The sequence below is a fragment of the Juglans regia genome, chromosome 3 (assembly GCF_001411555.2).
Source record: "Juglans regia cultivar Chandler chromosome 3, Walnut 2.0, whole genome shotgun sequence".
In the NCBI taxonomy this organism is placed as follows: domain Eukaryota; kingdom Viridiplantae; phylum Streptophyta; class Magnoliopsida; order Fagales; family Juglandaceae; genus Juglans; species Juglans regia.
Genome location: NC_049903.1, coordinates 19,523,979 through 19,596,067, shown reverse-complemented (window position 1 = coordinate 19,596,067; position 72,089 = coordinate 19,523,979). Strand labels below are relative to the sequence as shown.

The window sequence follows — 72,089 nt, the reverse complement described above, 5'->3', positions numbered from 1 at the left end:
AAGTTCCATGTTTGGTGAATGAGACTGGCAGCCACAGTGAGACATGAAAACCTCAGTAGCAGGTTTCAAGTTCAGTTTGAAATTATTGATAATCAACTTGACAATCGAGAGTTGAAAATGGACACAATCATGGGCCAAAGCATTTTAAATGAAACATACGCCAGAAACAATCATAACGCAGTTCAACACTTAAAACCTAGTCTTGTTAGAGAATGGAGATTCCAGAAAAGGCATCTAATTCTCAAACAAGTCTATCACTGAACACCCTAGCAACTAAATTTTACCAGTTTAATCTGAGACATAATATGTGCTTACTGTTTCAACAGCATGCTCAAACAGCTCTCTTGCCCGCTCCAGTTTTGTCTTTCCATATCTCTTCACAAATTTTGATAGATATGTAACCCATATGTCTTTAACATGTGGATACTTGAAAATCTTCACACCTCTTTCATATACCTTGAATGCATCTTCAAAGTATTTATGCTCCTACATAAGTCAAACCAGTAAAAGTTTGTCAAGCAATCGAAACCAATAGAAGTACAAACTTAAGAAACATAATAGCAGAAGTACTAAAGGAATGCCCATACTTCCAGCAGAAATGCATAGTTGAGAATAATTTGTGGCGTGGCTATTCTTAGATCCAGTATCCGCTCGTACACTGATCGGGTAGATTCCAAGGTACCCAAGCTCTCTTCCAAATCAACGTAGAAGGTCCAAAGTCTCAAGGACTTGTAGAGCTTTATCTGAACTGGTTCAGAACCATCAGCAGCCACTGTAAGTGAAAAACAAATAGGGATCAAATGTTAGTTATGGTCCCACAATACCAAAGGACTAAGAATATAACCTTTTATCCTCAGTCTAAAACTAAGCCTTAAAAGTGCTGGACAAAGTCACCAACAAATAATACAAAAGGTGGAAACATAATAGTGCCGTTGAAAACCCAGAGCATTGCCTCTACTTTTCCATCTCCCCCTCAGTTTCTTCAAAAGGATTTTATTGACAGATGGAAAACGTCTAGTCATGATTTAACATGCAACCAGAAGGACACTGAACCCCGCAACATTTAATTAGTTTAAACAGTAGGGCTAAATTGAAAAGGCCAATGCCCAACCATTCTGTTTGCAGTATTTCAACTAACATTTCTACCCTTTGGAAAGGGACAATACAATACAATAAGAAATTAAAGGAACACAAATGGATTCAAATGTACCTGGAAATTCAACCAGTTCCACCTTCAAAACTGAAAATAATTTAACTAACTAGGATTTTGAAAGTACTGGTCTCTTGTACTATTGTAAAGTTGACAAACATGACAAGCTGATTTTCAAATATGTGAAACAGTGATGTTCCTATTCCAGCATTATTGATCTGAACTGCACGTGAATCAGACAACACTTTCTGCATAGACATCCTTCCTGCTGTTAACTATGACTCAAACATCTAATATGCAAATCTTCTAAATAAATAAAAAAATCAAATGATAATACTAAAAATATGGATTCACAAGTAATGCGGATGACACGGGTTTCTTCAAGGACCACGAGCAATTAAATTAGAGTACTATTTTAAATTAGAGTCTTGCAAAATCCTAGTTTCTATTTCTAAAGCCCAATAACTCTTAACACATGCTCTGGCCAAAGCGCCCAACATATTCAGAACCCGGGTACTACCAAGAATCCAATGAAACTAGAGCTCCAAGCAGTCCAGCATTGCAAAGTATCAGCCGCCACCCCTAGGACTTCTAATCATACAAGGAAACCAAGAAACACAATCTGGCTGAGACCCTCATCATACCAAAGAATTGCAGCTGAAAAGTCAGCTGCATGCCAGTCCCACTTCAATCAAACCTTATCCCTAGCGCCACATTCAAATTTCCTGGGACTTCTCAAACTTAGAAAAACCTAAGTCATATATCTATAAATGCACCAGCTGTGTCAAACCTTTTACTCCATTCAACCCTAAGAATTTTCAAGAGGCACATTCTTTAATCCCTGCCTTGCTGTGCCACCTGCCATAGTCTTGCCTTTCTTGTGAATTCTTACCACAATCTTGGAGGAAACTTTCATAGAAACTGCTGCCACCTAAGATTCCTAAACCTCAGCAAATCCTAAAGCACAAACTCCATAAATAGACAGCTGCCACCCCCTTTTCTTCCTCACAAACCCAGCATATTTTCAAGAAAATATCCTCTAAACCCTGTAGCTGTGCCACCTAATACACTGATATTTTATTAAGCTCTTGCTAAAAGTTGCCTTCAAGGGTCTCGGCAACACTGAGGTAAGAGCTAATGCCAACAAGTTTCTCACCCCCCATGTTTTGAGTCCTGGATTAGCACCAAAAAATATGCCCAAATGATTGATTATTCAGACACTAAGGAAAACCATTAGAAGAACCCTCAAGTGTCTGCTGCAGCCGTAACTCCAAGTAGGTAACTTTGTCAAAATCTCACGCCTTCCTTAAACTCTAGAACAGCCACCCTTAACCCATTTCAACATGCATGAATATGATGACATTAAGGAACCAAAACCCAAGAGCTACTCTATGTTAATATATCGAGAACCCCATCTCAGATTTTTCTTAAAAAATTAACCCGAACCCTATCCATTAAAACCCAGTTTGAACCAAGTATTGGAAAAAGGGGTTGCTGGCTACCCGCCAAATAGCCATGGAACTACAAATTTCTGTAATTTAGGCATGCCAAGACATAAGGACATTCACATAAAAATTTCCAATACACACATACAGCACATAGTATGGTTTGATGATAAAATTCATAATTCAAAGGTCAGATTTTCCATGTCACAATGGCTGCATTAATTGGACAGCAAGCATGCATACCAAGATAGAAGATTTATGGTATAAAACCCTAGTGCACCTTGCTGGACATTTCAGCAAGCCCCCATTTAATGAAAGTTCGTTCTTAAGTTAAATAGCGACAGTTTGATTAGATATCGACGTGGTAACATGTGTATGTTTAATACGTAATTTTTTCAGTCACTTATTGATACGTGAAGCTAACAAGTAAGTATATACAATCGCGCCCTTGGCACGCTTCTTTTCGATTGTTTAACATGTATATGGAATGTCTGTATTTCTTCAATGTTATGTAATCATGAACGTGTCACTCTTTTCTTTAGAATAAATGCAATATTCCTTTTTAAAATGTTAAGTTTAATCCTTACAATGTAAAGCCAATTCATTGATAACCTTTTTATGCATCCCTATAATATGAAATCATGCGCAAGTAAATGGAATTTAATGTACGCTCATGCTATGCGATCAAAAGTACAACAAAAGGAAAAAGGAAAGAAAGTGATTGGATGTCAAATGTTTGTATGATGATGGATAATTGATGGCAAATAACGGATAAAAGGGCAGATGGCAATGCCAGAATGGCTCAATATATGTGCCTAAAGATTTCCATCTCGTGTTGATGGAATTTCACCTAAGGCCTCGAGTGGAATCATGATCGTCAAGATGACCAACTCATGCGTACAAAAGGTAATTGCAGATGGTTCATAGGTAATGAAACATTTAATATATATTTAGCTTCTTCATGATGGTTAAAAGAAGATACTTAATTGAGTCATGGGTTTGTAATCTATTGCTTACCAATTATTCCATTCACTATTTGTTTCTACGTGTTAACCTCATTTTTTGCAGCTTATAAAGATCCCGAAAAGCTACAACTCTAGCATTGGCTAGTCCTTTGGAGTATAAGCTTAATATGGCTAGGGCTTTTCTTGGATTTGTTACAAATGGCATTAGAGCTAATCCTTAACCAAAAGTGTGGGATTTGAGCTATGCCACTTTCAACAAAATAGCCTAGCATGGAAGTTAGAGATTTTTTTTTTTTATACGTTAGCGATTTAAGGGAGGAGATTCTTTTGTCTTTAATAGGCATTGGGTGTCCGAGAAAAAAATCTCGACTAAACCTAGGGTTGCACAGGCCCTCAGTAAGGAGTTTCCCACAAGTGCACATCGGGTAATTCAAATGAAAGTTCTCCTAGTCTGATGGTCCCTACAAATTGTTTGCACCCAAGAGGATTCAAACCTTGACATGTAGGGAGCATACCACCAAGACTAAAGCCCTAATCACTCGAGCCAATTAGGGTGGCAATATGTGATACGACCCGTGAATCCAATACGAACACGACACAAAATTAGCAGGTTTGGGTTTAATGTTAACGGGTTGACACATTAAGACACGATTAATAAACGGGTCAACCTGCTTAACCCGAAATCAACCCGTTTTGACCCATTTAGATTTTTACTCAAAATTACAAATATACCCGCTTTAACCCTAAAAATAAAAACCCTAACCTATCTCTCACTCTCACGGTCTCAACTCACGCCACCCCCACTCCCACCTCTCCAATCTCTCTCAAATCTCATCTCAATCTCTCACGCTGCAGCTGTGTCACCACCCCCACTCCCACCTCTCCCAGTCTCCTTCTCTCTCAAATCTCACTCTTAGTCTAAAATCTCACTCTCATTTCGTCACTGCACACGTCTTCACTGCTTCGAATTGTTGTATGAAAAGGTCGCCATTACCCCTCAGATTGGAGTGGGAAAACAGTATAAAAGCTAGTGGGATTGCAAACAAAAACAGAAAAAGAAAGGATAAGATCTCTCTGGACAACATCACCATCATAATCATCAATGGTTGCAGCGTAAGTGTTCCAGAATCCAAAACTCCCTATATGGATTTTTTTTTTTTTTTTATTGGTACTGGGTGGGCGGAGAACAGCGTCCCGACTTTGTATTGTTGATTGGTGTTCCATGTGCAAAAAAGATGGTGAATTAGTTAATCACTTGTTTCTCCATTGTGAGGTGGCTAAAAGTTTGTGGAATGAGATTTTTGGAAGGATGGGTATTTATTGGGTGATGCCAAAGCATGTGGTGAATTTACTAGCTTGTTGGAGGTGTACTAGGTGAAGTCAACCTTTTGTTGTCATTTGGAAAATGATTCCTTCGTGCTTGATATGGTGTCTATAGCTTGAGAGGAATGGGAGATGTTTCGAAGACAAAGAACGATCGATGGAAGAAATTAGGGAATTTTTCTTTAAAACTCTATGTCTATGGGCTAAGGCTAATGTAATGAATGGTGATGATGTGTTGGAGTAATTCTAGTTTTTTCTATCTTTTTAGCTTTTGTATGTAGATATTTCCTCTTATATACTTCTTGTGTACTTAGGCTATACATATTCCTGGTTAAAACTCTTATTAATTATAATAAATATTAAAAACAAAATCCCTACTAATCCCGGGTGTGCACAGGCCCTTGGCAAATAGTTTCTCGCAAGTGCACATCAAGTAATTCAAGAGGAAAATCCCCCAATCCGATTGCCCCTAAAGATTGTTTGCACCCAAGAGGATTTGAACCTTAGACTTGAGTGGAGCATACCCTCAAGCACAAGGCCTTTACCACTTGAGCAACTCCCTATATGGATTTTCCATCATCTCAATGGGGTTTTCTATAGGACTTCCCTAATTTGGGCGTTCCTGTCAAAATTGATGCGATTGTTCACTTTTTTATTTGTCTAGGTTGTACAGGAGCTTGAAAGAGAATCTCCCCCATCCTTGGACGCCACTTCCAAACCACCTCCTCTATTTGATGGAACTGAGGTTCACTCTACTCTTATAAATGTTTTTTTCCCTGCCGTATGCTTGCTCCTTTTGTCTGATTCACTGTCCTAGCTACAATATGTTTGTTTAGGATTTTATAATTTATACCGTGTGCATGAACTTGGGACTTTTTTAAAATTTCAAAATGACTGAGGTAGCAGGTAATGACCCGTAAGTTGAAGCCTGAAGGCAAAAATGATGATTTGATTGACTTGGATTTGCTGGAAGATATCTCACAAGATTTTCAAATTGAGAAAACTAAAGCGAAACAAGGGGAATTGTCAAATGTGTGGAGTTTTTTGAGTTGGACATCAACAAGAGCAAAGAGAACACTTCAATTACTTCTTCAAGTTATAAATGTTTAGATTTGTGTTTATTATTATTGGGACTGTAACATTAAAATTATTACAATATGTTTATGTTTTTATCCTTTGGATTATAATTTTAGACCTATGCACGTATTTGGTATTGTCGGGATTTTAATTTTGGATTTATGTTCATATTTGTTATTGTTGGGTTTGTAATATTGATTTTGTTATATGTTATTTGAAAAATATTGATATTTTTCATTAATAGTTAGTCTTATTTTTTTTGGAGATATTGTGATTTGAACTTTTATGTGAAATTATGTTAATAAGATCAAATAGATTATGCGGGTCAGTTCAACCCATTTAGATAAAACGGGTTGAAATGGATTGTGTCACATTGACCCATTTCTAATAATTAATAACAGGTCAAAACAGGTCATGTTGTGTCAAGTTGTCAACTCGTTATTTAAATGGGTTATGTTAGGATTTGAAGGTTTGTTCCGCTTAGCTTAACAGGTCATGTTTAGGTTGACTCATACTATCGAATGTTCATAACTTGACACGACCTGCAAATACGATTTGCCAACCCTAAAGGCAACCCCTAGGGGTTGAGGGGGGGAGATAACACCCTGCATTTAGTACGAGAGGGTGATGAGAGGAGTCCAACATTGCCTAGGAGGAAGAAGTTCTTGCAAGTTATAAAGATTCCAAAAGTCTCCAACTAGAACATTGACTAGTCCTTTTGGAGTACAAGCTCATATATGGATTAAGCTTCCCTTAGACTCATTATATCTATTGATCACTTAGTGAAATATTAATTGTGTATGGTCTACATTATCTGAGACTTTTAAAACTATAATGATTAATGCATGAGAAAAAAGGTTAGGATTACCTCTTCGTTTAACCTCTACTGAGGGCTCTGCTGTAGCCCGCCTCATCAAGTCAAGTGCTCCTTTGAAATTCTTATGCCTCAGTTCCATTTCAGCCCATTCACAGTACAAAGTAGCCAAATGATCTACGGTCTTGTAGTTCACTTGCACAGCCTTGTCAAATATAACTCTAGCATTGGCAATATCTTTGTGGTTCTCATACAGTCGGGCAAAATTAACCCACAACGTATGAGGCTTTCCCACGGCTTTATTAGGGTCAACCGTCCTCACTGCCTCAGTGTAAGTCAATATTTGCTTCGTGGGATTACCCTCAAACAGCTTCACCCTTCGGTGCCACTGTTCCACATTATGAGGATTTTGGCGTAACAGAACACTATTAGCCAATTCGGGTCGTCTATTAATGAGATCCTCTAATCGGGCAATCCTTAAATCTATATCCTTGGCATCATGTAACCAGAACCCATTAAGTATCTTCTTCTCAAGTTTGGCCACTGATAAGTTCAAATCCAACCGAACATCTTCATCATCATCAACATCATTTTCTTCTTCACCCTCCTCCTCCTCATCACTTGAACTCACACCTTCCATCTTATGAGCAAGCATACTCTCTTCAAACTGCGAGTACGAATCGAAAATCACACTAAAATCCCTCACAGTAACCACGGTCATGATACCCTCCTCAAATATATCCCTAGCCTTATCGTGCAAATTCCTCCTAATATAATACTCAGCAAGCGAGGTCCACAACCGCCCAACCTCATCGGTGAACTTCCTAATCCCACCCCTAATTATGGCATCCACATTCAATCCAGAGACTTCAGTGGCATGCCTGGTAAGCAAATCACACAACTCCAACCACAGCCTATGTTTGGTCTTTCCCTTAATAGAATAAAACTCATCGTCGTTCAAAACTGAAGCTAACCGCTCCGCTGCCTCTTGCCAAAGACTCGAATTAACCAAAAATTCAATGAAATCTTCAATATGAGTAGGGTCGTATTTCAAGTACCTGCGATAAACCCTAAGAGAGGTCTCTATAGGGACACCCTTTTGGCTGACGAACACGAGGTAGGGTTCCCAAATGCGGTCGTGCTGGGTAACCGGGAGGGCGCAGAGTGCCCTGTCGAAGGTGTGGCGAGTCCGGACGAGCAATTTCTGGTCGGTGAGGGTTTGAAGGTACATAATCCAAATGCGGGGCATTTTGTGCATAGTGACAAGGGCGCGTTCGAAAGTGTTGTTTAGGGCTTGGAAGAGAGAGTGAGTGACTGGGATGTTGCGAACGAGGTCGAGACGTTCGCGAAGATAGGCGTACCAGAGCTTGTAGCTACCAGGAAGAGCCTTGAGGGCTCGTTCGTAGATGACGAATCGCTTCTTGAAGGGGGCATCGGAACGCGCGATGAGGTAGCGCCACCAGAGCTTAAGGCTGAATGGGTTGCGGAGAACCTCCTCTTCGTAGAGCAAGTCCTCCTGCGAGGGATACATCTCCTTACCGACAATCATGGCGTTGTAGCGAGCGACTTCTGAGGGCTTGCAACTCTTTAAATGGGGCTTTTCTTTTGGGAGACGACGACGACGAATCAACGATTTATCAAATTATCTATAACAGGCTTTGTGCTCTCAAAATCGACCCTCGCCTGCACTGAAAGGGAAAATGGGAATTTTCCGAAGGGTTTATGAAATGTATTTTCGAAGGGGTTAATCCCCATTGCAAATTCATTTTTTTTTTAATTTAATTAATGAGTATGTAAGTTTTATAATTAAACTCTTCGTCTAATACTAATTAAATTTTATAATTAAACTCTTTCGTTTAATGTTAATGTTTTAAATATTAATTCCGACTGGGGCAAAAAATTCCTCCCAATTACCTCGCAAATTTCCACCGCACACGTGCAGTGAAAATTTAAAATTTACCTATTGTGCCAGCATTGGCATTGGATTAGCCGAATGCCTTTTCATATTCAAATTTAAATAATTTTATAAAAAGTTGACCTACATTGAATTAGCTAAGCACATTTCAAATAAAATCTGATCTACAGTCTTTTCATCTTTTTTTCTAAAGATAAAAAGAACTGTTTCAAGTCTAAATTAATTGTTTATTATTTTCGGCTCCAACTCCCGCGATTTCTTTCTTTCTTCTTCTTTCCTCTCTCTCCCGCGTTTCTTCTTTCTCTTCTTTTTCCCTCGGTCTCTCGCGTCCGTCTCTGCCTTCTTGTTCCATTTTTCTCTCCCGCGATTTCTTCTTCTTCTTTTTTTCTTCTCTCTTCTTTCTCTTCTTCTTCCCTATCTCGCATCTCTGGCTTGCTCTTCCTCCTTTCTCTTCTTCTAGGTTTTTTTTTTTCCTCTTCGCACCATCTTCGTCTTCCCTCTGTTGCGTCTCTGCCTTCCTCTTCCTTCTTTCTCTTCTTCTAGGTTTTTTTTTCTCTTCTTTCTCTTCTTCTTCCCGTTTCTCTCCCGCGGCTAAAAACGCTTCCATCTTGTCTCCAGCACGGCATCACAGCAGCTTCAATCCAGCACGACAAGCAACTCGGTAAAATTCAAAACTTTATGGTTGGTTTTACTCTTGATTTTATTGTTTGGGTTTGATGTTAATTAGGAGTTTTTCCTTGGTTCTTCGTAGCTTATGATCAAGTGTTGGTATGCTTCTTTGTCTAGTGATTTAACTTGTGCATGCAGCCTTTTGGGTTCACTTAGCATATACTGTTCATAGACCAAGATCCAATGATACGTACACTTAGGTGATGTTTAGAAGTCTCATGAGTAGTAGTAGAAAGATTTTAGAAGAGTTTTTATAGAGTTTTGTAGAAGTGATGAGACCCATTGAGAACATGTTTGGATGGAAAAACCTGGTGGAGAGAAGTTTTTTTGGAGGGTTTGTAATAAATAATGAATAATAAAAAACATAAACAAAAGAAATAAAACCCACAGTTCTTGATACAAGCATCCTAGAGGTGGCTTGATCGAATTGGCTAGATTGGTCCAAGCCACTGCAGTGGTGGCTTGGTGGCTGCCGGAGTGAGGGGTTATATTTGGGAAGAAAACTGTTTAAGATATCAACAAACCACACTCAAATAGGCCCTTACCTTTAAATGGTCTACTTATTTTTTACACTTCTATTTTCCTTTCCTTTACTCCTAGCAAACAGTCAACATCCACAGGAGTATGATTGTTTAATTTCAGATTTCCCTACTTCAGAGACCCACTAATCGAGACAAAAAGCAACTTGTGGCTTTATAAAATTGAGTGGATGATGAGGCTTATGTTCAGTTACTTTTTGATGCATCTCATTTAGCTTATTACAGGTTCTTGTGAAGATACAAAGAAGCCTTCATCATATGAATGGCTCCACATTGCTACATCCCAAGTTTTTTGTGTGAAATTAAATCCTTCTGAAATTTCAAAATTTTAAATATGCAATGGGCTGTGCATTTTTTCGTACCAAAACTATTATAACGAAGGAATATCATATCCATACTCAATTTCGTGAGTACTCGTATTTTGGGATTTGGTTGTAGTTTTTCTTCTCACATTTTTTTGTACCAAAACTATTACCCTTTACCACTTGGCTACAAAGGCTGGTTGTAGAGTATATGTGCCAGAATGGGTATATTGAGATTGTTAAGATCAGTAAGTTTTAGAGAAGAGGATATTAAATAACTGTCCATATTGTGAAGTTTCATTTAGCTGTCATGAACTGGGTATCGGATGCTTTAGTCACAAACATATCATTTTATAAAAGTAATTTACTAATTCACTAACAATGAGTGCCAACCTTTAGGATTCCTGCATGCAAATTAAGATGACCAAGTTATGGCAAAAGAATATCATCTAGCTTGTTGCATTGAAGATCGATGAAATTATTTTGATAATATTGATATCGTGTGATTAAATTTTATTTATTGGATTGTGAAAATGAATATGATTGTTGGAGATTAAAGGAGGTTATGAAGATAGAATTAATTAAAAAATAAAAATTAATTATAAAAATAAAAAATAAAAATAAAAATATTTTATTATTATAGAGAGTATGATGACTAATCCAATGTAGACTTTAAGTTTTGAATGGTTAGCTAAAAGTGAAAAAGTTACATATTCTTCAAAATTTGAAGAATAAAATAGCCAATCCAATGCCAATGCTCTTATAGACGTTATCTAGGCGATATCGTGGGTCATATCTACGACACACATAAGTAGTCCTCCTTGCGTGTGGGGCATCAAGTAACTACCAGACCCAAGTTGCTTGTGATGGATTGGTTCACGTCCGCCACGCGTGCAAGTTCCCCTCTCTCGTGTCTGGAGTTTCGTGTGATGGTTTACCCTCCCATCATTGTGTGCAGCGCGGATCTTGGAATTCGTTTTCAACGTTTCCTTTCTAACAGTTCATGTCTCCTCCAAGCATTGGGCAGTTCATTTGTCATGAGCCCATATTTAAACCCCAGTTCCTCATCATTATTACTTTCCTTCTACTTCCTTTTCGAGTTTTCTCACTCATTTGCCCGGCCTTCTAACCTCTATGTCATTCCCTCCTTTCACCGTCTACCGTTCCAATCACCTTCTTCATTCATCTTTAACATGTTGATGCCTCCTAAGAACGCCACACGCTCTGGACCCAAGAGGTCCTGCTCTACCCACCCTGAGGGCCCTTTTGGAAAAGCCGAGGGCTCTACTCGTCCTAACGTTCATGGGAGCTCGTTGTACTACGAAGGGTATCACTAGTTCTCTATAGCCTCTCCTGTGAACCTTCGTTCATTAGGGGGGGTCCTATGACATCCTAGATTCTGTGGTGTTGGAGGTTCATGAGCCTCGCTCTAGGGCCGTAGACTCGGAAGGCTTTGCAGAGAGGGTGGCCTTATTTCCCTCGATGTTTACAAATGGGTTGCGATTGCCTTTTTGTTGGTCCATGCACGATGTTATGGATTATCTTTGACTGGCCTTGCTTAGATTCACCCGAACGCTTGGCAGATCCTGGTCTCATGCTGCGTGGTCTATCACATGGTGTTGGAGGTTGGGGAAGAGGAGTATCCCGACCTGATAGACAGGGAGTTTCTTTACACGCACAAAGTGTTATGGCTCGAGGGCAACTTATGCAGTTTTCGGTGCGAGGCCGGCATGTGGTCACCCGTTTGGAGACATGCTTTTCTCGCATCAAAGATTGGTCTAAATGTTTCTTCTTTGTGTCTAGCCAGGGTTGGGAATTTTTTAGGGTGAAGCCATCCACCAGGAATTTTTTTATCCTTGTTGTCTGGGGAGTCGTCCTAGACAATAAAGATATCTTCATCACCTTATCCGAGCAGGAGGAGGCTCAGCTGGCAACCGTTAACACCTAGATCAAAAAGCATCTTGACTACATTTGGATAGATGTCCTGCTGACAGACGCTAATATGATTCGGTACACTACCTCGCCGCATTGCTCTTATGTCTTGGGTTGGCACTTTTTTAGGGAATCTTCTGCCCCCATGGCCAGAAGAGGCTGCCTAACCCCTCAGTGGCCGATGGTAATGGAAGGAAACCCTGCGTCAAGCGCAAGGCCCCTAGTGGGGCTTCGGGTGCCAGCACCTGCAAGACTCGGGCCGAGGGGTGCCTTCTCGGCATAAGGGCTCTGGCTAGTCTTTGTGGGCTTCTGGTAGTGGGGCTAGGACCATGGGAACGTTAAGCCTGCCCATGGGGTTCGGCCTGTCCTTTGAGGCCCCCACTCACTCGAAGGCTGGGGCTTATACGGCCAGTGCATCCCTTGGCCAGGTGGGCACGGGGATCTCGTTGACTTGTCGCACGCCCGCATCGCCACAAACTGCAATCTCAAGCATTACCCCACTAGCTGACCAAGATCTTAGTGGGGAACTTAGTCGTGACGAGGCCGATCTCAAGATGGCCTATTTCGCAACCTTCCTTGAACTCGCCCCGAGGGATTTGAGGATGCCCTGAACGTGACTCAATCACCCATTGCGAAGCCTCGGGCTGTGGGTGCAGATTCAGTGGCCACGACTTCTGCCGTGGCGACTGAAGGTCTAGGTTGTGGTGGCAGTGATGGCCTAAGCAACCCGTTGGTAGTAGATCTTAGTGATGACTGAGTTTTCATACCTTCATCGCCCTTCAACCCAACTTTCAAGCCTAAGATTCCTTTGTTTTCAACCTTGGAGGAGCCCACCTTCACCGTGCCTTTTGTGGATAATGTTAAGGTCTCGAGAAAGGGGCAGGCCACTATGGCTGAGCTGATGGTAAGCTCGGGCACCACAGTGGCAGCCATGCAGGAGCCACATGTCTGCCAACACACCCCGCCCGAGCACGAGGCCGTGCAAGAGTCATGAACCTCTCGTCATTGAGAGTAGGGGTGGGCTCCGACTCCAACGGAGTCAGAGTTGTCGTTTCCGACCTCTGACTCCGACAAAAGTCGGAGTCGAATTGCCCCTCCAACTCCGACTCCGAACTGAGTCGGAGTCCGATTCCGATCGGAGTTCGGAGCTCCGACCTTCGATCAGAACTCCGTACGGAGGTCGAAGCTCCGACATCCGATTGGAACTCCGAACGGTGGTCGGAGGGAGTTCTGAACGGATGTCGGAGCTCCGACTCCGAATTAAATTTCCGAACTCCGTTCAAAAATAAATTTCTAGTTGTTGTTTTCTGTTCTTTTTTTTATTATTATTTAAATTTTGTTATTCAATTTCGTTTCAGATAGTGAGCAACATATATTTTTTTTAAAAAGTGAACCATCTACAAATATTTGGTTTATTCAAGAGTTTTCAATAATTTAAATATTCATTCTGATTTTGTTACTGAATTTTGATTATATCTTTAATTTATTTTATGTCCGCCTAAAATTTACTAATTTAGCATTAAAAGTGCTCGACTCATGAGTCGAAAATTACACAAATTTAAAATTTTATAGAGAAGAATGATGGTACGAATTTGTATAATTCGATTAATTTCAGTTGGATAATAAATTATAAACGTTTGAGAGATGATAGATAAGTACTAATAGAAATTATAGAATAAAGAGTACTTATCCCACGTCTTTACTCCGGATATAACTACATAAATATAACTATATAAATAGTTTAAAAAGTAAATAACATGTATGATGTAGTCATAAGTTATAACAGTCTCATTTATAACGTAATAACAATATGACTCAGCCTTGAAATATAACTACATAAAAATTAAACACGGATTTCACTCAAATGCTTTTTGTTCCATTAGTCATTCCTGAAATGAAGATAGAAAGTTGCAATCAATAGATGAAAAAAAATTGATAATAAAAAATTGAACACGGTAAAAGAATAATTTGATTCTTACCAAGAAATGGGGTTCTCTCAACTCCATCCCAACTCTTAAGTGGCGTCCGTTCCAGACTCTCAATAATCGATAATTATGTTATGATTCACAATTAAATCTATAAAATCATAAAAAGTAGAAGTTAGAAACATTAAAAATAATTAAATCATCATTTAAAAGTATATATAAATTTACTCGATTCAAGTCTATAGCTCTCGGCATCAACGCCAACGGTATCTAGTCCAATGGGCATTTCACTTATCCAATTCTGTGTGCAAATGAGGGCCTCCACGGTTGACGGTGACAATGAACTCCGATAAGCATCCAACACGCTACCTCCAGTGCTAAATGCCAACTCTGAGGCAACCGTAGTGACAGGAATGGCTAGCACATCTCGGGCCACACGGGAAAGGACTAGATACTTGGTGGAATTAACTTTCTACCAAGTTAATAACTGAAATACATCACTAGGTGCCTCAACAGCTTCCATAAAATATCGTTCAACCTCAGATGTACAATGCATAATATTCCTTACTGACATGAGTTGATGATACTGCCGTATAATACGATGGCCTCTAACCCCTACAGATGGGTCAGTATCACCTGAGAAAACTGTCGATCCCGTCGGCCTCAAATGTGAGGAACTACCAGCTGCGGATGAAGGCTAAGCACTAGTACTGTAGTGATTATATAAGTCATCAACATCACTTCTTAGTAATCTAATAAACTCTGCAGCCTTCACTGCCTCGAGGACGGAATTTACCCAAAATTCTAGAACAGCCAACTTAACTCGAGCGTCAAGGATCACAACCACAAATAGCAATCTATTTATCTTCTTAATATTCTCCAAATATTTATCATATTTGATCTTCATCCTCGTAGCCATAGCAGATAACAATCCAACAGAATTAGTACAACTATTTTCCAACTGAAAGTGAAGCTCCGAGAGCTCGCTGAAAAATGAGTTCGCAGTCGTATATTTGGATCCAGATAGCCGCATGGTTATCTCATAAAAAGTTCTTAAAAATTCAACAAAATAACTAACACTGGTCCAATCATGTGTGTCCGGCGCACCGAGCCCCTGTCCTGCTGGCTCCAACAAAGCATACCTCAGGCCCCCATCCTCGACCTCTATCCGCTCGAATGCTTTTTGGTACTTCTGTGCCACATCCAACATCATGTATGTAGAATTCCATCGAGTTGGAACGTCCAAGCACAGCATACTAGAACATTCAATCTTCAGATCTTCTGCTATTGCCTTAAACTTGGCAAGCCTTTGAGGGGAACCCCTCACATATCGTACAATGTTGCAGACTCGGGTTATAGAATCATCAACCTCTTTTAATCCCTCAACAACTATGAGGTTAATGATATGAGCACAGCATCAAACGTGAATAAACTCGTGGGCCCGAATGACATCATCTCTCACCGTCGTGTTCCGCTTAAACCAATCAATTGCTGTTTCATTCGCACTGGCATTGTCAACTGTAATACACAACACTTTTCGAATTCCCCAATCCTTTAAACAATCATCCATCTTCGCCCCAATGGATGCACCTTTATAATCCACAATTTCTTTAAAACCAATAATTTTTTTATGCAAAATCTACTCACTGTCAATGTAGTGTGCTGTGATACACATGTAGCAGACGTTCTGTATGGAAGTCCATGTATCAGTCGTAAACGACACTCTCTGGCCAGTGGTAATAAACATCTTCCTCATCTCCTCCTTGTCCTTCGCATGCCTCTTCATACAATCTCACATCACTGTATACCGTGATGGAATGGGAAATCGTGGCTCAACAAAATTTAGAAACTTTCGAAAGTCTCTTTTCTCGACTATGGTAAATGGCATATCATCAGTAATTATCATCTCTAAAAGCATGTCCCTCAACATCTTCTCACTGTATTGAGGGATGACCAATTTCTTAGTCTGTGTACCATCAGTGGCTGTATAAGTTTGGTAACTGAGGTTGGTCTGATCAGTGGCTTGCAATCTCTTCGCTATCTTATATCGTTGGCAACCATTTAGATGTGCTATTAACACACTAGTACCTTGCTTCTTCGAATGGCATCCACAAAGTGATCCACAGTAATGACATCTTGCTACTGGGTTCGCAATATCACCAGGAATTTTGGTGAAATGCTCCCATGTCCATGACCTCTTTTTAGAAGGCCGTGGTGGTTGATCTTACTCAATAGGCATCTCCTCCTATTCGTTGAACATATCCTCATCCTCTATATCAACTGGGAGTGGGAGTCGACTACTCGCACAAGATGTAGCTGCTCTAGATGTGGTTGCCCTAGATGTGGCTCTAGGGGTGGAAGTACCCACCGGTGTAGGAGTTGTAGCATTGGCATCCGCCACATCCCCTTGTGGACGATCATCTCCACTATGTATAGGATCCATATCATAATCAATGAAGCTGAAAAAATTAAATTAGAGCAAAAAATTAGTTTAAAAATAAACTAGGCTATTGTATTATTGTATAGGACATGTATTATTGTATCATAATGTATTATTGTATCAATGTATTATTATATCGAGCTTCGGTTGACGTGCGCTCGACTTAGTGGAACCCATCCAGGCATCCAAAGAGGTTCGTTCGACACGCGCTCGAAGTGGTGCTCAAGCAGAACCCATCCAGAGAGGTTCGCTCGATGTGCGCTCGACGTGGCGCTCGAGCAGAACCCATCCAGAGAGGTTCACTCGACGTGCGCTCGACGTGGCGCTCGAGCAGAACCCATCCAGAGAGGTTCGCTCGACATGCGCTCGAAGTGGCGCTCGAGCAGAACCCATCCAGAGAGGTTCGCTCGACCAGCGCTCGACGTGGCACTCGAGCAGAACCCATCCAGAGAGGTTCGCTCGACGTGCGCTCGTAGTGGCGCTCGATCAGAACCCATCCAGAGACGTTCGCTCGACAAGCGCTCGAAGTGGCACTCGAGCAGAACCCATCCAGAGAGGTTCGCTCGACATGCGCTCGAGCAGAACCCATCCAGAGAGGTTTGCTCGACGTGCGCTCGAAGTGGTGCTGGAGCAGAACCCATCCAGAGAGGTTCGCTCAACGTGGGCTCGAAGTGGCGCTCGAGCAGAACTCATACAGAGAGGTTCGCTCGATGTGCGCTCGACGTAGCGCTCGTGCAGAACTCTTCCAGAGAGGTTCGCTCGACTTCCGCTCGACATATCGCTCAAGCCAATGTTCAATACAACGTGCGCTCGACTTGCGCTCGACACCTCGCTCGAGTGCAAGTGTTTAATACAATGTAAAATTCAAGGTTTTGAGCGCCGTGATTTGTTGGGACTATATTCAAGACAACCAATACACAAGAATCATAACTGTTGGCTCCAATTCATAAGTGACGTGCTTGAATTAAATTGCTTAAATTAAATTTAGGGCTCATAACCTTACTCTCACTGTAGGTGGAAGCTGAACAGAGGAACAACGAGGAACGGCGGCACGCTGCCAAGAAAGACACGAGACTTGAGGCGCGAGACGGCTTCACTGGTTCAGTGAAACGCGAGAGAGAAGGGAGAAGGAAGAAGGAAGAAGGAAGAAGAAAGCAGAAGATTCAAAAGAAGGAAGAAGAAGGGGGGACCTGGGCGAGTCGGGCGTTTTGGAGGGCCTTTTTAATATGAAACGACGCCGTTCCATATTAAGTGGAACGATGTCGTTCAAATTATTTTTTTAAAAACCCAGCTGTAAAACGATGTCGTTTTACAGCTGGGTTTTATAAAAAAAAATTCAGAGTCGGAATCAGTGCTACAAGGAGCTCCGACTCCGACTCCGACTCCAACTCCGACTCCGAATAGTTATACATAGCTACTCCAAATTCTGACAACTCCGACTCCGTCGGAGTCGGTGTCGGAGCGGAAGTCGGACGGAGTCGGAATTTTCAAAATTTTGCACACCCCTAATTGAGAGTGCCAGAAGGGATCTCGAGGGAGATGTCGAATTGAAGGCCGCCACTGGTGCACACCTGGGAGCACCTAAGGTTCGGCCGGTATTGGAGCCTTTCATGGGTGGGGGGCAGGCCGAGGCGGAGGCTTCCGAGAATGTCAATTCCACTCGAGCCCCCACCCCGCCTTCCACCGATTCTCTCTAGCAACTAAAGGGGTCGGACCTTCCTCACGCACCGGTGAGACCCTTCTTTGAGTGACCAGCCCAGGCTTTGACAAGGTAAGGGCCAAGGCCATTAGACGTGAGGTCGACAAACTAAAAGGCTTCTTCTCAACAGTAATTCTTTGTCTCCTCCTTTCTCATTCGTTGTTTGTTTTCTTGTTTACTTCTCAAACTTGCTTGTACCTCAAGGAGCTGACCAATTGACCGCCCTGGTCATGGAGGAGAGAGGCGAGCTTGAGGAGGGAGTCTGGGCACTTCAGTCCTTTGTCATCCTAGTCCGCCTCGAAGTCTGTAAGGTGAACTAGGAGGCAGAAGAGGTGGTCCGGGAAAAGGAAGTTGTGGTGGAGAACATCGTTGAACTGCAAGTCAACCGTCAGCACCAGAGGCGAGAGTTAGCGAAGCTTCGATAGAAGGTGGACTTCCTCAAGGAGGATCTGTCCAAAGCTTAGGACAAGGGCAACCATAGCTAGTTGGAAGCCAAGCTCTTGGAAGAAGAGCAGGACTGGTTTAAGGACTTTATGGCCAAACAAGAGGAGGAGCTGACTGAGTTAAGGGTAAGGGTGGCAGTATGTGACATGACCCATGAACCCAACATGAACACAACACTAAATTAGCGGGTTTGGGTTTGATCTTAATGGGTTGACCTGTTAAGACACAATTTATAAATGGATCAACCTGCTTAACATAAAATCAATCCGTTTTGACCCGTTTAGAATTTATTTAAAATTAAAATTTTATTATTGTTAAGTTGTAATATTGGTATTTCTTAGTATACTTATATTTTTGTTGTTGGAATTGTAATTTTAGACTTATACTCATATTTGTTATTGTATGGTTTGTAATATTGATTTTATTATATGTTAAAATTTGAAAAATATTGATATATATTTTTTAAGATATTGTGGTTATTAATAAATATAGATTTTAACCTTTATATGAAATTATGTTAATCAGGTCAAATGACTTATGCGTTTTATTTCAACTCATTTACATGAAACAAATGGGTTTAAATGAGTCATGTCGTGTTAACATATTTCTAATTAATTATTAAACTGGTCAAAATGAGTAACACGATACTACCCGTTATTTAAAAGAGTTGGGTTAGGATTTGGAAGTTTGATACGTTTAGCCTAACGGGTTGGGTTTGAGTGGACCTATATAATCGAATGTTCATGACTTGACACGACACGAATATGACCCAAAAGCACGATTTGCTACCCCTAGTTAAAGGGCTCGTTTGACGCGCTCAAGGGCTAGAAAGCAAGGCTGGTCAAGCAGCACAACTAGAACATGAGGTCATACAACTTGAAGCAAAGTAGGTATCTAAAGCTAACCAAGTCAATGGCGTGTAAGGAGGTCATGAAAAATCAAGACGCACACAATACGATTGTTGAGTCCGAGTTGACTTATGCTCGTAACATAATACGATCCCGTGACCTACAGATTCAAGCCGAAGAATCTAATTAGGAGGATGCTTGGAAGTCTTTAAAGGGCCTATTGGCCCAGATTACGAAGGCTAAAGACATATGCAATTAGGCCTGGGGCTATGGTTACAAAGAGGGTCTTGACAAGTTGAGGAACCATTTGTTATAGAATCCGGAAGCCAACCTGAGAACTCTCAATTGAGCTTCTCTCAAGGTTGACCGACGAGCCTTCCGTTTTGCCAATTCTCTAGGCAAATAATTAATGCCCAATGCTTTTCCCGACACGACCTCGAGTTTTTGAATACTTTCGTTTTTACATGTTTACGTAGTTTGCTTGTACTCTTCTTTTTCTCTGTTTGTACGTATTATTTTATGCAAAAAGTTATTGACTTTGTTCATCCCTCGCCTTCTCTCTCCCTTTTTGTTCCTCCCGCTTTACTCTTGATTTGGATTTAGCTATTATCTAGGTCTTTACTTTGCGGCGAGTCAAGAGACTCGGCTTTGTTTGTACGATGGGCTAGCAAGTCAAGGGACATGACTCGACCATTGCTTTGTGGCAAGTGCAGAGACTCGACTTTGTTGCACGAGGGCCTAGAAGTCAAGGGACTTGGACCTGACCATTTCTTCGTGGCCAGTCCAAAGACTCAAATTTGTTGCTTAAGGGTCAGGAAGGCAAAGGACTTGGACCAGACCTTTGCTTAATGGCGAGTCCAGAAACTTAGCTTTGTCGCGTGAAGGCCGATAAGTCAAGGGACTTGGATCCGGCTATTGCTTTGCGGCGAATGCAGAGACTCTACTTCTTTGCTTGAGGGCTGGGAAGTCAAGGGACTTGGACCCGGCCATTGCTTTGCGACGAGTCCAGAGACTCGACTTTGCTGCACAAGGGTCGGGAAGTCAAAGGACTTGGAACTGGCTTTTGCTTCTCTGCTAGCCCAGAGACTCAGCTTTGTTATGCGAGGGCCGTGAAGTCAAGGCACTTGGACTCAGCCTTTTCCTCAGGCGAGTCCAGAGACTCAACTTTTTTTGCATCCTATTCTGCGCACCAGTCGCGGTAATGGCAGGAATCAAAATGTCGTCCATTATCCAAGATAATGCTCCGCGGGACGCCGAATCGGCAAACAATGGCTTTTCATAAGAATCTTGTGATGGCACCGACGGTTATGGTTGCCAAGGCTTCCGCTGTGAGATCTCTAAATTTTACTTGTGTTTATATTTCCGTTTTTATTAATTAAATGTGTTATTTTATTTATTTATTGTTATTGTAATTTATTTTGGTATGTTTTTATTTCCTTAATATTTATTTATATATGTTATTTTGTTATTTTATTTTTGTGTAATTTTAATTGTAGTGGTTATTTATTTTTTGGGCTGTGTGTGTGTGTTTCTGGTTGGGCCGTGGGTGTGTGAGTTTGGTGAGCTCAACCCAGCCCAAACCGTGTGTTTGACCCAGCTGCCCAACCTGGGTAACCCGAAGCCCAACCCTTGCACCTTGCAAGCCCGGCCTTGTGCATTGAAGGGCCCAGCCCGTGCAGTCTAACCCAGCCCTCCCCTTTAATTGAAAACGGCGTCGTATTGGATGGGTTCCATCTCTTTTCTTCCTGCGCCGTGCGTCTTCTACTTTCTTCTTCTTCCTTCCAGCAAGTTCCTCTTCCACCACGCAGCAGCTGCGGATGCCAAGCAAAGCTTAGTCATGTTGTTCAGCCTTGAGCCGCCACCTTCATCTTCCCTTTTTCGTCTCGGTGTCGTTCGGCTAGGGACTCCGAAAAACTCACTATCGAGCTGCCACTGCTCACGGCCACCACCACCTTCCACCATTCCCGTAAGTAGCTCCGTGTTGTCTGGTGGAGCACGCCGTGATGTGCTGTCCAGCTGCCGTGCCACTCCTCCGCACGAAATGCCATCTCTTCTCCACGACTTGCTGCCGTTTTCTCTTCTTCTACCCGTGTGACATATGGGCACCTACCACCGCCACATTTGGCCTATAAATAGGCCACGGCTTCTACATTAAATCTTCCGAGATCTTCACCTCTTCCTCTCTCTTTCCAACTATTTTCATTTCTTGGTGATTGAAATTGTTCTGTGTTTTTTATTGTGAACCCGTTAGCTTGAAGCCTTGTCGTGTTCTGTTTTGTTCTAAAAGGGTAGAATTTCAATCAGTTTTTGGTGAATTGTCGATGCTTGCCGTGGGTGAGATTTCCATCTGTTTTCATAGATCGAATTTCTTTTGAAATAACCCTCTAGAAAAGCCACTGCTTTAATCATTGCTACCGCCGTTGAGTCATCGCCTTAAGCAACGCCCTTTCGCTTGATCTTTCAGATTTATTCCTATCTTCGTGTATATGTAATTTTTTCCGTTTAATATTATTGTTGTAATTGTCATTTGTAAACTGTTGATTGGTTGGTCTGTTGGAATTGGGCCTTGGGTCGTTGAAGAGTTAAGATTTTAATTGGAGTTGTTGGAATTGGGCCTTAGGCCGGATTGGAGGACGGGATTTTAGTTGTAATTGTGAAATTTGTGTATTTGTAAATGAAGGACTATTTTATGTAAATGAATTATTTAATTGTATATTCCAGTTAATTGTTGAAATGTATAATTATCGTTTTATTAAAATTGTGTTGTGATGTCACGTGGTCTGTTTGTAATCGTGACTGAACATGTGGGTGCATGTGTATCACGACCCCAAGCCGATATGAGGCATTATCTCGGTAGAGCTCCTCTGGTCACTCGGGAGCGTAACAAACTGACGTGACATCCCCTGAGTTGTCGCAAGGCGATGACTGGAACGGATGAGATGGTAACGCTCTCATATCGATTCCGTGACCTTTTGGCTGACGAGGTTAGAGGATGCTTAGCCATGTATGCGCTGGGCGCGGAATTGGGCATCGCCTGTTACGAAATCTCATGCACGGACGTTACCCTCGATGTGACGATAAGAGCCAGGTCGTGCGGATAGTCTATAGGAGAGACCGTGGTGCATGCTTATTAATTAATGATTATGACTGGACCAAAAATAGAATTTTTGGTGTGAGTTGTAAAAAGGGTATTTTGGAAAAAAGGAAATGAGATGTTGTTTTTCTGCATATTTGTTCGTATGGGGACGCGTGATTTCAATATTGTGCTATAAATTTCTTGGATGTTGTTTGGGTTAATTACTTGCTGAGATGTCATAATCTCATTGTGGTGTTTTACCCTTTGGTTCCGTCTTATGGTACCATAGAGTCTGACGCAGAGCTCGAGTATGAACCTGAGAGATCAACTCCGCCGGAGGTTTGAGTTTCTGAGATACTGTTCAGCGTTATGGGATTTGTTTCCCTTATGCTATTTCCTATCTTTAATTTATCTGTCGGATGACTGTTTAATCCTTATAAAGTTACTGTACTGTTTTTGAACAATTCTGGTACTTAATAAAGAAAGACCTTTTATTTCTCTGCTGCGAATATTATTGTGTACACTTATTGCATGATGTACACACTTTGAGCACTGGTCGTTGGGGTGCGTGATCCGTGTGGTCATCATCCCGGTGTCACGAACTCCACAAAAATAACACGTGGGGGTCGAGGGCGCCACATCCGCTTTCGCCCACTTGGTGAAATAGTCCACGACGATGACCATAAACCTTACACCCCCTTGCTTGCAGGTAGGGGTCCAACCAAGTCTACTTCTCATTGTGCAAACAGCGACAGAGACATGATTGACGTCAGCTTTTCTAGTGGGCAATGTGGTACTAATGCATGCATCTGACACTTTTAGCACTTCTTGACAAACTTCTCCACGTTTTTTAGGGTGAGTGGCCAGTAGTATCTGACCCTCTTCACCTTTCTTGCCAATGCTTTGCCTCTTGGATGATTCCCGTAGATTTCCTTGTGTATCTCGACCAATATATACTAGGCTTCTTCTAGTGAGACACGAGAAGCCTCACCTGTATAGGACCTCGTCTATCAAGGTGAAGTGTGCCATCCTATTCCTAACCTTCCAAGCTTCCCATTTTTTGTTTGGTACCTCGTTGGCGTCAAAGTACTTTATCACATCCAACGCCCATTTTGGCAACCCTGGCAGTACCATCAAGACCTTGGCCCTTATGGCGGGGACCTCTATTGTTTGTGCAACCGTGTGTTCTGGTAGGGGTGAGTCTTCTTGTGCTAACGCAATTCGTGCTAACTTGTCGGCCCTCTGGTTTTCTTCCCTCGATACCTGTTGAATGCAGAAGTAACGAAAGGAGTCACGTTTCTCCCACACTAGTTGTAGATACTCTTTTAAGTTCTCGCCCTTTCTGGCGAATCCTCCCAGTACTTGGTTGACGATCACCTGGGAGTCGGCCTTGACCTCAATCTCCGTTGCGCCCAACATCTCGACTACTGACACTCCAGCCAATAGTGCTTTGTACTCGACTTCGTTGTTGGTGGTTTTGAAGGTAAGCTTGATTGTGTAGATGTGCTCTTCTTTAGAATCTGTGGTGATGTGCACCCCTACTCCCCTTTCAACTCGGCAAGACGAGTCATCTTGAAGACCTATCATAGTTTTCTTGTTGGTGCGACAGAAATTTCTTCTAGGAAGTCAGTGAATTCAACCACAAAATCAGTCAATACATGCCCCTTTACTGCGGTATGAGGAAGATAAGCTATGTCAAACTCGCTCTACTCAACGGCCTAATTCATCAAGCGGCCTAAGGCATTCGACCGTTGCAAGACCTTCTTGAGAGGCAAAGTGAGTTTGATAGGATGTCAAACTTCTAGGCCCTGGAAGTATGGCCTCAATTGTTGCACCGCGATCACTAATGCGAAGGCCATCATGTCCATCCATGGGTATCTGGCATCGACTCCTCGAAATGCCCGGCAGGTGTAGTACACAGGCTCCTAATATCCTTTGTCTCTCGGACCAAAACTGTAGAGATAAGGAGTGAGGACACCGACAAATACACGGCCAGGTCTTCTTCTGGCTCTACCTGGCTGAGGAGCGAAGGATGAGCCAAGTATTCCTTTAGCTTGCCAAATGACCAATCACTCGACGTTTTAGGTTTGTGCCTTCCTCAAGACTTTGAAGAATGGTAAGCAATTGTATGTCGATCGAGAGATAAATCAGTTGAGGGCGGCCATCAGTCCGCCCAACTTTTGTACATTATTAATGTTCTGTGGTGGAAGCATGTTCATTATGATTTTGATCTTCTCTGAGTTGGCCTCGATCCCTTGCTATGAGACAATAAAATCCAAGAAATTATATTGTGTACAAGCTTAATGATATGAGTCCTTAATCAAAGAGAAATACCATCAATAACTTACACTATGATGTGTACTTTATATCAAATTATAGTTAATTGGTTAAAGTTAATTTGAAAACTAGTTCAAATAAATTTTCATTTGCTCCTTTATTTATTATTATATCAATAGGCTATAATGTATATAACAATTGAAAAATATAATATATAGCGCTAATGTTATACAATATAGGACATAATTAACTATATTTATCAAATAACTTGTATTACAAACATAAAATAACTTGATAAATTATTTATCTTATAATAAATTACACAACCAAAGTATTTAACTAATTACATAAAATATCTTCTATAAAAACAATTATACAAAATATCTTATATATACTTTGGAAACATAAATAAATATATTATATAAAGCAAACTATAAATAAGCTACTAGTATATAGCTAAACATATACAATGTAGCTAACATGTAAGTATAGCGCATACATATATAACACATATAACGAGCTTAAACGAGTCAAGTTGAGTTTATACAAACCCTAAACAAATGAGTCGAGGTTATGCAAGTTTAACTTGTTTAATATCCGAACCAATATTAATATTTACTAGTATTTTACCTATTAAATGAACCAAGTATGTACAAACTAATGTAAATCTATTCTTTATAGATAAAGGGACAGTTTTTGTCATATTCTTAGCACTTGAGTGGACAAAATTGTCCTCAAAGGTGTTGCTTGAGTGGGGCTAATCTAATGCCACTTTTAGTAATTCTATGTTTGGAATGTACAACACTGTCCTCCAAGGTGTCATCGAAGTGCAACCTATCTGATGTCTATTAGGAGGTTCACTGCAGTTGGATCTTCTTCGACTCTGGTCATGCTCGTGGTGCGTTAAGCTTGTATATTACTCTCGTAGGTAGTCTTAAACCCAACTTCTCTTTTAGGCTTAGGTTTGCTTGTCAGTTTCTGTTTGTGCTATTTTATTTTAATTGAAATCGGATTTGTTGTTGTTTGTGGCATGCTACTGTTTGCAAAGGTTTTGGCAGCTACTTTATGCCATGCTTATGTAATGATTGTGTCATTCTATTTTGATTCAAATGAGATTACTAGCTTTTTCATGTTTATGTGATGCTAGAGTTTCTACCTAGGCATGGTTTGGTTTAAATTATTGATTCTATGCATGAACATGTGCATATTGGTGATGGGATATGGTTGGTTAGTAGAGTACTTCAATGTGCAACAGCAGACCAGCCAATTGTTAGTGCTTTCATAGAGATTGGAGATTTTCAAGGGGAGGATGGCATGGGTTTTTATTATTTTTAATTTTTTTTTTTTTTTGTTCTTAAATATATGATGAGAGACTTATCAGAAAATCAAATTCTTTTATTCTCAATGAAATTTAATTTTAATTTTGTGGAGCTATTTTATGCAAATATTTTGATACTCGAGTTTTTGTGAATACACCTATTGTTTTTTAATTGTAAATTGTTTTGGTTCAAATGTCTACTTTTTTTTTAACCAAAATCTTTTGCAATTACATCTCAAAGATCAACAATCATTGTCTTGTTGAGATGTTGATAACCTTGCTCTAGTTTTGGAGAACGATTTCACCGTAAAATCCATGTTGAAGAAGTTCTTTGTAATGAATCAAATTAATGAAAATGCACAAAGACTGTTATATTGGGAATTCCCATAGCACTATGTTTGAAACAATTAGGATAAAAGATAAATTTAGAGGAAGCACATAATAGTAATTAAAATAATTGTTTCGACAAATTCAATTAAAGGTGAAAGTACTATTGCAATTACTACTAAACTATCAAAGGGGGCCATTATCATTTAAAGATTTGAAAAGAGTCGAGAATGTGTCCGTTCTCTCATTCCACAAGGCTGCTTCATTACATGAGTTACTAGAAACTGACAATGGATTAAGGAAACGTCTTGAAGAAGCATCATCGTACTAAATGCCTTATAGCTTAAGACGGTTGTCTGCCACAATGTTAGTTTACTGAAATCCTTCAAGTCCAAGGATATTATAGGAATAGTTTGAGTCAAACATGTCCGAAGATTTCAAACACCTTAGCATCCTTCACATGGCTATCAAAACTAAGTCTTGCACAACATTGCCTTTGCTCTTGAATCATTGGGAAGGAATAAAAATGCATACAATTTGGTTTATTACCAAATTTCCATTGATTATTTGAATGTCATCTCAAAGGAGATCATTTATGAATTATATATAGTTGTGTTCTTGGATGATTTTATTGCCTCAAAGTTGCTAAATAGAGAACAAAATGAGGCATATGATGCCATTTTACAAAGGATTTTTGCAGGTGCATCTAATACGTTTTCCATTTATGGACCTGGTGGAATTGGAAAGACATTCCTCTAATTGCTATAGTTCTTATCAAAGATTTAGTTACTTTTGAAACGGGAAACACTCAATATATAAATCCCACTTGATTTAAAAAAAAACGCAACCTGTAGCGTAATCAGCCAAAGTGGTCTTGCCAAGTTGTTGCGGCATCAATGTTAGTTATCTAGGATGATGCACTAAGTTAAAAAGGCAGATAATCAAGGTGTCTAATATGTTATCTCAAGATTTGAATGACACTAAATTGCATCCTAGTGGGAAGGTAGTTGTATATAGTGGGGATATGATCTATATTGAAAAAAAAAATTAAAATTAGTTGAAAATATGCAAGCCTAATTAGGTTATTTTTCTCCAGATTTCATACTCCAAGATGGAAATGGCTCAAAAATATTAACAATTGACGGTGCTATAAGTATTTGAAGTGGATTGATTATTCCTCATATAGATGATGAGACATCGCTAAAGGCTTTACTTGGTTCTGTCTTTCTAGATGTTGTCAACTATCATGAGAACTTAGATATAATGATACACCAACCAATATTAATTCCAAAGAATGATTGCATTGATGAGATAAATGATTTAATCATAAATAGATTTCTAGGGGAGGTCACTCAGTATTGTGGCTTCGACGAAACCATTGAGAGAAGCAAACATTTTCTAATAGAAAACTTTTTAAACAGTCTTACACCGAGTGAGTTTCCTCCTCGTGAACTAATGCCGAATTGTTTAGTGATGTTATTCAGAAACATTGATTCATTTTAAAGATTATATAATGGAACATAGTTGATTTGTCATGGGTTTGAGGCAAAAGTTATTGATGCAAGAATTGCAATCAGGCATTATTGTTGGAAGAGGGTGTTCATCCCAAAGATCTCATGTTTGCCAAATGAAAGAGAAAACATCCATTTAAACTCTCATGGTGAACTTTATATTGCGTTGTCAAGAGCACAAACATCAAACTCAATTAAGGTTCTCATTCGGCCCATTTCTAGCGATAGGTGTGAAAAGCTTTGCTTGGTAGGCGTCGCCTATTCATTCGAATATTGTACGTTAGTTACATTTATTTCTATTATTTATACCAATAGCTGGTTTATGAATGAGTGCTCTTGGACTAGTTAGCTAGCATTAAACTTAAGCGCCTATAACTTATTTTCTCACGATATCTTATTATATTTAGAAATTTTAGTTTTTTTATTTATTTTTTTATTTGTATATTAACATTATGTACAAAACATGTACTTTGTTATGTAGTCACCTAGTTATTACAGTTCAAAAAAAAAAATATTGTTTACACCATAGTCCTTGAGCTCGTCGGTTTACTTTTATTGTCAATCTATGTTTGAGTCATTTATAAGAATCATTTTTTTTTTCTCTTAAATTTTTTGTGACTCAAGTTTTTTTGGTCTCATGGTGAACTTTGTTTACAAGTTCTAGGCTTAGAAATTAGAAAATAACATGTAAATGTAATGTTTCTTACATTTACTCTGATCTCTAATTTTATAGGAAAAATAACTTAACTAAAGACGATGAGGATTGAATACAATTCCATAAATGAGATTAGCCCTCATACTCAGGATTGGAAGATTAATGTCCTAGTGTTACAAATAAACATATTGTGAACATTAAAAAGCCTAAGTTAAGATTAGTCCTGATACTAGGGATTGGACGATGGGCCAAATTCGCTTGGGCACCATACTCCATTGGTGGGTTATGTGATCTTGTTCATTCCACTATTGGTAGGCATCGAGAACTTGGATATAAATTTATCTTCTCAAAATGTTTTTATCATGAGCAAACATTACCTTGCTTAACGAGTTAGATGTCAATGGTGAAAATGGGCCCATGTGGGTGTCTAGCCAACTAGGGAGATTTGTGCAAATACCGTTGCCACAACAATTCAAGAATTTATGGATGATTAATAAAAACTAATTTTAATTTTTTTGCTTCATTTCACCTCCTTGAGTATTACATTTTGCAAACTAGCCTAATGAAACCAAATTATTCCTTTCCAATGATCTGGGCCAAGTGTTGCCTATGATGTGGAACCAGTTTGTGGCCAACGAACCAAATTCAAATCGCTGGTATCATCAACCCATGCCTGTTATTGTAGGTACAAGACTCAAAGTTGTCCTAGATAATAGTAAGTTCTTACCTAAATCTATAAAAGTTGACAAAAATGATGACTTCATGCCCTAACATGTATGTGTTTTTCCAAGCACATCTTTGCCAACAAAATTATCGAGCTCATTATTCCTTGTTAACCCAAGTTCTTCAAAGGCCGTTGATCTCCCAATTTAGTAATTCATTCTCATTAGATTCATTAAATAGAAAACTAAAAATGTGTTATAGCATGATGTCACAAAACAAATCTAAATTGTAACGATTATTTCTTGTAGGGCCTATGATAATAGGAAAATATCATAGTCAAAGTTTTGGAAAATAGACCAACTATTGGAGCCCATTTTATTGGGCAAAGGTACTAAAAAGTGCAAACTTAACAACCATCTCAACTGTCAAGGAGTTGCTGCATGGAGGCAATAAAAAACTATTGTCTTACCTAAATTAAAATAACATTTTGTTATATATGTTGTTTGTCAATATTGTAGTACCTCTTTTATTTTCCTCAATCTAAACGCAATCCAAAGACCTTATGGATTAAGGTCTTAATCGTGTTGCATGTGGAACTGTGAGCAAAATCCTATTATCACATGACTTGAACCAAGTGCATCATGGGAACATGGAATTTGTTCAACAGTCGCTTTGCATGCTCCAATTGCAAAGAATAAAAAACAGTCGCCCAAACTTGGTAATCTATAACGTCTTAGTCTATTTTCACATAAAAGCATGTAGCTTGGGCCATAGTTTAACAGTGAATATGCTCATTCGCTTTCTTGAATATAGATTAATTCAAGATTTCATTTCTTTCTCTTGAGTTCCATTTGCTTCATGGCATTAGAGACGATACCTTAGTCTGCTTCTGTTTTTCTTTTCATTTGAAGATATGGCAAACACTGCCTCTGTTTCACTCATTCCAGATTCTTCTGCAAATCCTTATCACTTGCAGAATGGAGATTCACCGAGTACAGTTCTTGTATCTCAAGTCCTCACAAGAGATAATTATAATACTTGGTGCCGATCGATATAGATGGCTTTAAAAGCCAAGAACCAAATTGGGTTTATTAATGGGGTAATAAACCAACTTGATGGTGTAGACCCGTTGTTTGAAGCATGGGAATGCTGCAATAATATGGTCCTATCATGGATCTTGAATTTTGTCTCAAAGGACATTGGTGGAACCATTGCGTATGCAAGAACAACAAAAGAGATATGGAAAGAATTAAAGAATCAATTTTCTTAGGAAATGACCCAAGAATACTTCAAATCCGGAAAGAACTTTCTTTATTCACACAAGATCAAGTATCGGAAAGTATTTACTATAGGAAGTTCAAATGTTTGTGGGATGAACTGCAGAACTACAATTAGATTCCTAGTTGCACATGTGGAGCATTCAAGAATTGTCATGATGGAGTTGTGCGTGGTTTTTAAAGTATCAACAAAGACAACACATTATTCATTTTCTCATGGGTCTGAATGAAGTATTTTCTCATGTTAGAGGTGGACCCTTTACCGCCTATAACTAAAGTGTATTATTTAGTTATTCAAGAAGAAAAATAAAGAGAAGTTGGGTCTGGAATTGTCATAAAATTTAATACTGCAGCTTTTATAAGCAAGAAAGTAGCAAGTTCAAGAACAACTTCTAGAAAATAGCAAGGTAGTAGACAACTCTTGTGCACTCATTGTGGAATGACTAATCATACAGTAGACCAATGCTACAAGATTCACGGATATCCATCAAGTTTTAAGCAGAATGGAAAGTTTACTTCAGCAAATCAAGTCATGGCTCAACCCCAAAAGTAACCCTCTTGATTCATATAATTATTTGCCTTTCTCTCAAGAAGACTGTCATAAAAGTAACCATATGATGGAAATATTCATCAAGCAACAAATATTTCTTCTACTTTGAACTCATTATCTTCCTCTTCTTTATGTAATCTTTCTAATGTTCAAAATGTCTGTTACTCCAATTTTTCTTCCAATGTTATAATGACTAATTCGAATCATGACACCTGAATCATAGATATTAGTGTCATAGATCACATTATTCATTCCACAAAATCCTTCACTACCATTACAAAACAACTTCATACTTTAGTTAAACTTCCAAATGGTGACAATGTTTCAATCAGACATATTGGAACTGTACAAATATCTGATCATTTGATTCTAAATGATGTATTATGTGTACCATCCTTTTCATATAACCTTCTTTCAATCAGCGAATTAACCTCTCATAAAAAATGTTGTTTTATTTTTTACCTGATGAATGTTATATTCAGGACCTTACCCCATGGAGGATGATTAAGAGGGGTAAAAGATTTGCTAGGTTATATGTTCTGCAACACCATCAATCAATGCTATCGAGAAGATTTCTCAGTTTTCAAATATCAATTATGTATCAAATATCAAACTTACCCATAGGCACAGACGCTTAGGACATCTTTCTATATCTAGGTTACTTGTTCTTTCTCAATCTGTTTCAAATATTCAGTTTCCAAATAAATTTGTGAACATTGATCATTGCAATATATGTCCATTGGCAAAACAAAAATCATTTTCGTTTCTTGTTCATTCTTAAAGTGCCACTTATCCATCTCATTTGGTTCATTGTGATGTATGAGGCCTTTTTCAATTCCTACTCATGATAACTTTAGATATTTTTTAACAATTGTTGATGACCATTCTAGGTCAACTTGGGTATATCTAATGAAATCTAAATCTTATGTGAGGCCTATCTTCACATCATTCTATAATCTATTTCACACACAACTTCATTCAAAACTAAAAAAAGAAAATGTGAGAATTGATAATGGTCTTGAGTTCAAAATGATAGATTTTTTTTTTAATCTAAATGAATTATTTACCAAACTTCTTGTGTTGAAACACCTCAACAAAATTTAGTAGTAGAACGTAAACATCAACACCTTCTAAATGTAGCTAAAGTCTTGAGATTTCAATCCAATGTTCCTTTAAGTTTTTGGGGAGAATGTATACTTCCTGCTACATATATTATCAATTGAATTCCTTCTTATATTCTCCAAAATAAGTCTCCTTGTCAATTATTATATGGAAACAATCCATCTTATAAACATCTAAATGTCTTTGAATGTTTATGCTATGCATAAATTCTAAATCAAAATAGACCAAAGTTTTCTCCTTGAGTCAGAAAGTTTATATTTGTTGGATATCCTTTGGGCACAAAAGGATATAAGTTGTTTGATTTTGATTCTTAAAATTTTTTTATATCAAGCGATATAGTTTTTCATGAAAATATATTCTTATTCCATTCCAAATCGGAAGAATTACCTGTATCAATTTAGATGGTTTTACCCAAACCTATTCAAGATACTTTTTCTATAAATAACTGTCTATTTGCTCCTTATCCTCCATATAGTATAAAAAAATCTATTCCTACATCTAGAAATGAACATGTTCCTATTGCTAAAAGCAACTCCAATATACCTCCTATCTAAGATAACAAACATTTTCCTCCTCTTAGAAAATTAACTCGACAACATAAAATTCCAGGCTACTTACAAAATTATAATTACAACTTGGCAACTTTTGCACTTGCCTCATCCTCTACAGGTCCATCTACATACTCAGGTAATCAATACAACATTCCTGATTTCCTTTCATATTCTAAATTGTCATCTTCCCATTGTATTTTTAGTGTCTCAATTTCATGTCATGAAGAACCAGAATTCTATGACCAAGTTGTAAAGCACTCTCATTGGAGAGATGTCATGTCTGCAGAACTTATTGTACTAGAATTCAATCAAATCTGGACACTCACAAGTCTTCCATCCAACAAAACTCTAATTGGTTGTAAGTGTGTCTATAAATTAAATATAATGCTAATAGTTCTATTGAGAGATATAAAACAAGATTAGTTGTCAAGGGCATATTGAATTTTTTGAGACTTTCTCTCTTGTGGCTAAAATGGTAACAATGAGATGTTCTTTATTATTTGTTGCAATACATAATTGGAATTTAATCCATTTAGATGTCAACAATAATTTCTTGTATGGAGATTTAGAAGAGGATGTATATATGAAAGTGCCACCTAATTGTCTTAGCAAAGGGGACACAAGAGTGTGTAAGCTACAAAAATCACTCTATGGCCTAAAGCAGGCCTCTCGACAATAGAACTCTAATTTACTTCCGCATTACTTCAGCTTGGTTTTAAACAATCCAAGTTTGATTATTCTCTTTTTACAAAAGAGGAAGGTACTTCATTTGTGATTTTATTGGTATATGTTGATAATATACTCCTTGCAAGTAATATGACAGTAGTTGATTGTATCAAGTCGGCTCTAAATGATCAATTTAAATTGAAAGATCTAAGACCTGCAAAGTATTTTCTTGGAATGGAGATTGCTAGATAAAAAAGAGGTATAGCCATCTATCAAAGGAAATATGCTTTAGAACTTTTATCTGATGCTGGTTTACTTGGGATCCAAGCCTGAAAACTCTTCAATGGGTCCCTATTGCAAACTTGCTAGAATAGATGGTGATTTACTTGAAGACGTCTTTGGTTACAGAAGACTGATTGGAAGAATACTGTATTTTACTAATACAAGACTTGATATAACCATTGCAGTGCATCTTTTAAGTCAGTTTCTTGATGCTCCTCGACTACCATACATGCAGGCAGCTCTTAGAATTTTAAGATACATTAAGAATGCACCTCGTCAATACATTTTTTTTTCTCACCATCTTCTCCCATTCATGTCAAGACTTTTGCTGACTCTGTTTGGCAACTTGTCCAGTTACTAGAAGGTCAGTTTCAGGATATTGCATATTTCATGGTGAATCACTGATCTCTTGGAAATCCAAAAAATAGAAAACCATTTTCAGATCATCTGCTAAGGCGGAGAATCATTCAATGGCATATACTGTGTGTGAAATAGTTTGGGTCCTTTCCTTACTTTTTTATCTCAATCAAACACATCATCAACCCTCACTACTTTTCTGTGATAACCAAGTTGCCTTACACATTGCAACCAATCCAGTGTTTCATAAAAGGATAAAACACATTAAGCTGGACTATCATCTGGTCAGAGAAAAGATTCAAGCTGGTGTCTTAACAACTCTTCATGCTTCATCAGCTCACCAAGTTACTGATATGCTTACTAAGGGTACATTTGGATAGTGAGAAGTGTTGAGAAGTGTTGAGAATGTTTGTGAATAGTTATGAGTAGAGATTGGAATAAGTTTGTGGGTCTCATTGAGAGTATTTTGAGTTGTTTGGATGTGTGAAGTATGTTGAGTTGTTGACTTTTGAGTAGGTAGTTGAAAAATGTATGAGTTCCATAAATATTATAGTGATTTTATTTTTATTAATAAATATTATAATGATTTTATTATAGTGATTTTTTAATATTAATAAATATTGTAGTGATTTTATTTTACTTTTATATATAATAATGATAAATATTATAATGATTTTATTTTTAATTTATATATAATAATGATAAATATTATAATGATTTTATTTTTAATTTATATATAATAGTGATAAATATTATAATGTGTGATAAATATTATAGTAATGTTATTTTTTATTTATATATTATAGTGATTTTATTTTTAATTTATATATAATAGTGATAAATATTATAGTATTTTATTTTTTATTTATATATAATAGTGATTTTATTTTCTATTTATATATTTTAGTGATTTTATTTTTTATTTATATATAATAGAGATAAATATTATAATGATTTTATTTTTTATTTATATTATAGTATTTTATTTTTTATTTATATTTAATAGTGATAAATATTATAGTGATTTTATTTTTTATTTATATTTAATAGTGATAAATATTATAGCAATTTTATTTTTTATTTATATATTATAGTGATTTTATTTTTTATTTATATATTATAATGATCTTATTTTTTATTTATATTTAATAGTGATAAATATTAAAGTGATTTTATTGTTTATTTATATATTATAGTGATTTTATTTTTATTTTTATTTAATAGTGATAAATATTATAGTGATTTTATTTTTTATTTATATATTATAGTGATTTTATTTTTTATTTATATATTATAATGATTTTATTTTTTATTTATATTTAATAGTGATAAATATTATAGTGATTTTATTTTTTATTTATATATTATAGTGATTTTATTTTTTATTTATATATTATAATGATTTTATTTTTTATTTATATTTAATAGTGATAAATATTATAGTGATTTTATTTTTTATTTATATATTATAGTGATTTTATTTTTTATTTATATATTATAGCGATTTTATTTTTTTATTTATATGTTATAGTGATAAATATTTTTTATTTATATATTATAGTGATTTTATTTTTTATTTATATATTATTATAGCGATTTTATTTTTTATTTATATATTATAATGATTTTATTTTTTATTTATATATTATAGGGATCTTATTTTTTATTTATATATTATAGTGATCTTATTTTTTATTTATATATTATAGTGATCTTATTTTTTATTTATATATTATAATGATTTTATTTTTTATTTATATTTAATAGTGATAAATATTATAGTGATTTTATTTTTTATTTATATATTATAGTGATTTTATTTTTTATTTATATATTATAGCGATTTTATTTTTTTATTTATATGTTATAGTGATAAATATTTTTTATTTATATATTATAGTGATTTTATTTTTTATTTATATATTATTATAGCGATTTTATTTTTTATTTATATATTATAATGATTTTATTTTTTATTTATATATTATAGGGATCTTATTTTTTATTTATATATTATAGTGATCTTATTTTTTATTTATATATTATAGTGATCTTATTTTTTATTTATATATTATAATGATTTTATTTTTTATTTATATTTAATAGTGATAAATATTATAGTGATTTTATTTTTTATTTATATATTATAGTGATTTTATTTTTTATTTATATATTATAGCGATTTTATTTTTTTATTTATATGTTATAGTGATAAATATTTTTTATTTATATATTATAGTGATTTTATTTTTTATTTATATATTATTATAGCGATTTTATTTTTTATTTATATATTATAATGATTTTATTTTTTATTTATATATTATAGGGATCTTATTTTTTATTTATATATTATAGTGATCTTATTTTTTATTTATATATTATAGTGATCTTATTTTTTATTTATATATTATAATGATTTTATTTTTTATTTATATTTAATAGTGATAAATATTATAGTGATTTTATTTTTTATTTATATATTATAGTGATTTTATTTTTTATTTATATATTATAGCGATTTTATTTTTTTATTTATATGTTATAGTGATAAATATTTTTTATTTATATATTATAGTGATTTTATTTTTTATTTATATATTATTATAGCGATTTTATTTTTTATTTATATATTATAATGATTTTATTTTTTATTTATATATTATAGGGATCTTATTTTTTATTTATATATTATAGTGATCTTATTTTTTATTTATATATTATAGTGATCTTATTTTTTATTTATATATTATAATGATTTTATTTTTTATTTATATTTAATAGTGATAAATATTATAGTGATTTTATTTTTTATTTATATATTATAGTGATTTTATTTTTTATTTATATATTATAGCGATTTTATTTTTTTATTTATATGTTATAGTGATAAATATTTTTTATTTATATATTATAGTGATTTTATTTTTTATTTATATATTATTATAGCGATTTTATTTTTTATTTATATATTATAATGATTTTATTTTTTATTTATATATTATAGGGATCTTATTTTTTATTTATATATTATAGTGATCTTATTTTTTATTTATATATTATAGTGATCTTATTTTTTATTTATATATTATAATGATTTTATTTTTTATTTATATTTAATAGTGATAAATATTATAGTGATTTTATTTTTTATTTATATATTATAGTGATTTTATTTTTTATTTATATATTATAGCGATTTTATTTTTTTATTTATATGTTATAGTGATAAATATTTTTTATTTATATATTATAGTGATTTTATTTTTTATTTATATATTATTATAGCGATTTTATTTTTTATTTATATATTATAATGATTTTATTTTTTATTTATATATTATAGGGATCTTATTTTTTATTTATATATTATAGTGATCTTATTTTTTATTTATATATTATAGTGATCTTATTTTTTATTTATATATTATAATGATTTTATTTTTTATTTATATTTAATAGTGATAAATATTATAGTGATTTTATTTTTTATTTATATATTATAGTGATTTTATTTTTTATTTATATATTATAGCGATTTTATTTTTTTATTTATATGTTATAGTGATAAATATTTTTTATTTATATATTATAGTGATTTTATTTTTTATTTATATATTATTATAGCGATTTTATTTTTTATTTATATATTATAATGATTTTATTTTTTATTTATATATTATAGGGATCTTATTTTTTATTTATATATTATAGTGATCTTATTTTTTATTTATATATTATAGTGATCTTATTTTTTATTTATATATTATAATGATTTTATTTTTTATTTATATTTAATAGTGATAAATATTATAGTGATTTTATTTTTTATTTATATATTATAGTGATTTTATTTTTTATTTATATATTATAATGATTTTTTTTATTTATATTTAATAGTGATAAATATTATAGTGATTTTATTTTTTATTTATATATTATAGTGATTTTATTTTTATTTATATATTATAGTGATTTTATTTTTTATTTATATATTATAGTGATTTTATTTTTTATTTATATATAATAGTGATTTTATTTTTTATTTATATATTATAGTGATTTTATTTTTTATTTATATATTATAGTGATAAATATTTTTTATTTATATATTATAGTGATTTTATTTTTTATTTATATATTATAGCGATTTTTTTTTATATATATTATAGCGATTTTATTTTTTATTTTTATATTATAATGATTTTATTTTTTATTTATATTTAATAGTGATAATATTATAGTGATTTTATTTTTTATTTATATATTATAGTGATTTTATTTTTTATTTATATATAATACTGATAAATATTATAGTGAAATTATTTATTACTATTATATATAAATAAAAAATAAAATCACAATAATATTTATCACTATTAAATATAAATAAAAAATAAAATCACTATAATATTTATCACAATTAAATATAAATAAAAAATAAAATCATTATAATATTTATCACTATTATAAATAAATAAATAATAATTTTACTATAATATTTATCACTATTAAATATAAATAAAAAATAAAATCACTATAATATTTATCACTATTAAATATAAATAAAAAATAAAATCATTTCAATATTTATCACTATTATATATAAATAAAAAAATAAAATCACTATAATATTTATCACTATTATATATAAATAAAAAATAATTTCACTATAATATTTATCACTATTAAATATAAATAAAAAATAAAATCACTATAATATTTATCACTATTATATATAAATAAGAAATAAAATCACTTCAATATTTATCACTATTATATATAAATAAAAAAATAAAATCACTATAATATTTATTACTATTATATATAAATAAAAAATAATTTCACTATAATATTTATCCCTATTAAATTTAAATAAAAAAATAAAATCACTATAATATTTATCACTATTATATATAAATAAAAAATAATTTCACTATAATATTTATCACTATTAAATATAAATAAAAAATAAAATCACTATAATATTTATCACTATTATATATAAATAAAAAAATAAAATCACTATAATATTTATCACTATTATATATAAATAAAAAATAATTTCACTATAATATTTATCACTATTAAATATAAATAAAAAATAAAATCACTATAATATTTATCACTATTATATATAAATAAAAAATAAAATCACTTCAATATTTATCACTATTATATATAAATAAAAAAATAAAATCACTATAATATTTATCACTATTATATATAAATAAAAAATAATTTCACTATAATATTTATCCCTATTAAATATAAATAAAAAAATAAAATCACTATAATATTTATCACTATTATATATAAATAAAAAATAATTTCACTATAATATTTATCACTATTAAATATAAATAAAAAATAAAATCACTATAATATTTATCACTATTATATATAAATAAAAAAATAAAATCACTATAATATTTATCACTATTATATATAAATAAAAAATAATTTCACTATAATATTTATCACTATTAAATATAAATAAAAAATAAAATCACTATAATATTTATCACTATTATATATAAATAAAAAATAAAATCTCTTCAATATTTATCACTATTATATATAAATAAAAAAATAAAATCACTATAATATTTATCACTATTATATATAAATAAAAAATAATTTCACTATAATATTTATCCCTATTAAATATAAATAAAAAAATAAAATCACTATAATATTTATCACTATTATATATAAATAAAAAATAATTTCACTATAATATTTATCACTATTAAATATAAATAAAAAATAAAATCACTATAATATTTATCACTATTATATATAAATAAAAAATAAAATCACTTCAATATTTATCACTATTATATATAAATAAAAAAATAAAATCACTATAATATTTATCACTATTATATATAAATAAAAAATAATTTCACTATAATATTTATCCCTATTAAATATAAATAAAAAAATAAAATCACTATAATATTTATCACTATTATATATAAATAAAAAAATAAAATCACTATAATATTTATCACTATTATATATAAATAAAAAATAAAATCACTATAATATTTATCACTATTATATATAAATAAAAAAATAAAATCACTATAATATTTATCACTATTATATATAAATAAAAAATAAAATCACTATAATATTTATCACTAATAAATATAAATAAAAAATAAAATCACTAGTAAATATAAATAAAAAATAAAATCACTATAGTATTTATCATTATTATATATAAAAAAAAATCGTCATTAAAAAAAATCAATCATTAATGGGACCCATACATTTTTCAATTATCTATCCAAAAGTCAACAACTCAACATGCTTCATACATCCAAACAACTCAAAATACTCTCAATGAGATTTACAAACCCCCTTCAATCTCTACTCATAACTATTCTCAAATATTTTCAACACTTCTCAAGTATTCTCACTATCCAAACGTAGCCTAAACCTTTAGGTTCCGTACCTTTTCATACTCTCATAAACAAGATGAATGTGCATAACATATACACATCATCTTGAGGGGAACTATTATAGTTTTAATATTTCGTTTTATCTTGATTTTACATTTACTTCCGTGTAAAGTCAACAAAGTGAACTTGTACTCAACTCTCGTAAGTAGTTAGTTTTACCTCTGTTTAGTAACATTTCCTGCCTCTATAGTCTTGTATATAAACAGAGGATTAGATGTACTCCAAGTTCATGTTGTATACATAAAATTTCAAGATTTCATTTCTTTCTCTCGAGTTTCATTTGCTTCATGCTTGTTTGTTTTTATTTGCTCTAGCTATCGAGCAAAGGTCGAGCTCAATGATGAGACTGGCAAGCTCATTGCATCTTTATTCAGTGATGATGCAAAGAAAGCTCTAGATTGCACAACCAAGAGGTATTTGTGGAGTATACTAACTTTATGTGTTTGTTTAATTATATAAAAAAGAGAAGTTTTGATAATTCCCAACCAATGCATGCTTATGTATACTCGTCCAATTCTTCTTTGCACCAAGGGATGGCATTGAAAACTTGGGTTAGATCACGAGCCTCTCCACCTCAATCATTCATTGTGCAGATGCGGTCTTCTCTGCTCGAGACTCATTTGCAGGGCTGTCAATATAATGTTTCCTTACTCTTTGATAATGTTATAAAAGTTGAATAGTCTATTGATAGTTTCTATTGCCTTTTAATATTATTTAAGATGACATTATAAACTTATTTATCATCTGATGTTGGATGGTTGTTATTTTATTATGAATGCTTGTAGGGACATATGCATTCACTTAAAACTTATCATGTCACTTAACATTGTTGCATGTGGATGTGACATACTTAGATAAAAACTCTTCATTTCCGATTTAAAATTATTAATTTATGTGTTTAGATTAAAGTTTTCCTTTTTTATTTGAAATTATTAGTATGTACAATAATAGGAAATGAAGCAAGTGCCTTACACAGGTACGCTTAAATGGTGTAAAACAAACACAAAGAGTGGGAAAATTGGGTATGCACAAGAAATGTATGACCAAATTTCCCAAAAGAGGATTCATAAGTCATGTGAGGCAAATAAGGGGCGGAGAGAGAGTGTTTTCCAGGCATGGGCCATCGTTTAAGCTCGGCCTTGGTTGTTTTTTTGTTATCTGCCTCTTGTTTTCTTATGTTTTAAAAAAGAGAAATGACAGTTATAATCGTGAGTGTATAAATATCGTGTAATCATTTTAAAAAAAATGAATAAATACGAGACTTATATGAAAAAATAATAATTTTTAACAGTAAACCTTACTCTTTTTCAAAGCGATTGTACGGTACTTACACACTCTACGACTATATATAGCATTACTCATTTATTATTTTTATATTATACTACAGTTATATACTATGCCTCTGCTAAATATTAGACAATATAATTGAATTGTTTATTTGAGAAGACAAATCATGTTTCCAAGTGTCCATACCTGTTAAACTTAAATAAGATTGAGATTTTGTTTGAAATTAGAGTTAAATAGGATTGATTTTTTAATTAAAAGTTCTGTTGCATACAATCACTTTTGTATATTCTTTACGTACTTTATTGATGAAAATGATTAAAATAGTTATTTTATATTAAAATAATAATAAAGAGAATCACATCAGTAAAATTTTATATTAAAATATAAAAATGACTGCACATAAAATTTTTATTTAATTAAACATTCTGGCAAGAAATTAACTTGAATTTAATAGATTATAACTGAAATATTTGATAATTTTAATAAAATAAATCAAGTTATAAAAAATTTATAAAATATAAACTGAATTTTGACAGGACTAGACGAATTATGAAATACTCAATATTTAAGAAGGAAGAGGCATTGGATGCGACCCCACGGTAGAGCATAATAAACCCCAAATGTGCAGAGCATTGGGTAAGAGAACAGAAAAAGGGCGTCATTTCATTTGTCATTAGCTTTTAGCTTTTTTTTTTTTTTTTTTTTTTTGGTTTTGTTTTTTCAACTGCTACACGTAGGTGCCGTAAGCAGCAATAATAGCATGCGCGAGCCGACACGCAACCCTCTTCTTCTCCTCTCCTCCTCCGACACACGCTCAGGCTCAGAGATTGAGCTTTCACAATATTAAATACTGCGCCTCTCTCTCTCCGTAAGTCTCTCTCTCCCCCTCTCTCTCTCTCTCTCTCCCTCCCTCCCCAGAAGTCATGGCTGAGTGCCTGAGCCCAATCGCATGTTCGAGAAGCTAATTTTGGTTGGGGTAAATTTTTGAAATTCGGGTTTTTATGCGTGATTACCTGATTCATGTTGTTGGGTTTTGATCTGAGGTTTGGGATTCTTATTATTTGCATGGATTGTGTCATGTTTTTAATCTTCAGAGATTATGCTTGTTAATTGTTGCCCTCTTTGGTTGCTCCGAAGAATTATGCTTTTGGAGTAATTTAGCTGAGCTCTATGCCTATTGAGTAATTAGCGAAACTTTCTGCTTCAAAATTTAATTATAAATATATATTGCGTCTTTGGATGTGGTTCCCCTGCAACCGAAGAAAGCATCCATATCGGTTTATCACTTCGCTGATTATGCTTCTTTTAGGGTTTGTAAGCTGATTGTTGAACAAGCTAATCCATTTTCCACATTACGATGTTTATTTGACTGTTGGGTGAATGGGAAGTTCGATTCCTTACTGGTTTTCTCTTAATATGTGACATTTTTGTTTTTCAGTGAAGAAAGTTTGTTCTCTTTGCGCGTGTCCCGTTCTCTTCTCCAATCCTCCACACTCACCAAAAAGGAAAAACAAAACCCTAATATTTTTAACCTTACCGGGTCTATACATATATATTATCGTCATACAAGAAATGGAGGTTAAGCTCTGGAACGACAAGCGCGAGAGAGAAATGTACGAGAACTTTGCTGAGCTTTATGCAATAATTAAGGCCACTGAGAAGCTTGAGAAGGCATATGTCCGTGATATAATATCCTCATCTGATTATGAGATCGAATGCCACAAACTCATTGCCCATTTTAAGACCTTAGCTTCCACACTCAAAGATACTGTCCCGAGCATTGAGAGGTTTGCGGATACTTATAAAATGGATTGCCCAGCAGCTATAAACCGTCTGGTTATCTCTGGAGTTCCTGCCACAGTGGAGCATAGATCTGCTACGGCCGGCTCAGCAACCACCTCAGCTGCCATTGTGGCAGAGTGTGTTCAGAATTTCATTACTGCGATGGACTCACTGAAGTTGAATATGGTGGCAGTTGATCAGGTGCACCCGCTGCTCTCGGACCTTTCTGGTTCACTTAATAAGTTGACTATTTTACCACCGGATTTTGAAGGGAAGACAAAGATGAAGGATTGGATTGCCAGGCTGTCAAAGATGGGGGCAGCAGATGAGTTGACGGAGCAGCAGGCTCGGCAGCTCCATTTCGATCTGGAGTCTTCCTACAATTCGTTCATGGCAGCTTTGCCTAATGATGGTACTTGATTGATTTTTAGAAGCATGTATATAAGGGGATGTTCTCTTTGTTTTGGTGATTACATAATGTATTTTGTGCTTTTAAGCTACTTCATCTTGGTAGATCCTTGGTAATGATTGGAAGAGGTTACATATTTGTGACCACTTATATATTTAGGGATGACTGTCTAGTTGGTCTGAATATTGATCCATGCTCTAAAGATATGGTTTTCACATATTCAATGTGAATGTACTCAGATGTATTGTTGTTTGTTTGTAATATTCGGTACCTTACTGTTTTTTGTGATGGTAAACTGCTGTTTATCTTGATGAAAGCACGGTTGCTAGTTGCTTGTGCATTTTATTTGGTGTGGTTTTTTGTTGATGCATCATGGGATCGGATGCATCAAATTCCAGGATCTGAAATACTTTAACCCAAACTTTCAGGAGTGGATATGTGGGTGTTTTTGTCTTTCTGGACAGTGGTAAACTCATTAGTTATTGAAGTATTATAATTAGGGATTTGCTGGTGGTGGCAGTTATAGGTTCTGATGCCAATACCAAAGCTAGAGTTGAGCAACTAGTCAGTTAGGGTTATCATTCCGGAAAACTGTATGTATGTTTCAGTTTCGTAGTTTACAGGAAAGTGAGGGAGAGAGAGAGTGAGGGGTTGGGGGGTTTAGGAGTTCTGTCTGAATAAATGAGCTTTAGAAGGGATAGTCTTCGTTAAATATGAACAACTGCAACAAAATGCTGGCAGAGCATCTAAAGATGTTGCTATGCATTGCATCCTTGCTTGTATTACTGAAGTGTTAGCCAACCAAATTTTGCTTTTCTTCTTCATCTTGTACTTCTGTCTATTGTGAAATATTTTCTGGTAGGGTTCTTATGATAGATTTTCTGGGGTTCTAAGGAGGGGATAAGGAAGAAGAGGTGGATAGTGTGGGATAGAAATTGTAAGCCTGAGGGAGGATTAGGAATAAGAGACTTGGGTGAAGTAACTACACATGAATTTTGTCTGGAAGTTTTTATTCGAGAAACTCTCTATGGGCTGAATTATTTAGGGGGAGATCTTAAAAGTGAGCATGCCTCCAAGGTCTCGCCAAGCAGCAAGATTCTCATTACTGGAAATCTGTTAATCCCCTCCTCCAGGTTGTCTTCTCAGGCTCAAGATAGAACTTAAAGGAAGGAAAGGTATCCTTCTAGTTTGACAATTGGTCTGAGTTGGGAGTCTTCGGACCCTTGGCAGACCAAGTTAACTCAATTACCCACCAAAACCTACAGATGGGTGACTTATGCACCCCTTCTGGATGGAAGTGGCAAGAGGCACAAGAGTACGCAGGGAAGGAGGTGTTGGGTATTCTAGCTGTTTTTTCTTAGCACTATGGAGTAGGCACAAATACTGTGGTTGAGGTTAGAGCTCTACTAGGGGGATTGAATCTATAAGAGCCTGAATCTACGAAAGGTTGAGGTGGGCTGGAGTACTTTATGGTGCTTGCTAACTGGTGGAATGGCTCAGGAGAGGCGCGTTGCCGCTAAGAAAACTTGGGAATTTATTATCGCAATGCCAGTCTTGAATAATAGCTGTGAACCGTACACTCAACGAAACAAATATAATTGATACTTGGTTGGCAAAACAAGGAGCATATGTGACCTAAGGATATCTAGAGGTCTCATCCAGTCGAAAAAGTGCTGATAGGATGCTTTGAGAGTTGAAAAATCAGGACTACCAATACTATAAGATGTACATGACTTGAGTTTTGTTTACGCTGTCTAGCTGAGTAGCTGTATAGTGCTTTTTTTCTTCTTCACATTGATATACTACAAAATAACCCTAAGTGCTATTGATATACTACAAAATAACCCTAAGTGCTCGCTTAGTACTCTTGCTAGTTCTAAGGTTTACTTTGTTAGCACTGGATTCTTTCTATCGAAAGTCAGGGTTCATCAATAAAATCTTATTGAGTGATGTCCTCTTTTAGAGAGAGAGAAAAAAAAAAAAAAATCTTCTTTGCATCTTGTCTATGACCATCTATCGACCAAATAATCTCTTACCACTAAGTCAGCACCTTGTTAAATGCTGCGTGATGTTTCTAATGCTATTTCATTGCAAAACTGGTTACGTTACGGTATATACTCAATTTAATTATGGTGTATCCTCGTTTCCTATGCTATGGCACTAGATCTTACAAATTCCGAATAGCTTTTAGCACTGAGTTTCACGTTGACTACCTCTATTAGCATCGAGTAAGAATTTCATTTGGAAGGTACCAAACAATCCTGTTCTTTCTGTCACAACTCATATCTGAGACATTGAAACAATAATCTACAAATAAATCAAACCTTTCATGGTTTTGCGGTAAGAAACCAACTTCTTTTCGACATCTTGGACGAAAATCGGATATGTTCCTTCGTGTTCCCTTTTCCACCATCTTTTCTTGAATGGAATTCTGAGTACGTGTTCTTTTAGATTGAAGAAAATGTTTATACTTTCTTTTTCTTCCTACAACAAAGGAGGCAAAAGATGTTATGGGATCAGATTTTTAGCCGGACTGGTATTATGTGGGCGATGCCTGGGAAGATGGTGGATCTTTTTGCTTCTTAGAGAGACTTTCAGGATAAGTACCAAATTTTTTCGGTGTGGAATATGATTCCTCTATGTATCATGTGGTGCATTTATTTTTGAAAGAAATAACAGTTGTTTTGAAGATCAAGAATGCTCTTTGGATGAATTTAAATTGTCTTTTCTCTTTATTTCTATGGGTTTCGACTATTGTTTTCTATGGACCTAGCTTGCATAACTTTCTTGTATCCATCTCTAACTCCTAACTTGTAACTGGATGTTCTCATTCGCATATTGTTGTGTACTTGGGCTCCACATATTTACTTGAATTAAAAAAGTTCTATTTTTACTTTAAAAAAAAAAATCAACAATGGAGGGAAAATGCCCTTAATCTTGGAAATGGGACTATGGGTTATATAAAGTTGGTCTAGAATATAAATTATGTCCATTCGATTGAGACTTGAGATAGGCAAAGAGGTGGTGACCTTGAGTCTTCACCTAACAGCCATGTTCAAGAATAAAAGTGATAAATTTACAAAAACATATCATGTCAATGCACATTAATATGCTAGGTTTTCTTTTTTCTTTTTTTTCTTTTTTTTTCTTTTATTATTATTATTATTATTATTATTTTTATTTATTTTTATTTTTTTATTTTTAAGATCCCTTTATAGATCAAAGTTTAAACATTTATCACCCAAGAATACTTGATGGAGCTCAATCAAATTCTACTCTATCTCGTTTGTAATGTCGTGTCTTTCGTGAATCTCTATTATGATATCCCTTCCATATTTAGCCTCTCTCTCTTTCCTGAACGGAATTTTGAAGAAAACTTTCGCTTTCCCCCACTTGATATTATATTCTAAATAGTTTCTTCAATTGCCTTCTCTCCTGCGATTGTGAACTACCTGTGTTTCACAGTTTTTTTTTTTATATTCAAGTGTCATTCAGGTTCTTAGCCCCTGAAAGTCATCAATCATATTTTAGTAGTTTTTTTATCTTCTTTTCCAACCCACTAACCACTGAGGTTTCAGTTCGATCTGCAAAAGAACCCGGACCACAACCTGTAAGGTTTCGATGAATTGCATTGGAACTTCGAACTTATAAGCCTTCAAGTTTCCCCTTGATAAAATTTGACATGTTTGAAGACCTGCTCAACATGTAAGTCCATCCAGGCTCGCAGCACTTTCATGGTTTTAGCATTATAGATGACTTTTCTCTCTTAATTGGCTTCTTGTAACATTCTATACATCCTCTTGACAAACTTTATTCTTACAAATCAACATGTGAAATCTCAAGCTGCAACCCAAAGATCGAAAAGTTGGCTCAACTCAATAAATCCTAGTTGGCTGCAAATTAAATTTTTCTTCCGACTCCCATGATGTAGAAAGTCGGAAACAGAGGATTTTTTTTTTTTTTTTAAAGTAATAAGTGAATTTTATTACCAAGTAAATAGACATAATCCAAGTACACAAGAAGTATACAAAAAACGGAAGATTTTCAACCCATTCAAATTGATACACCATGCCCACCCTTATGGCAAGAATTAAAGTGTTTAACCAGGTAAGATCATCTGGATTCTTTTTCTTGGCATAGATCACTTGAACTTGATAACCGACTACCAGCAAATACAAATTAACTTAGTAAAATGTACTTTTTCTTATACGGAGCCGAAAAATTCTAATTTAGTTACATCCTCAAAGTTGCTGGATGGGTGAGCTCCTAAAAAGAAACTGTATAGCTTCAACCCACTACCCACTACAGTTGCATTTTTATAATTCTCCCTACCTGACCTTTTTGGTCTCAACTAATTACTGTCGAGAGGAGATTACTGGTTTGTCAACCATACGTGCACTCCCTATCCCTCTTCTTTATGTACAGATTCGAAGATGGGAAAGATCATGAAGCTTATATGGATGAATGTACAACAGAAACTGCCCCAGCCACTGCCAACACTCCCACATAGTGGCTGATCAATATCCATAAAAGCAAAGGTTAATCTACCCAGTTGCCGGAGTGGATCCAGATTCTTTTATACACAGAGTTGCAGGAGAGTCTTCATCAGCATCGCAATGATTGCTGCTAAGGGCGACAAGACTGCTGAGTTTTTCTCCCCCAGCTCCATCTCCACTCGGCTTTGACTGATTGGTGGATGCACTTCCACTGGCCCCAGAGCTTGGTAATCTCTGCTGCATGACAAACCTCTCAGCTGCATCTCGTAGCAACTTTATCATGCTGCCAGAATCAGAACCAGGTGAAAGCTCTTCCTCCCGCTCCGGCTGGATATTCAAGTCAATTTTACCTTTAAAAGGAGAAGAGCACTTCCCTCTATTAGTTTCATCATCAGAAACATCATTGGCCCCTCTAATCTGCTTCGGACTACAATTTCCTTTATTACTACATGGCAGGGAATCATCATCCTGAACTTTCTCAGGCGACGTTTGCTGCTGCTGTGGCAGCTTTTTGCGTGTTGTTTCCCCTTCTTTCTCTGATTGTTTCTTCTCACGACGCAACATTAATGTGCGGAAACGGCGCTTCACGGTTAGGCAGACATTACAGGTGCAACTCTGCTTGTGTTTTGGGCCCTTCCCACTAGGTGGCTGAATGCACACAATGCATGAGCAGCCAGGTCTATGCCGGGGGTGTTTTGTCGTTGCTTGGGATGATGCTGGAAGTGGCTCGCCCTCTCCCAAGATGGCTAGGTTTGCAAGAGTGTCAAGTCCCTCGAGAGCTTCAACATTATCTAGGTCCTGTTTAGCAGCTTTGATTTTCTTGGTAGCAGCTGTCCAATCATAACAAGTTGCAAATTTGACAATTAGGCATGAAAAGCAATGGACTAATAGAACATGTGCACACATACACACGCACACAGGCAGAGAGAAAGAGACAGAGACAGAGCAATACTAGCAAGTCTAGAACTCAGATTTTTTAGCTCTAGCACCATGCTGGACAACAAACCTAGTCTGTGTCCTAATAAAATGATACCTGATTTATTAGCTCTGCATATATGACTGTAAGATCTAGCATTTGTTTCAAGCAATTCATACCTAAATTACACTGGGGTAGAAGATCTTCAAGCTGTTCTGCTGTCAATTCTTGGGCTGCTGAACAGATAGATCTGGTACCAGAGAGGACCACAAAGATATTAAGGGAATAATAGAGGTTCCAATTCATCAACTCATAATTTCAACATTTTATATATTTCACTCATTCTTTTTTTGGGTGGGGGGTAGTTATGTTGTTTGTGTCCTATGTTTTAATTTTCTTAGTGTACCCATTTGGGACATAAGAAGATGACTATCACAGAAGAAAGGGGAAAAACAAGAAATGTCGTCTCTTTGTAAAGACAAAAAGATAGTGACAATTCTTCAATGTCATAATATTTTTCAAAAATAGCCAGCCCGCCCTAATGATTTAACAACAAAGATCTAGCTGAATGGCTGGTAGTGACTTGTTTGCTATGTATTTGGAATATTTTCAAGCAGTTAAGACAACACAGTCTAGAATCCACACATTTTAGTTTTATCCTGAAATATGCATTGTGGGCAAGTAATCTATAGCACAAATCACCAATGAATTCTTCATTTGAACAAAGCTTTCAGGCTGCAAGATGGTATAAGGTGCTCAAAGAAGTAGATGGTATGGAAACACAAGTGGTGGCAAAGTTCGAAACAGATATGGTATACCTTTCTGGGTCCAATGAGTCAGAACAGGTCCACTTCGAGGGAAGCAAAGCATTGGCAGGCAATTTGCGCCACTTGAAACAGTCTTCACATTGAACCCACTGAATCTTTTCACTAACACAGATGAAACACATCATTGGAATTCTCCAGGCTCAAAGAGTGAACATAATTAGACCATGTGCATTATAATACTGAGGGGCTAAAAGGAAAAACAACGATTTCTTGTTCCAATAAAGGCCCAGCAGATTGCTATATCATAGCAATCCACAACAAATAGAGCAAAGTTACCTAAAACAAAATATATTTCTAGCCATAGAACAGATGTTAGAGAATAGTTTGACCAGGAAAAAAATTTGAAACAAGACAACTAAAAAGAATAATCACTGTTTTCCATAGGAGATGTTTAACAGAATTTTACCCCAGAGAACAATTTGAAACAAAAAAGGCACGAAAATGAAAAAAAAAAAATTAAAAAGAAATAGCATACTACATATGCTTCAACCTTAGGAAAAGAAAACAGACGATAAACAGGAAGGAATTTAAAATGTTCATACAAAAATGAGCAACAAAAAGATCGGTGATTTACCCCACATCAGTGGTTGCAAAAATTGTTGGCTTCCCAAGTATTGGTGCATCCTGTAATAATAAATGTTAGATGTCAAAACATAAGCATCCTCACCTTAACAAATTGCTTCTTAATAAAAAACAAAATAAAATATCAAAGAAAAGTAGCACTTTAAAGAACAACAAAGATGCAATGGAAGCCATTAGATCAAGCGGTATCTTTCAGTCTTTACTGGTGGGAGGAGGTCTGGGTTCAATGTTTTTCAATGTGGGCTTTCTTTTTGTGGGGAGGGTTTGGAGTGTTGCCAGGGGTTGTGGCCCACTTTGTTGTTTGACAAGAAAATCTTTTAAATACCAGGCCAGGTTAAATGTTCTTCACCCCTTCGGTGGGGATCGCTAGTGGCAACACAAAACTGTTCAAGAAGTCTGTGGTGATATATAAGAGGGCAGGGAATGGTAGCAAAATCAAAAAGTTTCAGATGTCTGTTACTGTACTCTGACCTAACAGAGCGAGGGGGACACTAAGGAATTTTTAGTTTTGAAAATCAGGTTTTCAAGAGTCTTGATCTGAAACTTCATTATTTGTTCTCTTTTCTTTTCTCTTTGCCCCCCGCCCCAACCAAAAAAGACCAAAGAGCCAGGCCCACATCAGAATTTATTAATTTACCAATTTTATATCACTATGGCAGCATAGTAGCATTACTAGAACAAAGCAACTACATTTCTAACTAACCGCTGAAGGTGAAAATCCTTGTTGATCCTGGAATACATCAAAATTGAAGCCAGAAGCAGAAGCAGATCATTGAAAAGCATAAAGATATACTATATGTGGCTAGAGAAAATGTACAAGCAATCATTGGCACTGCTATTTCTTTCCACTAGCAACAAAAATTAACTAAGGTACCTCGTACTCCTCAAATTCAAAGCCTTTAATCACCACAACACTGGGGACACAGTTAGGAGGACGGAGCAATCCTTGAGCTTCTTCCCATGTTAGCTTCAGCTCTATCAGGTCCTCATTTTCAATTCTTAGGCGCTTGCTCTTTGGACGCAAGGTGCTGCTCTTCCTCTTCCTAGAGATTGATGATTTACCTCCTAGTACTTCTTTAGCTATGTATCCTGACTTATCAACTTTATACCACGAACTAGGATCAGCCAATTCAGCCTGTTTGTTTGAAGGAAAGAAAGGTGATCCAGAATTCTCTTCAATGATGGATATCTAAATCAACTTCAACAATCACGGTTTTTGTAACACTTACATCTCCATGTGTAGAAACTCCATTCCCAGTCTTACTTGTTTCGTTATCCTGTCAACAGAAACCTGTTAATCTTCTGCATACTAGATGTCTATTGGTTAAAAAATATTACCATGCTAAAATTATGCAACAAAGAACTGAATTTGGTTATCTGATAAACAAATCTACAAGAACTGCTCAGTTAAATGTGACTACTTTATGCTCTAATAGCCGTGTTATTGCTCTTGATTTTATTTTGACTACTATATGCCATATCATTTTTTTTATAAACATCATCAGCATGAAAGCAGGACGGTTCTTGAATAAATTATTTAAATAATTATCGTCTTTATACTCTTAACATAAAAAAAAAAAAAAAAAAAATTTTAAGAAAAAAGTGCTAGGTATTGTTTAAGGCAAAACCTGATCAGAAGATTGAGCAGTCGAAGCCTTCCTGAATCCCATAATCAATTTACCTTCTGGCTCTAATCGACTAAATGTTACTGAGAAGACAAAATTAAGCATCAGTTGCAGAACAAGAAAATTATGATATCGTGATGCACCCAGTACTGGTGATTTGACACCACACTTATTAGAGAGATGAACCAAAACATAATCATCAATTAAGAGTGGAGCATTCAGCACACAAGTGCTAGACCAAATTCTCAAACTATGCTTGAAATGTGTAATCAGTGAATTAAAGCCAGCACAAAACCAGGTCCAAAAGAACTACAAGGAAGAAATTGGCCACAGGTAACATTCGTATGGAGCTAAACCATGAAAAAGGTGCCATTCAGACCATACGAAAGATTTAATCAGCCAAATAATCCAAAAGCTAGAAATTTCCCAGCAATAACTAGTTAATTACCTATATCGCCTGCTTGCAATTGCATGGACTGTATGCAAGGAGTAACCCCCTCCAAAACATACATTCTGCTATTGTTGTTGGGCCAGAAACGGAACTGAAAAACCCACTCCTTGCCTTTTGCATCCTGGACTTTAAGAGGCAATCCCTCAGGCTGAGAAATTGGTGGAAAGTAGGCCTGTCGCATGGTAATTGAACATGGTTATAAAAGGATAATCTGCATAAAAAGTTGACAAACTAAAACTAATATGCCAAACTACGATATTATGACCTAGAAATGCGAATGGCCAACAAACTAATCCATTATGTGCATATAACATGGCAGCCACATGCATCTCATGCTAAAGATGGAATTTGATTAAGGTCAACAACTAACACCAAGCATAATGTAAATCTTTTGAAACAATAGATTACCTAATCAACATTGTACTAGGAATGACAGCCATAGAAATTTCTTTGCTCATCAACCATATGAACTAGAACTACACTACAATATATAACAGCTAGCCAGGTACTTAAATATAACTGATTCTCCATTGATCTATAACGACCCAAGAAAAACCTAAGCCGCATCTTGAATAAGCTCCAAATGAACTAGTCAAGGTTGTAATTGGTGCAACTTAAAATTGTTATAAACTGCAAAAACTTCTACACCCACATATGCAAGATCCTATTCACCGTATTACACTAAATCCAAGGCATTACAATCTCCCCCATTAAATCCCTAATAAGGTCAGAGGCCAAATCCCTCTCTCCTAGATACCTGGCCTAGGAGAGAGATTAGTCTGGTAGGCAACTTAGTTTGGTAATAAAGTCTATAGAGTCCTCCTTGAGCCCTTCTGTTGTGGACACTTCTAGTTAGAATTTGCTCTGACACCATTTGCAACAACCTAAGGCAAGCTTAAGGGTTCGTTTGGTTCCTCAACTCCTCTCAACTCATCTCAACTCATTATTACAACTTTTTCTAATTCCAACACAAAATATAATAAATAATTCAACTTTTTCAAATTTCAAAATAATAATAATATCAAAAAATAATATTCTAATAATATTTTATCATCTCAACTCAACTCAGTTCAACATCTAAACGCAGCCTAAGTCATATATGGGTTTATACTCTAAAAAGACTAATAAAAACTACAACTGGATCCCCTTAACATCATTATAAACAGAAATAACTTACCCATTCAAGTAAGGTGGGATTTCATTGACCACCCTCTCATACTAAATTTGGGACATTATAATTTTTAATACCCCAATCCCACATTGGGAAAAGGAATAACTTACATAGTTTATTTTTATCAGTAAATAAGAATTTTATTAAAAAAAGGCAAAGCCAAGTACATTGGACTACAATTAGGGCTGTAAATCGGTCCGGTCTAGTGATGGACCCATCATTTTCCCTGGACCGGACCAGACCGAACATCCATAGGAACCAGACCGGACTGGTAGCTATTAGTTCGGTCCGGTCCGTTGGGTCCGGCCTAATTATTTTTTTTATTTTTTTCATCTTTTTTTTTCAAATAAATTAATAAAAAAATTATTTAAATTACTAAATTAAAATTAAGTGAATTATTAATGTGGATTATGTAACTAACTCGTTAAAGAAATATTTTACTATAATTATATTTATGATGTTGATAGTTACTACTTATTAACTTAGACTTTACTATTTAGTATGCATAATTATTAATAATGTCATACATTTTATATATGGTTAATGAATATCAAAATATTTCATTGTACATAGATTATTCTATTTGCTTGCAACTTAGGTATTTAAAAAAAAAAAAATTACCAAATTATTTTAATTAAGTGTAAATAGTAGAGTATGTATGAATGTATGATGTATTAACTATTTACATATAATGACAAAGTATCACATGATTTATTATTTATTATTAATTAATAGCATATATTATTTTATATTTTATATGGTTAATAATAATAAATTAGATGAAAATTACATCATTAACTTATATAAACTATATTAAAATAATATATTAAATTATTAAAAATATTTAAAAAAATATATATATAGGGGTTCGGTCCGGTCCGGTCCAAAATTTGTAGACCCCGAGACAGGACCGAATTTCATCAGTCCACATATTTTGGGACAGAGACCGACCAGTCTAGAATCCGGACCGAGTTCTTTACAGCCCTAGACTACATAGTATCTAAGTTATAAGGTAGCCATGGGTGCTAAGTACCACATACTAGGTGAAAATGAGCTTTTTTTATATAGCTTTCTAGACCACAACATTGTCAACAATTTAGCTGCTTTAAATTCGCAGGAAACCGCGAAGTACTGGTTCCATACTATCATGATAAGTAGCTCTTTCTAGGCACCATGCAATAAGGTTGATTGTTATGAGATTGGTCAAATAAAATAAAATGAGTTTTATAAGTGGATTTTAAGGAAGTTTTAAACTGACTAGTCTTTTTAGGGTTATGGTGGATATAAGGCTAGTCCTTTTCCTGGATCGTTACATGGCCATTGTTTTGTCATTTAAGTAGGCAATCATTTAAACTTCCATATAACTGGTAACTTTATCTTCCTATCTTCACCAAAAAAGAAAAAACTCCTGAAGTTTATTTTGAACTTATCTTGCCATATTAGTCAATAACAGTCAATGGATTAATGTTCTGTTTACTTTGCTAAGGAAACAAGTACAAAGAAAACAAGAATGCAGCTCTAGCATAAATGGACCGAACAACTTTGCATACAAGCTATAGGAAATTGAAGCAAGAGCACTAATGTGAGCCTACTTCAGATAACATGGTCATTTCACATGATGACTAATGAATTTATTTAGTTTCTATGGATTGATCATAACAAATACATCAATAAAATTCATCGTTAACTGAGGAAAAAAGCAGGATCTATTCTGTCGTCTAAAAAGCTTTAAGAATTGAAATGCGAAATGCTGAAAATAGCCAAACACCAGCTGGGGAACCATCAGACTCACCTCAGCACATTTTTTTGGAAGCACTAAACGACCAATCCGCCCAGCATCACTGGCACTTAACATTTTCTCAAACAAAGGAGTGATTACAGAATTTGAACTTAAGCACGGTTAAGGCTTACATGATGCTTGATTATAAACATAAAAAATAGGCAGGTTGGGCATCAAAAACCATATAAGGCAAAGCCAAGCCCATCTTCAGAAATCAGAATAAATTCATTATTTGCAACTTTAGTCAATCAGAAAATATAAGAATCTTAGTTCATCCTCAAAACTGTAAAATAACAATAATATATGATTTAGTCCAAGGATACTCTCCAGTTATTTGTTGAAGCTCTTGATTGGTAAACCGGGGCCAGTACCGTGAAAGTAAGTGATTTCTTCCTCGTGCATCTATTCGAGGCTTTCCATTTCGAACCTGAGCTTCACCAGACAAGTCAACTCCACTCTGTAAATTACCATGAAACTGCTTTGGCAGAGATGTAGGAGTTGTTCCCAAATGAGTTCCACATATCCCAGTTTGACCATTTGTTTCATTTGGAGACAAATGAGGTAAAGTCACACCAAATTTTGGGGTAGATGGCTCCTCCTTTAAAGGGGAAGACTGTTGAGATAAACCTGAACTATGGTTTTCCTCACACTTAATGCCTGAAATAAAATGTTCAAATTATCACATTGATTTAGTAGCAACTAGTTATTTCTACAGTACAATCACCAGCACGGAAGCAGCACCATCACAAATCATCAGTTTTGCTTACTTATTTCTACCTTGTTATTTTAAAGATCATCACATGCAAATAAAGTGAGTACCTGCATTCCCATTTTCAAGCATTTCCCGGGCACCAAGCTTCAGGCTTCCATTCATCAATCTTTCAGAAAAGTAATCAATTTTCTTTTTTTCCAGGGGAGAGGTAGATAATCTTTCACTAGAATTAAGTTTGTTTATGCCACTTGATATGTCAACCTCAAAGGGAATCCTTGACTGTAACTCTGGTGGAGGAGGTATAATTGAATTGAACAAACTGGGTGCTTGCCGCCATGGTACAGGACCTGATCCAGCTAATTGACTCCAATTTTTGACAGATAGGTCTTTAAGTCTCTCAGGTAAAAGAGAATTAAAACACAAAGATGCTGGCCATGTTGGATTTGACGTCTGCAATATAGTATGGAACACGGTTATAACCAAAACCAAATCAATGGTACATCATTGCAACTTGCACCTGTTGCATATCACTTCGAATGTAAGTATTTTTTTGGGGGAAGATATCTAGAAACCGACCCACTCAATATAAGTTTGAACTGCTCAGAAATACAGCATTATAGCATGGTTTTATGTTGCTGCAGTAATCAAAGAAAAAGAGAATACTTAAAAATGCTTTTACATCAAATATCTATGAACAGGTGTTTCCAAAGATGAAGATATTTGAGTACAAAATGACTGTCGAAAAGGAAGGGTAAAGGAGAAAGGGAGGAAAAATTCTGAAGCATAACATCAGAGGAAAAATAGTATCTTGGTAATAACTTTGCCAAGTATCAGGAGATATGTTGTATTACAGTAGACAAACAGATCGATATATTAAACATAGGTCAAGCAAGAGGGAGGGGAATTGAAGGACAACAAAAACATGGATCACCAGAATCGTGATAGGACAGGTTTCATTTTCAATTAAAGATTGCCCTATTGTATATCAATGCAGCATCAATTTTTTTTTGCTAATTTTTGTCAGTCAGAATCCCTCAATCTAGAATTGACAGATTTATTATATCTCCTGATTGGGAAGCTTAGCTTCCTGAAGTGTCCCCCCATAAAGGCTGTTAAGAATTTGCTCCATCATTTCCCTATCCCTCTTGAGTGTGGAGAACTGGAGCCCTTCATGGAGGTAGAAAATGTTTATTGAAATTATGCTGCTAAAGTCAAAGGGTTTTGTGGAAAGGGTGTAACAGTTGTGGACTTACCACTTTCAAGGTTCCTTGAGTTATATTCCGGTGCATAAACTAAAAAGTTTGAAAGCTGATTTAGAAGTCAGGAAAAAGGTGTTTGGTAATGTAGAGAAAGAAAAAACTTACTTTGATGATTATTGAGAGAGCTTTATGTTGAGAAAGGCTAATGCTATTAGTGATTTAAAGAGGACAACTCTTACTGAGGACATGAGTTGGCAGCAAAATCAAAGGCATTGTATTCAAGACAGGGTGATTAAGTGCACAAAGTTTTCCGCTATGTGGCCAACTCAAATTGAAGGAATAACTCCATTGATGCCTTGCTTGTTAATAGTATTATTTCTTATAACCACTCCGAACAGTATGCCTTTCTTCTGATTCCATAGGACAGGTTGAGCTCCTTAACTTGCTTTTTCTAGCCTCTCCTTCTTGTCTTGTTGACTCTTAAATCTTTTCTAGGGTTTAGTGTTAAAATGGTAGATTTTTAATTTGCCAATGAATTGGATCCATCCCAACTCAATCAATAATCAGATTCATCGGATTCTTAGCAAGAAAGAACGGTTCTGCAACATGGGCACCCACTATGATATGATTCTCAATCAATTAGACCGAATTTTGAAAAGTCACTTACTATTCATTAAATGTTTTGAACCATCAATTCTTCTTGCCCCAATTTCATTATCTCCTTCAGTCCCTTCTTCGAAACCCTTAAAGTAGAGAGAAAATTCTCTTCATCTTTCAGTTCTTTCATAGGAAAATTAATCGATGAACCAGGGATCAAAATCCATTCAATGAAGTGGAACCTAACAGTAAGGGCTAAGGTACAACCACACTTACAAAAAAAAGGGCAAAGGTACAACCACACTTAATAGCTACTCATTTTGTTTTTTTTTTTAAATATACAAGCTTGAATCAAAATATACCAAAAGGGCTATGACCAAAAAAGCTCAAGAATTGTAGGTAGTGACTTCTATGCTAACATAAGCAATCAAATATCATTCCATCAAGAGAGCCAATTTGGACTATTATATTGAGTTAAAGCATATACATCACATATGACATTATGTGGACCTATGGTATGTAAATGGTCTTCAATATCATCTAAATACTTAAGAATATTTGTTCACATCATTTTATGGGTCTTGAAATGATATTTTTTAATTCTTTTTAAAAAAAGAATTATAAAAGCACGATTTTTTGTGCTTTAAGCTCACACAAAAAGCACGCTTTTGCAAGCATGATTTGTGCCTAAGCGCGCTTTTAACAACACTGATAAAAGGTCATGTTTGGTTACCATATATTTTCAAATTTTTTTGCAAAAATTTTCAACTTCAATCCAAACATCTATAAGTCTAAAAAAATGTCTCCAAAAAAATTTTCATCCAATCATTTGCTTAGGTTTCAATAATAATAATAATAAAAAAAAAACAACTTTTACTGAAAAAAAAAAACCCAAAAAAATATATTAGAACAACTTTTCAAATCTACCTAACCACTTCCACAAACCAAAAATGTATCTCAAAAAAAAATTATTAATATTTTCCAATAACTTTCACAAAACCCAATAAAAACACATTTCAAAACTTTATAAAACAAATGTTCTCAAAATTTTCCTTACCTAACTTAGCCAAACATACTCTAAATTATGGCATTATTAGCAGGTTCAGCGACATTTGATTAGTTGGAAACAGTAGTACTTGTTTACGAGTAGAAAGATATTTAATTAAGAGCACCTTGTCAAATCTCCCTCCTTACTATATGTCTCTTTCCCTCTTCCTGCTGGTGTTGCCAAATGGTTAGAGAAGTTACAGCAAAGTTCTTTGTGGGGTATTGGTAAAGGGTTCAAATTTCACCTACTAAACTACCCCAAGGTTAGCTAGTATGCAAATTAAATTCTGTTCAATCAAGCTATTTTGGGGAAGTGGTTAGAAGGCTATGATTATTAGTGAGAGTATGTGTAAGTTAATAGTGAATACTAAATATAATGATTTGTGGGGTGGATAGTGCTCTAATTATGTTTGTAGATAGTCTGGGGTTGGTCCCTAGAAAAATATTCAGAGGGGTTGGGGGAGGTTTCCAGATTTATTATATTTGAAGTGTGTGACAGTTTAAAGGTAATATTTTGGCATGATGTGTAGTGTGGGAATCAAAGTCTTGTGGTAGTGTTTCCTGAGTTATTCAGTATTGCTTGTATACGTATACATATACAGTTACAGATGAGTATCAAAGTCTTGGTTGTGCCTTTTTGAATTTTTATAAAATGTGGATGACTTAAAAAAATGTACACAAGTTGATCATATCTGTGTTTACCAAGCTCAACATTTATAAGTAGTACGAGAACCTTAAATCAATATCACTATCTCCTAAGATGAGGCAATTTTTTCCCCAATTATGCAAGCAGTAAAATGAATGATAGTTTATAGAATGGACATAGAAATTATAAACTTCATGCTCACGCTAAGAAGTTTCATGCATGAAGCTCAATCATGCATGTAAGCAAACACACATAGCTAAGTTTCTATAAGCAATATAAGGGAGTCCTATGCTTACTTCTCTAGGCCATCCACTATTTTTACTTATCAAAAAAATTTTTAGTGACTTGATAGTCATAATAATGATATATCAGCAAAAACACCAAGACAACAAATTGGACAGTATAAAAAATGTGGCACTACAAACAGCTAATGAAAATAAGAAAAGAATCATAAAGGAAGAAGAATATATTTGTACCCAAAGGACACTTTTCCTTGCACACGTCATGCATTCAATCCCTCCCCGATCCAACAATGTAAATGTGTGAATCGAAACAATACATCCACAATGAACTTGCTGCAAAGAAAGACTAATTATTAGAACATTTCTACAAGAAACTTCAGAATTTTTGTTTCAAGAATGCAAGATAACAATGTGATATCTACCACACCACTAACGAATAATAATAAAACAGGAAAAATTGCCAGCTTACCTTACCACAAGTCTCACAACACCTCCAACCAGTAGCAGTCAAGTGGAAAGTCTCACAGAATCTTCCTTCCTCATAAACAGAACTAGTGTCACATAGAACTAGTGTCAAATTTCCATATAACTAAATAAGCAACATATGAAATATTAGGTAGGTTTAGGGTTTCTTACAAATAAAATTAATCTTGATTCTCCATTCAGAAAACTAATAACCATCATCCAAACTGGCTACCTTATATAATAAAACACTTAATCACCCTCACAGTCAATAAGCTAGTTTAATACTCATTCACACATACAGAGGCTTTCCCTTTTGCTGATCTAATTATCCTAATAGCTAATCTTTTCTGAAAACAGACAGCATATAAACGGAAACCCATTCAACCACTGTTATCCACCCCTAAGAAATACACATGCAGACACAAAAGCAGAGCTATAAGTTAATAAGAAACATAAAAGTACAAAAGAATTGGCATGTCTCATTCCGGCAGAACTCACACATCCGATGCAGCAACTATCTAAAAAAGTTAAACAAAATCCAGGGACAATCTATGCCGTGGAAGAAACATAACCAAGTAGCTACCCAAGAAATTGTGTTGCACTGTCATAGTAGAATGAATAAAAAGTAGTCAAATGCTCCATGGCAGCAAAATGGTAGGTTTTGATACATCATATCCACATCGAAAGCTTACTCTCTTCACACATTACCACTGAATGCTACAGCCACCATCTGGGTAGTAAACACATGATGTACTCTTCCTAGTGCACCACAATTAGACTGAATGTAAAGAAACTTGAAGTTATTGTGTCATTTTAAACCTTACCCTTTTTTCTCCCCCAACACTGGATGGCAAAAACAAAAAAAATTATGATAAGCAAAGTCTATAATAGGATTTCAAGATTAAAAAGAAGGAAGTATGATTGGAGATTAGATTGGTTCGACATTCCTTCAAAGTCAACATACAAAAAGAAACAGATTCACTTAAACCTCCTCCGAGGATTAAGACTGGGAACTTCAACAACTTTGAAAATATTTATATTGATCTTGCAGATACATCTCAGAATGCAGGATCCTCCAAAAGAATAAAAACAGAGTGAAAACCACATGACAAACTCCTTAGCAGAATGACAATGGTTAAGGCGAAGAATGATCATCTGAGAACTCGACCAATAAGAAGTGCACCGATTTAGTATACCCTAGCTTCTGCTCATAAAGTACTGAATAATTTAATAATATTTCAGACAGGTTCATAAAACAAAAACAAGATGCTACTTTTTGAGGGAGCTTCAGAACTAACCCAAACCGTCAAGCAACAGAAGAAAAACACTATTTAATCATCTCTAAAAACCCCACTTAGAATTATGCAATTGCAATCAAAGTAGCATGCACCCATTAATTGCAATTTAACAAAAATGGAAATACGCAGTAAAGGCTTCAATTTTTTTTTTTTTTTTTTTATGAAAAGAAATACACGTGCAGTCACATACAGAGGTTTTTCTCGGAAATAAGTCGTAAATAATTATTTACCAAATTGATATCACATCAAAAAGTCCAAAGAATTAAAATCCCGTTTAAATTACCAGAGAATAATTCATTCAAGGAACTATTCCCCGTTAAAAAATACCTGGTCTACGTAAGAAGTGTTATGCCTAAAACAAATTTCCCTATTCTGAAAGTCCCTTTTTAGGTAGAGAACCATTGTAAATTCAAAAGTAGATTATTAGCTTCCTCAATCAAAACTTCACGCCAGACATCACATAAACCCAAACCCAATTTCCCAATTTGCCTTCTAGCAAGCCAAATCTCCAGCTCCACACTAGTGGACAAAACCACAACCACATCCAGCTATAGCAAAAGAAAAAAAATCCCCAAAACAGCCATACAAGAACTCAACACCGCACCAAACTCGAAGCTCAAACCAATCCACCACACTCCAAAGCCTCAAAATTACAGCATGTTAAACTTCAAACTCCAAAAAAATGAAGAGAGAGAGAGGGGGGGAGGGGGGGCAGCTAATACAAATGTATCAGTCAACAACAGTAAACAGGGAAAAGAAACAAAGTTCACTTACGCGCATCGATCGCAGAGCTCCGCGTACTCTCCAGTTCGGAGCCTCCAGCCCTTTCTCGGTTGCTCCGATTTCAATTCCTTGCAGTCCGAATTGTAGCACACCTGGGACGACGACGAAGCAGACGACATCGAATACTGGGACACACACACACAGAGAGAGGGAGAGAGCACAACAAAGAATGCAACATAAACCCTAGAAAGTCAAACCCCCATAGAACACATCAATGAGAAAGTGCAAAAATCGAAATGTTATAATCGTGGCCTGAAAGTGCAGTAAGAGAGAGAGGATTGGGGAGGGTTTTAGAGAGATACAAAAATATTGAGAGGAGAGAGGGAGAGAGAGAGAGAGTTCTTAATCCGCTGCTCTATATCTATATGTAAGTTTAACTTTAGATCAGGCTTTGAAAACGGCTTTTCCTTCTTTTTTTGGTTCCTTCATTTATATTTTTACGACGCAAAAACTTGGTATATATAGTCGTTCCATCGTAAAAAGGAAACTTTAATCACCTACAAATTACAATCTCCCTATTATTACGAACAGAGATGGTTGTTGCAGTTGTGTGTAAATATTGTATAATTATTTTTAAAAAATAAATAAATATAAAATTTACATAAAAAAATTAATTTTTTAATAATTAATCTCATATATTTTCAAAATGAATGTACAATACTTATATATTCTATGACTGCACATAACATTACTCTTTTATAAATTTTATTCTAACTTTCAATACATATGAAAGACCCCGCGTAAATAATGTAAAATAATGTACGTAAATAATGTATATGCAGTCGTTTTTCTCTTATTTAATTTCTTAGTTAATATTTTTTCATAACATACGGCATGAAATATCATATAAGTAGCGTCCTTAATCATTTGGATCCATCTTTAAGTGGTATTTTTGGCGCACGCCACCCACTTGTTAGAATCGTACGTAAATGAACTTGAGTTTACATTCATAAGAAGATTTCATAAAAATAAATCTATAAATTAATATTTTTTTATGATATGTTTTTATAAAATACATTAAAATAATAATGTGCTCGCCTCATAGCGGATCTTCTTATTTATCAATGATACCCAAGCATCAACGTTGCTTCTTCCTTTTCAAGATTTTCGTTAGTCATTTAAAAAGGAAAGGAATAGATCATCAAGTTTTCACATGCACATGAGGCCATGTAACGTCAAATTAAAGAAAGGAATCTATTCCTAAGATGAGAACTCTTTATGAACACATTCATGTATGTCATCCAATAATACAAAAATCGTGTCCAAGATGTTTAAACGTACAACTCTTTTCAAAATTAATTATCCACGTATTCAAAATACATTGATTATAATAACAACTAACAGCAATAATTATTATTATTATTATTAATAATGACGACGTGGACGATGGGTGATCATGATGTTGCGTGGGCATCAGATGGAGCTAGCGAGCGAATAGTCCGTAGAGTGGTGTAATTGTTAATTAATTCCCGATCGCGAGTCATCATGTTGGGGCGGGTATTTATAATATTAATTAATTGTGGGGTATCAATTTTCATCATTTTGCATGGCCCGCGATTGCGACTGCATGCGACGAGGATCATGCACTCACTACGTACGTACGTAACGCTTACTTCTTTCTCCTAAACACGTTCGCGCTTTTGTCGCTTTTAGACGACTTGTCTATTTTTGTTTTCCTTTCTCTTCGATCTGTTCAAACACAGTTCATCTCACTGTTTCTGATTCTGGTTCGAGACTTTTCCTTTTGCAAAGAAATTTCAATTAAAGCTAACTGATCATGAGCTACGTATAGAAAATTAAGATCAGTTGGCATGGCTAATTAGCAGTCTGTCACTTTTTTTCTTTTAATGGTCTGGCCGTTGGTCATGGAAGAGAAAGCATGGTATTTGGTCAAAGTATACATATATATATATATATATATATATATATTCAAAGTGCAAAGTGGATTTGCTTCCTTGACATGCATGCAGCAGTCATGAATCGGGTATATATGCCTAAGCATGGTTGCGGTGGGAATTATAGACATCTAGTTCTATATATTTACGCATTTTTTAAGTTGGCTTTTCGTGAGCTTACAAGAAAGCTTTGGGGTTGGAGTCTAGTCCTGAAACAATCATGTGGTTGAGAGGATAAAAAAACAAGGGGCTGCAGCTTGCTCATAAAGAAAGGACTTAGCCCGTGGTTTTGATAATAAAAGTGTTTTATTTTATTTTATTATTATAATTTTTTAAAATTTTTACACAAAATATAATAAATAATTTAATTTTTTTAAATTTTAAAATAATAATAATATTAAAAAATAATATTCTAACAATATTTTTTTTTTCAACATTTAACTTTAATCTAATAACATCTCATCTCATCTTACTATTCAAATCGCATTATATTTAATGATTAATTATATATTAATACAGTCCAATATATATTTAGTCCCTAAGTTCACGGGCATGGTACGTAACAGCTTGTTAATTACTTGTATGATTGATCACTACGTGATGCATGCGTGTCTACTTTTGACATTTGGGGTGGATATTTTACTAATATATATATATATATATATATATATATATATAATATTATTATAAGATTAATGGTGTGCATCATGTGAGTTTCTCGTACGTGTATCAATATTGGGCCGGTAGTACAGCGAGTACTTGATGAGAAATTGAACCAAAAATATAAAATTATGAATATATAAGACCTAATTAATTAATTAATAGATCATGTAATTCTCGTATAGATCTATATTTATGCATAATATATATATATATATATATATCTCTTCTAAGGCTTGATCATTTGTTTTCACAACTAGTTTTCTAATCATTACAATTTTTTTAAATTTCTATACAAAATAAAATAAACAAGTCAACTTTAAAGAAAATATATTATAACAATATATTTTTTAATTTTTAATTTTAATCTCAATTCATCTAATCTAAAACAAACGAGGCTTAAAATACTTTCCCATGATCTTATCTTTAGTTATAGAGTAATTCTATATACAACTGTACGTAAAGTACTGCATAAACACCTCGTATATAATCACTTTGAAAAAGAGTGAGATTCACTATTAAAAAATTAATTTTTTTCATGTAAATCTTATATTTTATTTTATTTTTTTCAAAACGATTACACGACGATTACATAATTTATAATTACAAATATCTTTTCACTTGTATAAAATGCTCACGAGGAAGAGGACAAGTTTTTCAGCCCTCTGTAGGCCGCGGGAGTAGTGTGTTTGACGCAAGGTGTATATATATATATATATATATATATATATCTGCCTATTACTTAAAAGCATCTATATGTGTACTATTTATTACTGTTCATCAATAGTAATAAACAGTAAATTTTTTTTTTTTTTTTTCATGTAAATGCCAATGTGCGACGTAATACCGCAATCGTGCGTAGGGAATGAGAGAGAGGAAGAAAAAAAAGTGGGAAAAAATATTGATTTTTGAGTTTTAAATGAACAATAAAGAAACTGTTTTTTTTTCTTCTTCGCATGTGTTTTTTTGCATATCATATTACTGTTTATTATATCATACACTAAAAATCAACTTTAATTTATAAAATACTAATTTTTCATCATTAAATAAATGATGAAATTTTACTGTACATTTTTAAGAGAAAAAAACTATCTAATTAATTTGAATTTTTAATATAATTTAAATTTCATAATAAATGATAAACATAAATAAATAATAATTTTATTCTTATACATTAGACTATTTTAATATTCAAAATTATACTTTATTTTTTTCTTCAATTTGATAGATGCGGCAAACGTGCTTCCTTAAAAAATTTTTGATCAAACATGCTTCATTCAAATTGAAGCACATTTGATCAAAAGTGCTTCAATTTTTTTCTTTATGTATTTTTTTCATCATTATAAACATTTTTAAAAAAAATAAAAAATTCACAACATCATTAAAAAACACTTCTTTAATCACTAAATAAAAGAAAAAAAAAGTGAGAGAGGGAGAAAGAGAAAGCGAGATGAAAATGAAACTTTTTAAAATTTAAATCTAACCATTCATCATAACTCTCCAAATTTGATCAAATTGTAAAATTTAAATACTGATTTAAATTAATTTAAAATAGATAATTAACATATAAATATCATATCATAAATAAATTATCAAATTTAATTTATAAAATACTAATATTTCATCATTAAATAAATGATGAAATTTTGTTAAATATTTTTAAAAAAGTATAACTATATAAATAATTAGAGTTTTAACATAATTTAAATATGATAATATTCTTAATTAACTAAAGAGAACTACTACAACTAACGAAAAAGTAGCTCGAAAATATGTCCTGAATGTATATTTCATTTTTTTATTTTTCTTTTCTTTTTTTTCATGTATTTTTTTAATCATCATAAATATTTTTAAAAAAATAAAAAATTTACAACATCATTAAAAAAATATTTCCTTAATCTCTAAATAAAAAAAAATTAGGCAAACATCTCTTAGACGTTAGTTACTGCTAATATATATATATATATATATATATATATATGTATATATATATTTATATATATGTATATATATGCGCGTGTGTGTGACGCGCGTACGTACATGGCCTAGCTCTAAGTTTGAAATGTGGGTACGTAGCTTGACGTGATCCGCATATGCATACAAGTCGTAGGTGAATTATCAAGTCATGGAACACTCTGGATCGTGCAAAGCTAGCAAGGGACAGAGGATCAAAGACGAAACATGACAAAACATGCATGCATGGACATGATAAGATCATATACAACTTTGTCTCTATATATGACTATGAGGTTTTCTCATTATATAATTACTTTCTAATTGAATTAATTAATTAATCGTACGTACGTACGTACGTACGTACGTATAAGGTACGTGAAGCTGAGCATTGATTGAATCTCGGCCGCATCTGACAATGTGGGTTTCCTAGATCTTTCGTTCTTGGGAGATCATTAATTGAGCTAGCTCAAGAGTTTAATTAGCTACAATATATATATATATATATATATATATATATATATATTGAGAGATCACAGAAATAGACTTTACAATATTATTTATTATTATAAGTGATTAATTTAATTTTCATCATTAATCTTCTTCTTCTATCTTCTCCATCTTAGTTTCTGCTATATTAATTTATATTTATTTCACAAAGTTCAATCTCATAAATACGTATATATATATATATATATATATATATGCACAACAAAAATTGGGGTTGAGTCATGTGACGATCGAGGGTTGAGACAACTTATAGCTAACGCGCGTACGTACATAACGAGGATTAATTATATTATTATTGAAAAGGTTTGTTGCATGGAAGCTTAGAATACGAGCGATGTGCTTAATTATATTAATTGATAGATCAGGTTTCGGTTGGCAAAGTCTTGGTATTAACTTATTATATATACAAAACCTGTTAAACTGCATATTCATAAACAAAAACTCTATGTACAGTCACTTTTATGTATTTCTTGCTCATTTCATTAATGTGATTGATTACGTCATTTTTTTTAATATAAAATAATTATTTTGATCAATCACATTAATAATATATGTAAAGAGTATGCAAAAATGATGATGGTAACTCGGTCGTATATAAAATATGGGAGAAAAGAACAAAAACAAAGTTTGGCCTCACAAATATATCTTTCCCACGATCAGGTTTTCAAAATTATTTAAAATTACCTAAAGCATGCTGCAAACATGCATTCAGACGTTATGTTATTAACCGGACCGTGCATGCTGCATGCATGCTTACCCACCAAAACAAAAGACTGCACACACACACACACGTATATATATATATATATATATATATATATATATATATATATATAGATATATATAGAATATATTTATACTACTTCGACTTTGGCTCTTAATTATTCAAACATATAGAATAGGAAAAAAGAAGAATTTAAAAGAAATTGTCAAGTACTAACAACGCTATGATTAAGACAAGATATATAGAATAATATATCATAAAAATCAATAGTGTTGGAACTTTATAGAAGATCGAAAATGTGATATGTGTAACGTTGGGACATAAGTGATTGGCATATTAGTAAAACAAGATTAAAAAAAAAACAAAAAAAAAAGAAGGGACCAAATTACGCGTTAATTGCAAACAGTTAGCAGAGCCCAATGAAATGTCTTGTGTAAGCGAGTTTTTTCTTAATCTAAGCAAACCATTGTGTTTTACATATGGATAATGCTACATACAGTCATGAAATACATAAGTGTTGTGCAGTCGCTTTGAAAAAGAATAAGGTCTACTATTAAAAAATTAATTTCTTTTCATGCGGGTCTCATATTTATTCACTTTTTTCAAAACGACTGCACGGTACTTACACACTCATGACTGCAAGTATCATTTCTCTTTACATATACTAATTAGCTAGTTAATATGTACTTGCATGTGTTCAGTTATGACTATATTCTTTTTCTTAATTTATTTTCTTTAGGAAGAGATTATATATTCATGTATACCTGGTCTTGTGTCACAAATGCAAAATGAAAAAAGAAGATATCACTATAAGAAAAAGGCCATTTTTCCAGTGCCAGATTAATTAGTCGCAAAAAGTGTTCAAAATCGCCGCACTTAACATTTTCCCATTAGTTTATGCTTTGACGGATGTTGGACGCCAAAGTTGCTTTGCAAATACTTTTTACCAACTATTCGAAATAATTATCGCAAAAACATATTATTTCTAAGGACAGGTTTGAGGGGTAAGATGATAATTTTGTGTTTTGTTTTAGTGTTTAAAATATTATGTTTTAGTATTATTATTGTATTAGGATTTGAAAAAGTTAAATTGGGATTTGAAAAAGTTGAATTGTTTATTATATTTTGTATGGAAGATTTGAAAAATGTGTAATGATGAGATGAGATGATATGAGAATTTTGTGTCTCATCCCACCCCCCAAACCTGCCCTAACTCTCATTAACTGCTGCAAATAGCCAATGTAAGTGCGAGGAAAAACCCACTTGGCTGATCACCCATTGCGTTGAGAAGGACACATAGCGGCAAAATCTTTTCGCTGCAAATATATTTAAAACGTCGCACAAAGTCTGCGTCTTTTACTGACAATATATGCAATCGCCGTTTTACCCATTTTTTGGGTCGAATTGATTTCGTTGCAATTTCATGTCTGTCGTTACAAAAAGTTTTCTCAACAATTTTTTATTACAACGCAAATAATATTACAACATTCTACAAACAAATTTGTCCACCACAAATTTAAAAAAAATGCCGCAACTAATCTTCTCTTTTATCGACAATGTATTTAATCTCCGTTTTATCTAGTTTTTTGGGTCGAATTGATGTTGTCGCAATTTCTTGACTGCTGTTACTAAAAATTTTCTCAATGATTTTTTATTCCGCTGCAAATAAGATTTTAACATTCTCCGACCAAATATTGGCACTAATAGTAGCAACAGTTGAAAAAAGCGCAGGGATCCAATGAAATTAATGGAAATGGGTTTTTGTGGCAATATTGTATCATCTCAAATACGTATCAACTCCTTTATATGTCTGTTTTTCCAATGATTTTCAACTCAAATATGAAAATATATAGTTAATTAGGAATCATTTAGATTCAGAAATGAGTTGATATGGTTTGTGAATAGTAGAATAAAAGTTGAATTGTTTATTATATTTTATGTGAAAATTTAGAAAAGTTGTAATGATAAGTTGAGATGAGTTAAGGTGGGTTTTGAATTCAAACGAGGCCTAATCACTCTTCCCATTTTCCATTAGATTAATCCATTCCCTCAAAATTCCTAAATTTTTCCAAAAACTGCCCATTCACATTAACATGTTTCATTCCAAAATTTCTGCCCATTCCCAGAAAATAACCACAATTACATTCCCTCAAATAGATTGAAATTAAATGAATGAAAACACAAATGAAAAACCAAATCCACCAAAATAGAAAGATTTAGGATCCACAAGAAAATGCACATGTGACATGATATTGCTAAACTGCCCATTCATTCAGCCAAGTGTCAAACAACATGAAGTTGATACATTATATTTTGATACACGTAATGAGCAGCAAGCCACCCTATTAAAGCCACCCCATTAGTTATACATGCACTAACATATACACATTATATAGTATGCATATATGAAGGGAAGTGTCAAGACACGTGAAATATCTCTTACACATTATAGCCCAACCGAAATATTTACTTCACATCGAATATGGGGTAAACTTTAAGCAAATTATGGGCATCAACAATAATATGCTTTCTGGCAAGAAAATGGGAATTATCTTCAAATCATCACTGCGACCAAGATGAACTCTTTATCTACTAGCATCAATCTCAGTCCCTGCATTTCAGCCCAACAACTCTTGTTTTTTACATGTTGCTTTTCAACCCACCATGAAAGAGTGTTTATATACAACCACATCATCCACTACTGCGTCTGTGAGACATCAAACAAAAGGAAGTGTCATTTTTGTACGCCTAAAGCTCCATGCATCAATATAAAGCAACCAATAAGAAAAAAAAAAAAAACTACGCAAATAGCTGCTAACAATCAAGTTACAGTTTAATGTATATAAGTAACTGGCACAAATCATGTTAATGCAAAATAGTGCATATACCCCTCCTATCTACATACCCACAGGCATTTTGAGAAATAGCCCATAACTTCCTACCCATAAAAGGAGGCCGTCCAAGTACGTATAAGGTGGAAACTATCACAATCATTATTATCATTCCAAGACAATTTCAGCAACCTAAATGTGCACCTACTCACACTCATGGTGAGTATATTAGTCCAACACAATATTTTCTACACCCAATATATTTAGTTAATAACAATCTATTAAAGTGGAAAAAATGGAAGTTTATAGAAAAGCAAGGCAAACAAATGATTTTACTTCCCTAATTGCTTTTTCCTAGTATTAATCTAAATACCAACCAAGAATACCATGCATGATAAAGCCAACTTCCCACCAAGTACACAGATCTAGGTGAACTTTCTAATACAACTATAATAAACATAAAATTCCCAAGCTTGAAGATAAGGTAACTTAAACAACCAAAAATCCAATCCAATAGACAATTATGCTTTGCACATTACCAACTTAAGACCATCACCTTGTCTCCACAGCTTGGTTGCATCTACCAATTCTTTGATTTCAACATCCATG

General features: G+C 34.5%; 3 protein-coding genes and 1 pseudogene across 4 annotated transcripts in view; 1 reads left to right on the top strand and 3 right to left on the bottom strand.

Moving 5' to 3' along the window:
- LOC108981789 (pre-mRNA-splicing factor SYF1-like) overlaps nt 1-8,487 on the bottom strand; it is a 10,849-nt gene extending 2,362 nt beyond the window's left edge. Inside the window, exons 1-3 of the mRNA XM_018953040.2 lie at nt 6,829-8,487; nt 588-772; nt 316-486 (exon numbers count right to left, since the gene is read on the bottom strand). Of these exons, the coding sequence (XP_018808585.2) occupies nt 316-486; nt 588-772; nt 6,829-8,323 (1,851 nt within the window). The 5' untranslated portion in view covers nt 8,324-8,487. The remainder of the gene's footprint in view (nt 1-315; nt 487-587; nt 773-6,828) is intronic.
- A 34,036-nt stretch (nt 8,488-42,523) lies between these two features.
- LOC108987490 (vacuolar protein sorting-associated protein 28 homolog 2) lies at nt 42,524-44,396 on the top strand. 2 transcript variants are annotated; one of them, XM_018960416.2, is made up of 2 exons: nt 42,524-42,747; nt 43,318-44,396. In XM_018960416.2, the coding sequence occupies exon 2, from the start codon at nt 43,452-43,454 to the stop codon at nt 44,079-44,081; it is 630 nt and encodes a 209-aa protein (XP_018815961.1). In that variant the 5' UTR covers nt 42,524-42,747; nt 43,318-43,451; the 3' UTR covers nt 44,082-44,396. The 2 variants fall into 2 exon arrangements, with proteins under 2 accessions (XP_018815961.1, XP_018815962.1); XM_018960417.2 differs by having other exon boundaries at nt 42,623-42,855.
- Nucleotides 44,397-47,282: 2,886 nt separating this feature from the next.
- LOC108987488 lies at nt 47,283-48,461 on the bottom strand (annotated as a pseudogene).
- LOC108987489 (B3 domain-containing protein Os07g0563300-like) lies at nt 48,096-63,340 on the bottom strand. Its single transcript, XM_018960415.2, has 14 exons — nt 62,899-63,340; nt 60,831-60,912; nt 60,596-60,694; nt 56,738-57,080; nt 56,242-56,575; nt 55,931-56,027; nt 52,965-53,139; nt 52,520-52,599; nt 52,121-52,168; nt 51,766-52,026; nt 50,884-50,933; nt 50,301-50,411; nt 49,662-49,732; nt 48,096-49,396 (listed from the first exon to the last, which is right to left on the bottom strand). The coding sequence occupies exons 1-14, from the start codon at nt 63,024-63,026 to the stop codon at nt 48,615-48,617; spliced, it is 2,661 nt and encodes an 886-aa protein (XP_018815960.2). The 5' UTR covers nt 63,027-63,340; the 3' UTR covers nt 48,096-48,614.
- Nucleotides 63,341-72,089: the final 8,749 nt, after the last annotated feature.

Excerpts from the sequence above, each read along its gene's own strand:
- LOC108987490 (XM_018960416.2), top strand. The coding sequence starts at position 43,452 with ATGGAGGTTAAGCTCTGGAACGACAAGCGCGAGAGAGAAATGTACGAG.
- LOC108987489 (XM_018960415.2), bottom strand. The coding sequence starts at position 63,026 with ATGTCGTCTGCTTCGTCGTCGTCCCAGGTGTGCTACAATTCGGACTGC. Across the intron at positions 57,081-60,595 it reads CAAGGAAAAGTGTCCTTTGG|ACGTCAAATCCAACATGGCC; the intron begins GTACAAATATAT and ends ACTATATTGCAG. Across the intron at positions 56,028-56,241 it reads CTTCAACAAATAACTGGAGA|TTCAAATTCTGTAATCACTC; the intron begins GTATCCTTGGAC and ends ACCGTGCTTAAG.